We start from the raw sequence: 72,089 nt of genomic DNA on the forward strand, positions 1-72,089 counted from the left end.
ATGAAATCGGAATTTCGACACGATACGATCCTTCCTTCTCGACGCGAAAGTGGAACCTTCCGAACGTCATCTCCAAGGGCTCCGCCAGATACGCATATGCATCCAAACGGGAGGGTGGGTGAGGAACAAAATCAACGAGACCAGTAGCGATCCGTTTACCTCGATCCATAATGTTGCTTCCGGTTGACGATGTCGAAGATCTTGAACGTGCCATCGAGATCGGATCCTTACGCCTCTAATTCCCACGGACGGCGCCAATTGACAAGGGATTAACTTGTCAATGCCTATGGATTGTAGGCTAGGGTTTAGTTAGAAGTAGAGGGCAAGTAGATCTCGAAGGTTTCAGCTCGAAAAGTACTCGACGAATATGAAAACTAGGGTTTGCAGACAATGATTCGATGATCTTCTCGTCCCTCGACCCCCCCTTTATATAGGTGGAGCCGAGGGATTCGTGCTATACAAGGATTACAGAGTCCGGGATGGTTTCTAACTCATCCCGCCAGATTACAAATAACCCTTCCTATTACAACTCTATCTTTTCCTTAAATACATCTTGGGCTCTTCGAGTCTTCTTATTCTTCGGGTAGTGGGCCTTCAATAAACCCCGGGTACTATATTAGGCAGGCCTATTTGGGATGCCTATGTCACCTGTAACGTGGCCCATGCCGGAGTACGTTGACCTCACCAATGACGACGGCGACGAGGAGTAGGCGGTGTCCGCCGCAAACCTAGATAGGGTTTTATCTTTTTATTTTTATGTCGTTGTTTTAATTTCGCCTATGCAAATTAAGTTATGAATATGTAAAATGGATCTTTGCCACCGTGTCTGCTCCGTCCCAAACAGACAAGGAAGAAAAATAGACGACTTATATATGTGGTTCGATGCAAACGAACCAAAACAAATATAATTTGTGTCTGAATAGATCAAGCCGCTGGAGATGCACTTACTCTCCCTCTGTGGCACGGCATGGCATGAGGAAAACACATCACCCTCCTCTTCTCCCTCCCTTGACACTGCCGAATTAGAGGGGTGATAGACAGGGACGAAGGTGTGACTGAACCTAACTTGTTCTTCTTGGTACACTTGCGCACTGGCTGACGCAAACGCGTCCTGAAGAATGAAGATACTCTTGCAAGTTGGAGGAACGATCTGCACATGCACGAACAGTGTAGTGACAACATGACAGGTCTCTCTGAACATATTTTTTGTCACCAAGGACACGAGCCGTGGGATTGGATATATGACAACGAGTATAAATTTATTTATCGGTTGATTAGAGAAGGGACAAAAACGACATGCTGAACAGTTGAATAGAGAAAGAACAGCTGGGCGAGGCCAGATTAAACTAGCTCCATGTGTGATCCACGCAAGGAAAAAAAAGAGCTTGATCAGTTGAGTAGGCCGTTGTTCCAGTGACGGCGCTTAATTAATTATTAGTTCATCTGTTGTACTCTCTCTCTACAGCTTTATTAGAGCGTGCGTGTATCCCTAGGTCGCAAAGTTGATCAATATATATTATAAAAATTATATCATTAGAAAGTTTAGATGTTCTATTTTCTAATGATACAATTTTTTGCATTATATAATTTAAATTATATAGGTTAAATTGGCGACCTAGAGATACGAGGAAGACTAGTAAACGCGAGACGGAGGGAGTAGTTGTTTTGAATTTATCTAAATATATTTTATGTATCAATATATCTGAATCTATGAAACTAATATGAAACAGTAAAGAGTACTACGACATATTTGATAGTTGATTTTCTATAAGTTTTTCTCGTTCTCAATCATCCACCGGTTTCCAATCGGATGGATAGTAGAGACTAGGGCTACACGACAAAACTCGCCCAAAATCCTTGCACATGCAACGGAAGAACCAAGACAGACATGCGAATGAGGTTCACGATCCGAATAAGGTGTCAAGGTGGGATCCCACCGGGATTTCATTTATATTATATTTTGCCTTTTCTAGTTTAAAATTTAGCTGATTTAAAAAAAAAATTAGTTTCAAAATTTACACTAAAAAACAAAATTCACTACAAGTGAGACTTAGATGGGATCCTACTTGACACCCTAGATCTCAAATAACCGTTTCTAACACACATGCAACTAGAGAGCTTCGGAATCGGCCAGATTAAAGAGGATATAATATTGTTTACATCTTGAAAAAAGAAGAAGAAAAAACTAGAAATGTCCGGAGCACAAAAGCAGCAATCAGCATGATGATGGTTTGACCATCCGTGGGAATTTTAGGCTTTCTTGTGGAGAACTCTTATCCATCTCATCAACCGTGTTCCCCTTTGCATCTTTTCGTAATATAGCCAACAGGATAGGGTTTTTAGGTAGGCATAAGTTCCGTGGGTTCCCTTGATTGGCACCCGTCGTACTCTGGCCCGGGTAATTAATTCTTAGCGATTTACGTTCACGGAAGAAGTTCTCATGTCCATGCTTAATACTTCGCCACGTCCCGTCTGAACATTATTAAATGCTTTTTTTTTTGGTATAGGACGCAAACAGGCACATCACACTCACACACCATGACAATCCGTTCGTGAATAAATGTGACTTTAGCTTTCGTTTAATTTTTTTTTAAAAAAAATTGATCAACTTTTATGAAAATAAGAAAATATTGACATCTTCGCTCTAAATTAGTTGACACGGTTTTGTTCAGATTCAACACAAATATCATGTGTCTAGATGTACTTTAGTGTGTACGTTCGCTTATTTAATTTTTTTTGTTGCATCCACCGAGGGAGGGAGTATGAAACTAAAACTACTCCCTTTCGTTCCATAATACTTGTCGTTTGTTTGGATGTGTCTAGATTCTAGATACATTTTTATAGATATATCAAATCTATGACAACTAATATGGAAAGAAGGTAGCACTAAGATGAATCTAATGATACTAATTTAGTATCACAAATGTTGCTATTTTTTCTACTACAATTTTGTGTTGCTGATTTGGAGTAGAAAGTTGGTCAAGTTTAATAATGGTTGATTTAAGGGAAGACTAAATGTAACCTTATATGTCGATGGAGGGAATATACACATGCCGTCGAGTATGCGTGTACTAAATGTAAATTTCTCACGTACTATTGTTCGTCTCACTCTTTTTCGGAGAAGTACATTGATCTATTGATAACTGTTCATAGCAGTACATTTTTTTTTATAAAAAATACTATATTCAAGGAGTGATGTTTTGGCACATGGAAGCATATGCCCCCTTTATTTTGAAATGCATGTTAGACATATTTTGAAATGTCAAAAAAATTGAAACAAAAAATCCGCATGTACATCTTCATGTGCTACACGCTCACAAAGTCGTTTCATGAAAAATTAACTTGTCGTGTGACGTGTGTAAAAATACAAAATTCGGTGGTGAAATAAAGACTTGTCACAAGATAATTTTTTTATATAGACTGCAAAAAATATCGTTTTTCGTGAAACTTAGCGAACACACATATATTATGAAGATGTATATGTAAATTTTAATGTCAAATTTTTTTGACACTTCGAAATACTTTTTTTCGTAGAGGGATCATACACACCCGAAGTTTACGCTCGTTCTAAAATAAGTGTGATAGTTTTATCTGGATAAAGTTGTAACACTTATTTTAATACAAAGAGTTTTAAAATTACAATTAAAACCTTGGATCATCTCACTCAAGACGCCGCCTTTGTCACGGCTCCATCGGCGAAGTCGGGCGAAGCTTCTTATGTGCACGAGAAAACTATAAATTGCAACTAGTTGCACTAGCACCCCATTGTCAGATGTCACAGTTCTGAATTTTCAAATAATGCAAAATAATTTGAGACATATATTATGTTGTGTATTATACATCTGCAAAGTTTCATCCAAGAATTTAAAAAATGTCTGTCCTGCACAAAAGATCCTGCGACAAAGCTATCCATATAGTGCAAGTTGCAACTGTACAATATAGGGTAAGTGCCAGGTCGTGGCCTTATGGCGCCAGGACTGAATCGGTGCCGTTCGCCTGGCACGGAGATTCGCGATGGAGGCCCACACTCTCAGCTGGTTGACCCCTACCACTGAGCGATACGACTAGCTTCCTCCCCCGATACGACTAGCTACGACTCTGCCTAACTGACAAATACATCGGCAGCCTCCCCCACCTCCCCGTCCTTGTGCTCTGCCAGCTTGTACGGCATGCGGCCATGTCGCATGCCGGACCCCGGTCACCCCACCACCCCGGTCCCCTCCGCCCATTTCAAGTTTGAATCTCACGGTCAGGACCGTCGCCTTCCTCCAACTCCCTCTCAGGTCTGTTATTCTCCGGCCGCCGTTCCGCCTCGGCCGAAATCTATCCTCAAGAACTAGCCACCTCCCCCCCTTTCGCACAAGTGATGAAGGCAGGAACACCAGAGGGATTCACCGATTTGCTCCTCAGGTAATACCCCAAGCCTGCCCCAATCTCGTGTATTAGATTTCTTATGTCTCCTGATTTCACATGCCCAGCTCGTTCCCCAGAATGTCGCAGCAAAATCATGAGCCAAACTGGGACTGGTTCCCAACAAATGCCAGTCGGGATGCCGAATCGAGCGCACACACTTCGCCGACCATGCTGAGATCGAATTCAAGCGGCTGTGGATCAGATCCAGTGCCCTGCAGATCCGGAAATGATGAAGACTGCAGCAAAAATTCGGTGTTCGACCTCGACGAGTCTCCCCGTTCCGAGGAAGCAGACCTGTCAGCTCCAGAGTTGCAGCAACAATCCCAAATCCGGGATGATTTGCCAATCCAGACGGCATGCTATTCCCCTGCATCCAATCGCACTTTGAAGAGGAGGTTAGTTGCACCCGAGTATCCAATGAGAGCAGTCTGGATGTTCTTTATTATTACTACACCATAATCCCCGGATTAGCAATTAAATGTAGTTCCTGAATCTAGTTTGTTACAGGTACAGTGCTGATAGTACGCTTAATATGGAGTTTTAATACATGTTATGGTGGATTGTGTAGTTGCTCATATAAATAAAACGAAGGCCTATGTATATAAGTTTACATCTTCAGTGCCTCATACCTGATCCTGTTTGTTATCATTTAGTGCCTTCAGTATGCGGAAAAATCGCATCGATGAGTTGTTATATTAGAGTGTGTATAATCCTAGCTCATCAATAAGGTGAGCATGCCCTTGCTATCAAAAGGGAATCACCAACTACTGTCAATCAGCTCCCAGGGAGTGGTGCTAATATGTCATTATTTGTTGTTCCACCATGTGCTGGTTTTTTATTTAGCAATAAAAGACACACTAATCTCATGTATGTGTTCGTTTCAGTTAGTGTTGTGAACTACTGAACTCACATTTAACTAGCGAGCATTGTCTTCAACTGAAGCCCTTGCCCCTGTAGAAGTGCAAGAAGAGACACACTAATTTCTGTTCGCCAAGAACAAATAGATGCACAAGATTTGGGAATTGAGGGCTTTCTATTAAAGGTGTCAGGTCAAGTATTGGTATCATTATTCGTGTGTCGCCTTTGGGATTACACACATTTTCGTTATATCAAATTAGATAAAAAAAATAAAGTTGGGAGATTTTTTTTGTTAGTGTTTCATCTCTGTAAAGTTATGTTCCCGTGTCTATGCTGGGGGAGGATATGTAGATTGTACTGATTTTGTTGGGAAACAGATAATTCGATAGGCAATATTAAATTATACAACCATATTGATTCAAGATAGAAGTTAGTTTACGTTTTGTTATTAACATTGATGGACTATCTAGTTTTCAAACAAGCGAGCAGTGACGTATTGCATAATTAACTGCGCACCAATTTATTTTGTCGTTTACAATAAAATATTAAATTGGGCATTATTTTGGTTACGGTTCAAATAATGCCAAATTTTATATATATTTGTTTTCAGTACGTGCAGTTGTATTTTTTTCAACTTCTTTTATCATGTCAAAAGGGAAGTCACATCAGGCTGCTGATGGTGCTGTAATAAAAAAATCATATCTATGTAGATGACATGTGGGAGGTACTAGATATATTCCCATGGTTCACCCTGAACTCTTTTATGATTTTCCAGGTTCCGCCGAGGAGAAATTCCTGATTCAAGGGAACCAAGTTCAGGAAAGAAGAGTGCACTAGAAATAGCCATGAGGAAGTCAAATGAGAGAAGCTCTGAAGCTGTCACAGCACCAGTGATAGGGATGGAGTTCGATTCATTACCTGAAGCCTACGACTTTTATAATCTGTACTCATGGGAGATTGGATTCGGCATTAGATACGGGCCGTCAAGAAAGAACCCCTCAAAGAGCAAAATTCTGCAGGACATAACTTGTGGCTGTCAGGTAATACAGACAAAGTCTAATCATCACTCATTATAATGCTGCAGATTCCACTTTTCCATTTTGGTTGCAAAGGCCATATGTTTTAACCATGGTCTGCTGTATCGTTTGAACAGGGAAACCTAGACATCTCAACACACGTTCAGTTCGCTGCGGCTGCCCAGCAATGATCCGTTTGCACCGAACGGATGATCATGGATGGTACATTCACGAGTTTAGGAAAGATCACAATCATGGGCTGGCAATAAAACGCGGGGAAAAGTTGCAGTGGCCATCACATAGAAACATTGACCCGCACACGAAGGACCTTGTTAGGAACCTCAGGGACAACAATGTGGGCCTCACGAAGGTGTTTAGTGTTATTGGGAGCTTCTTCGGATCAATGGAAAATATTCCTTTCAACAAGCGATCACTAAGGACATTGTGTGCAAGCATCAGCAGGGACCATTCAGAGGATGACGTAAAGAAAACGTATGATGCTTTTTCAGAAATGAAGCTGAAAGACCCCAACTTTCGTGACAGCTGCTTGGTAGACTCGGAAGGGACGATCAGAGCACTAATGTGGACAAACGGGAAGAGCCGTATGCAGTACAATCTGTTCGGGGATGCAATAACCTTTGACACAACCTACCGAACAAACCAGTATGACATGCCTTTTGGATTATTCGTCGGTGTCAACAACCACTTCCAAAGTATAATCCTAGGTGGTGTCCTGTTGACGAACGAGAAGACAGAGACATTTGAGTGGGTGTTCAAAGAATTTGTATCTCTAATGGGAGGGAAACCACCAGTGACCATTCTTACAGGTACGGAATTAGAAAAAGCTACACTGTTTCCACTAGTTACATACTATCTTAATACTTGTATAGAGAAATCGATATAACCCATAATTTGATGTATTTGAATCACAGATCAGTGTCGTGCAATGGAGATAGCTATTGCTGCTGTTCTCCCTGAGACAACTCATAGATGGTGCAAGTGGCATGTTTTGCGCAAAGCTAAAGAATGCATGGGATCAGTCTATTCGAAAGCGTCCGGTTTCCGTGACGAGTTCCACAAGATTCTGGAGTACATGATAACAGTGGAGGAGTTTGAGGCGGCATGGTCAAGTCTCGTCGCAAAGTATGGTCTCGAGGAACACCCTTTCTTAACTCAGATTTTCGAGGTCAGAGAGAAGTGGGCGAAGCCATACTTTGCAGGAAAGTTCTGCGCCAGGATGACAAGCACCCAACGTTCTGAGAGTGCAAACCACATGCTAAAGGGTTTTGTCCCGCCAGGGTCTTCAATGAACATGTTTGTTAGGCACTACAATAAGCTGCAGTTTGACAGAGATGAGGAGGAGAACTACCAGGAGATGCGCAGCCGCCTGGTAAGGTCATTGCTAGTCGAACTAGTTAGAGGTTTTCATTTTACTGGTAATGTTACTCAAGTTTTTTTGTAAGCTGTTATGCCTTGAGGTTGACTTGTTGTTCACTCCATTATAAAACAAATCAGGGAGGTATAGTGCTCAACAGCGGGCTGCCTATTGAGATGCATGCGAGCAAGATTTACACGCCAAACATGTTTGGCTTGTTCAAGGTACACCTGTTCCAGTCGGGGTCATATATTGTGCAGGAGGTAATTGATGGACAAAGGTTCTTTGTGAAGCACGTATTCGCCGAGAAGAGAGAGAAATGGTCCCGGACAGAGTATGAGGTTATTTTTGATCCCCAGAGAGAGACTTTCAAGTGTGAGTGTGTGATGTACGAGCACATGGGAATGTTGTGCAGCCATGCACTCAGGGTAAGCATTGACTTGCCACTATAACAATTAATGCATCATATTACTATTGTCTAGATTATCCATAGGTCATTGCTTTTTTATAAGCTGGTGGCAGCGTTGTAATGCATGTACATTTAAAATAGGAGGATACTGTTTGATGCTAAAAATGCTAAAGATTTTCTGTTTCCCAATAATGTTTGAAAATATGAAATATCTAAAATGGGTCTGTGAGTTTTAAGCTGGTTCTAAATCCATCTTTGGGTTGGCAGGTTATGATCAGTCTAGGTATAACAGAAATACCTGCAAGCCACATCATGAGGAGGTGGACCAGAGATGCATACCGTGACATGCCTGCACATCTTATGATATATCAAAATGACAGCCCTGCTATGAAATCCACGAGCTTCCGCCACTCAGCTTTATACAGAACTGCAATTGAGATTGTTCAGATGGCGGACACTAATCCTGAGTCATACGAGGTAGCAATGTCCCACTTTTTAGATGCCATGCCTATCCTATCAGAAACAAGCAAGATAAAAGATGGTCTTGGGCTGGAAGAGAGACTTCATGCATCAGGCAAGCAAAGACAATACCAAGGAGACAGATACGAGAGCAGCAGTCTATGCCCAGACATGGTTGCTCCTCCCAAAAGGAAAGAGATGGGGCGACCAACCACAGCAAGAAGCCGGCCTGGTTACGAGAAGGTTAGTGTGCCGAGGACGAAATTTTGCACCATATGCCGTAGTAGGAGCCATAGGTCGAATGAGTGCCCATCGAACTGGAACAAGAAGCCACGGCGAGAGGCGCATTGCTCCAATTGTGGTATTGCTGGTCATAGGAAGACCAATTGTTTGACAACCAATTACTAGCAAACGAATTTATGGGATTGTGTGAGTGGATACCTGTAGGATGTTGTTAACCACATCTTGTGGAAATCCTATTTGAAGTTTTATTTTTTGTAGCTGAATTATGCACAGATTGTTATCTTGAGCTGAGTTAGAAGTTCCTGAAGGTTGTCACCACATGCTTAAGCAAATATATATCGTGGTTAACTCATTGCTCATTTCATTGTTACAAACCCCGTTGCACACTTGGGGAGTTTTATTCGTGAGCTATATACACTTTTACTCCAACAACTTGCACCCGGGGTGCAAAATAGTTCCACTTGCAAAACGGACAAAACTAGTCCCACAACCACAACTTGCAACACGGGTGCAAACTAGTCCATTTCAATCGAATTTGAGAGATTTTGAATGAATTTGAGCGAATTCGTTGGTGACTCAGCGTGCTGTTTTTGTGCTTGGTTGGATGGCTAAAGGACTCTAGGGGGCAAGTTTAACATGCGTGTGGCCATTCTCTAATATAAGAGCATCTCCACCGTGCCCCGTCGAGGCCCCCGGCGCTTTTTCATCCGGACGGCGAATTCGGTTCGCGCGCCCGGCCTCGTTCGTCCGGTTTGGCCCTTCATCCATCCGGCGAGCCCACGCCACCCCGGCCCCCGGGAGCGCCGGGACTCCGGACAGTGAAAAGCGAAGGCCCGATCGTCGTGACTCGACGCACGAACCCACCGCCACGTCGCTCAAAATCTCCCCCCCCTCGTATCTCCCGCCGGCACCACCCCGCCGGCTTGTTGCCCATTCCGCCGCCCTCCTTCCCCACCTGCCCAAATTTTATGTTGAATTTGTTTGAAATATGTCAAATGGTCGAGGTTGGGGTTTCGCGGGGACGGCTGGACTTCGGCGCTCCCCACGCCAAATCTTCATCCAATCCGGCGTGGGAGCGCCCAGTGGGGATGCTCTAACAAACGGCTCCTAGGGTTACTTCTAAAGAAACGCAAGGACACCTTTGTTCGATGGCTAGTGCGTACACTATTTTGTAATATATAGAATTGTTCCGTACGACGACATATATGGATAAAATCGTTGGTCAGCTAGATGACTTTACAAGCACAAAAAATGTTAAGGGTCCTTGTTCGGTGGGCAAAGGGCATTTCGGAAAATTCGGAGGATAAATACAGCCGTAGTATTTATACCGGGAGGTTCCATGTGATCATGGTAGGATCCTTTCATACTTAGAGACAGTGATAAGGGAAAAGGATGCCACCTTGCATTGTATAGTGTATCGAATGGTTCCTTATGAGAACACGTATGGATACCTTTGTTTGGTTGGCTAGATGACTTCACAAACAAAGAAAATGTCACGGATACTTTGTTCATCGGCCAAAGAACCGTATGGGCTAAATGTAGGATTCACACAACCACAGTTTCTATATCGAGAGGTTATTCATGATATCATGGTAGGATCCTTTCACCCTTGGAGACAATGATAAGGGTTAAGGACGCTTACGCCCGTTGTCTAGTATATGAGATGGTTCCTGGCAAAAACACATATGGATACCTTTGGTGGCTTGCTAGATGATTTTACAAACCAAGAAAATGCCAAGGATACTTTGTTCGGCGGCCAAAGAACCGTAGAGAAAAATCTAGGATTCAGACAACCACAATTTATATATCGAGAGGTTATTCATGATATCATGGTAGGATCCTTTCACCCTTGGAGACGAGTGATAAGGGTAAAGGTTGCTTACGCCCGTTGTCTAGTATATCAAGAAAATGGCAAGGATATTTTGTTCGGCGGCCAAAGAACCGTATGGGCAAAATGTAGGATACATACGACCACAATTTCTGTATCGAGGGGTTATTCATGATATTATGGTAGGATCTTTTCATACTTGGAGACACTAATAATGATAAAGGATGCCTACGCCTGTTGTCTAGTATATCAAATTGTTCGCTGCAACAACACATATGGATACCTTTGTTGGTTGGCTTGATGACTTTACAAACCAAGTAAATGTCAAGGATACTTTCTTCGGTGGCCAAACAATCGTATGGGCAAAATGTAGGATACATACGGCCATGATTTATGTATATCGGGAGGTTATCCATGTGATCATGGTAGGATCATTCCATCCTTGGAGACAATGATAAGGGTAATGGACGCATGCGCCCGTTTTCTAATATATCGAATGGTACCTTACGACAACCGTTGTGGATACCTTTTTTGGTCGGCTAGATGACTTTACAAACCAATAAGATGTCAAGGCTACTTTGTTGGACGGCCAAAGAACCGTATGGAAAAAATATAGGATACATACGTCCACGATTTCTATATCGAGAGGTTATCCATGTGATCATGGTAGGATCCATTCATGCTTGGAGACACTGATAAGGGAAAAGGATGCCACCTCACATTGTATAACATATCAAATGGTTCCTTATGAGAACACATATGGATACCTTTGTTTGGTTGGCTAGATGACTTCACAAACAAAGAAATATCACTGATACTTTGTTCATCGGCCCAAGAACCGTATGGGCAAAATGTAGGATTCATATAGCCACAATTTCTATATCGAGAGGTTATTCATGATATCATGGTAGGATCCTTTCATCCTTGGAGACAATGATAAGGGTAAAGGACACTTACACTCGTTGTTTAGTATATCAAATGGTTCCTTACAAAAACACATATGGATACCTTTGTTGGTTTGCTAGATGACTTCACAAACCAAGAAATTGCCAAGGATACTTTGTTCGACGGCCAAAGAACCGTATGGGAAAATGTAGGATACATACAACCACAATTTCTGTATCGAGAGGTTATTCATGATATCATGGTAGGATCCTTTCATACTTAGAGACACTAATAAGGGTAAGAGATGCCTACGCATGTTGTCTAGTATATCAAATTGTTCGATACCTTTGTTGGTTGGCTTGATGACTTTACAAACCAAGAAAATGTCAAGGATACTTTGTTCGGTTGCCAAACAACCGTATGGGCAAAATGTAGGATACATATGGCCACGATTTATGTATATCGGGAGGTTATCCATGCGATCATGGTAGGATCATTTCATCTTTGGAGACAATGATAAGGGTAATGGACGCATGCGCCCGTTTTCTAATATATCGAATGGTACCTTACGACAACACGTTTTGGATACCTTTGTTGGTCGGCTAGATGACTTTGCAAACCAATAAGATGTCAAGGATACTTTGTTGGACGACCAAAGAACCATATGGGAAAAATGTAGGATACATACGAGCATGATTTCTGTATCGAGAGGTTATCCATGTGATCATGGTTGGATACATTCATGCTTGGAGACACTGATAAGGGAAAAGGATGCCACCTCGCATTATATACTTTATCGAATGGTTCCTTATGAGAACACGTATGGATAGCTTTATTTGGTTGGCTAGATGATTTCACAAACAAAGAAATGTTACGGATACTTTGTTCATCGGCCAAAGTACCGTATGGGCAAAATGTAGGATTCATATAGCCACAATTTCTATATCGAGAGGTTATTCATGATATCATGGTAGGATCCTTTCATCCTTGGAGACAATGATAAGGGTAAAGGACGCTTACGCTCGTTGTCTAGTATATCAAATGGTTCCTTACAAAAACACATATGGATACCTTTGTTGGTTTGCTAGATGACTTCACAAACCAAGAAATTGCCAAGGATACTTTGTTCGCCGACCAAAGAACCGTATGGGAAAAATGTAGGATACATACAACCACAATTTGTGTATCGAGAGGTTATTCATGATATCATGGTAGGATCCTTTCATACTTAGAGACACTAATAAGGGTAAGGGATACCTTTGTTGATTTACAAAAACACATAAGGAACTGTATGGGCAAAATGTAGGATACATACAACCATGATTTATGTATATCGGGAGGTTATTCATGCGATCATGGTAGGATCATTCCATCCTTGGAGATAATGATAATGGTAATGGACGCATGCGCCAGTTTTCTAATATATCGAATGGTACCTTACGATAACACGTTTCGGATACCTTTGTTGGTCGGCTTGACGACTTTACAAACCAATAAAATGTCAATGATACATTTTTCGACGGCCAAAGAACCGTATGGGAAAAATGTAGGATACATACGACCATGATTTCTGTATCGAGAGGTTATCCATGTGATCACGGTAGGATCCATTCATGCTTGGAGACACTGATAAGGGAAAAGGATGCCACCTCGCATTGTATAGTATATCGAATGGTTCCTTATGAGAACACGTATGGATACCTTTGTTCGGTTGGCTAGATGACTTCACAAACAAAGAAAATGTCATGAGTACTTCGTTCATCGGCCAAATAACCGTATGGGCAAAATGTAGGATTCATATAGCCACAATTTCTGTATCGAGTGGTTATTCACGATAACACGGTAGCATCCTTTCACCCTTGGAGATAATGATAAGGGTAAAGTACGCTTACGCCCGTTGTCTAGTATATCAAATGGTTCCTTACAAAAGCACATATGGATACCTTTGTTGGTTTGCTAGATGACTTTACAAACCAAGAAAATGCCAATGATACTTTGTTCGGCGGTCAAAGAACCGTATGGGCAAAATGTAGGATACATACAACCACAATTTCTGTATCGAGAGGTTATTCATGATATCATGATATGCATGTTGTCTAGTATATAAAATGGTTTGTCGCAACAACACATATGGATATCTTTGTTGGTTGGCTTGATGACTTTACAAACCAAGAAAATGTCAAAGATACTTTGTTCGCTGGCCAAACAACCATATGTCAAAGGGTAATGGACGCATGCGCCCGTTTTTCTAATATATCGAATGGTACCTTACAACAACACGTTTTGGATACCTTTGTTGGTCAGCTAGATGACTTTACAAACCAATAAAATGTCATGGATACTTTGTTCGACGACCAAAGAACCGCATGGGAAAAATATAGGATACATACGACCACGATTTCTGTATCGAGAGGTTATACCTGTGATCATGGTAGGATCCTTTCACCCTTAAAGACACTGATAAGGGTAAAGGACGCTTACCACCGTTGTCTAGTATATCAAATGGTTCCTTACAAAAACACATATGGATACCTTTGTTGATTTACTAGATGACTTTACAAACCAAGAAATGCCAAGGATACTTTGTTCGACGACCAAAGAACCGTATGGGCAAAATGTAGGATACATACATCCACTATTTCTATATCGAGAGGTCATTCATTACATCATGGTAGGATCCTTTCACCCTTGGAGACACTGATAAGGGTAGATGACGCCTACGCCCGTTGTCTAGTATATCAAATGGTTCCTTACAGCAACACATATGGATACCTTTGTTGGTTTGCTAGATGATTTTACAAACCTAGAAAATGTCAAAGATATTCTAATATATCGAATGGTACCTTACAACAACACGTTTTGGATACCTCTGTTGGTCGGCTAGATGACTTTACAAACCAATAAAATGTCATGGATATCTTGACAGCAAGGAGCATCCGGGGCATTCGTATCGAATGGTTACTAGCAACCGAAGTGTTACTATGTGTCAAACGTCGGATCACCTTGTTATTGCGTAGGGTTTCTGATACTTTTGTTGCATGTAAAGATACGAATGGACAGAAGTGGTTACTATAGATGACCTGTGACGATACCACGTGCACGAGGAATAGTACTTCGGATAGGATAAATTTGATAGTGTGCGAGGATACCTTTGACAACAAGGTAAGCATCCGGGTCATGCATATCGAATGGCTACTTTTGTGACTCGGTCGGTGGGTGAGGATACATTTCATACCGAATGGTTATTAGCGCGATATGTGGCTGTAGAAATGACCAATAATGGTTATTTGATATGATCCCTGAGTGTGTATCCTCAAACGTTAATTCAGATGGCACGTGAGGATGCCATGATGTCGTAGTAGGATGACATGCCATTTGCAGGGGCCACGTGACGAGGACCCGTTACCTTCATTACACGCAAAGATACGAATGGACAAAAGTGGTTACTTCGTGCACAAGCGATAGTACTTCAGATAGGTCGTTTCCAGAGTGTGCGAGGGTACCTTGACATCAAGAATAGCATCCGGGGCATTCATATCGAATGGTTACTAGAAACCGAAGTGTTACTATGTGTAAAACGTCGGATCACCTTATTGCGTAGGGTTTCAGTTACTTTTGTTGCATGCAAAGATATCAATGGACAACAGTGGTTACTATAGATGACCCGTGACGATTACCACGTGCACGAGGAATAGTACTTCGGATATGATCGTTTTGATAGTGTGTGAGGATACATTTGACCGCAAGGAAAACATCCGGGTCATGCATATCGAACGGCTTCGTGACTTGGCCGATAAAAGTTACTCTAGATGAGGCGCGAGGATACAATGGCGAATGACCGATACAAATTTAAGTATAGGCAACGGACGTCCGTCTTTAAGGGTAATTGACGCATGCGCCCATTTTCTAATATATCGAACGGTACCTTACGACAACACATTTTGGATACCTTTGTTGGTCGGCTAGATGACTTAAAAACCAATAAAATGTCATGGATACCTTGACAGCAAGGATAGCATCCGAGGCATTCATATTGAATGGTTACTAGCAACCGAAGTGTTACTATGTGTCAAACATCGGATCACCTTGTTATTGCGTAGGGTTTCGGTTACTTTTGTTGCATGCAAAGATACAAATTGACAGAAGTGGTTACTATAGATGACCCGTGACGATACCACGTGCACGAGGAATAGTACTTCGGATATGATCGTTTTGATAGTGTGCGAGGATACCTTTGACAACAAGGTAAGCATCCGGGTCATGCATATCAAACGGCTACTTTCGTGACTTGGTCGGTGGGCGAGGATACATTGCATACCGAATGATTACTAGCGCGACATGTGACTGTAGAAATGGCCGATTAAAGTTACTCTAGGTGAGGCGCGAGGATACAATGGCGAACGACCGATACAAATTTAAGTATAGGCAACAGCTGTCCGTCTTATAGGATCCCTTTGACATTGTGCGAGGATTCCCTGTGTGCAAGGAAAGCATCCGGATCATGTATACCCTACTTTCGGGCTTGATCGGTGGGCGAGGATAGCTTGCATACCGAAGGTTATGTTAGAAGATGCGCGCGGATACAATGCCGAACGAAGGATACAACCTCCGAAAGGTCCTTCGAAGTGGAACAATTTGATAGTGCGTGAGGATACCACGCGCCGAAAGATTAGTGCGTGAGGATACATTTTTGCTGAGATTGGGGGATTCTTTGATATGATACCTGAGTGTGTATCCTCAAACGTTAATTCATATGGTACGTGAGGATACCATGCCGTCGCAGTAGGATGTCATGCCATTATTTGGAAATGATTTTTGAAAATTAGGGTACACTGCATTGACTCTGTAAAAACTCTAAATCATGAGGCACAACATCTAAACGACAGTCCAACTTGTTTGAGCCGATATGGTGAAATATATCCATCTAATCGTAATGATTGCTCAATATAAATTCTGGGTGATGGATCGTTGATGTGCAATAATCCCTATTGTATTTTGGGTCTGATTACTGATCAACTACAGAGCTGCCTTAGCAAGGTTACCAGCAGCAAATGGTTTCGAGATTTTTCATCGTGCTTCATTATTCATTGGACGTGGATATCTGCTGTCTCAAACAGACCACATTAAGTGTCTCTTGAGAAAAACACAGTGTACAGACTACACGGTGCAACATCAATGGATAATAAACTAACGATCTTGGAACTATGAGAATGAACGAAATTAGTCATGTTGGTGTGCCTGAACTGCAACTGGCATCAAAACATGGTCAGTTCACGTGCATTTTGTAAATAACTGACGAGTACTTTTCTGATTTATTTGAGCACGAGAATGGATCAAAATTTTGGTTATAGCGGCACCACTGCTTATGAAAGATAAAACAAATCGTCGCTACTAAAAGAATAAACAGCTATGTAGCTTAGCGATAAGACACAATAAATGCATAGGTGGATGCAAACAGGATGCAAAAAAATGTGTGGACAATGTGTTTATAACTAACAACTGTAAAATATAAACCAATAATGCAGAACGAAACTGAGTTTTTCTAGAACTAAGATAATGGTTCCAACAGATAAAGTAAAAGAGATGCAACAAAAAAACATTTTGTGCGAGAGAGGCAACGAAACCCGGAAGAACAGGGAATGGAGTTCGGACATTGAGTTGCGGTTTGAATCCGGTCAGCTATCGCTCCGTGACACTTTCGGAAGAAAGGGGAACGAGTTCGTACTAGCCTGTTATGCACTTCAAACAGATCTTAATACTTGTGCTGTTGGTTACTATGCTGACTTCCAAAGAACTTTATACGATTATGGCCATCTTTAGTTGTATTACGTTCTAAAAAAGGAGATGAGCAGCTTTCATTTGGACGAAATTTTCGAATTCGGAACGAGTGAGCTGAAAATGCGAGAAAAAGCCAACAATAAAAGGAGGACTGGAGAGGTACGTAGTAGGCCGCAGGTGGTACTCGCTCGCTGCAGCCTGCGTACTGCGAGAGGACGAGATGAGTACTGAAGTGAGGGCGGACAAGTACCATGCACCATGCGGCTGTACAGGAGCACGAGTGTAAATACGCGAGAGGTTCCTAGACTTCGGTACACATACGCTCAATGCGGTCAACGCTGTGGGGGAATCTCCAGCTGAACCCACGGTTCCAGATAAGGTCACGGCGCCATAACGCCAGCACGAAATTCACGTTCGCATGCATTGGTTTGTACATGACACCACCCGTGGATGCCAGATGATGCGTAGCGTAGGCGACAAACCTGCGAGCTGAGCCAGGAAATATTCTCGCTTCGATCGCAAGACACGACATGTGCGGCAGCCGCTCGTACACGCCGAGATGAAAGGTGATGATTGCACGGAAGCTTTTGTTTTTGCGTCGCCGAGCAGAGGAACAGAGAAGAGCCTTGTCCTCGCCGCCGTCATATCGGCGGTCGTGACACGGCAAAGAGACAACGGCCGGGGCCGGATTCCTCTCACGCCCTCCCAGCCATCCATCGGTCACTCGAGATCACGACGGTGAAGCAATCATGAAACGACGCAGTGAATCAAGAGCCGCAGCAGTTTGATGCGTTGCGAAAACGAACTCATCTGATTGTTAATTATTATATAATACACGGTTGCGATACGTGCAATCGATTATCTTGATTCTTGACCGGCGACTTTTGGTGTAGATTGACGATTTATATGTTATGATAAGCTCGCGTTTTCAAGTAGTTTTCTGACAAAATTTCATTTCAAGTGATTCTTCGGTCAAGAACATTTAAGTCGCAGCTCACAACAGTTTATGAACTTCAAATTAACAAACATCGCGGCCTTAAGTAGCCTCCATGGCACACAACCTGGTACAAGAAAAATGGTTGCTGAATCTATACTGTTACACTAGGGCTTCTTCTCTTCACACACCTTAGGGTGACTTCTTTTGGGCTTATGCTTATGCATAAGCCGGCTTATGGCAAACTGTGGGGGGAAACTACGGTGAGGAGAAACTTGTAGAATCCGTTTGGAGACTTCTTTTAGGCTTTTAGAAGTTTGACTTATTTCATAGGTTGAGTTGTGAAATATCTGTACTGCCCTTGAATTAGAAATGTTTCAGTGGGTCATCGAATTTGACGGCAGCCACAGCCTGCGGAGCGGGCGGGGTAGGCGCCGGCGAGGTCTCCGCATGCGGGGAGGCGCCGGCGAGGTCGCCGCGTGCGGGGGAGGCAGCGACGGCGGCGGCGGTGAGGTCGCCGGCGAACCTGCAGGGTTGGCGCTCCAGAGGAGAGGCGGGCCGCGGCTTGGCAACCAGAGGGAAAAGCGGAGCGGGCGGGGGAGGCTCCGTCGAGGTCGCCGCGGGCGGGGGAGAGACGATCTGGCCGGGTGGGAGCCGGTTGCAGTCTTGGAGCTCCCGGGGCGGTCTTGGAGCTCGACGGCCGGTCTTGGAGCTCGACGGCCGGCCTTGGAGCTTCGGGGTTGAGGGCGGGGCGGGTGGGATCCGGCCTCCCGCTGCCAGGATCTGCGGTCAACGGCTGAGGTAGGGCGGCGACGGAGGAACAACGTCGGAACATTGGGGAGTGGCGGCGGGCTCGGTGGGAGCGAGCGAGGACGGGGGTGGGGAGCGAGCGAGGACGGGGGGTGGGGAACGATTCATTTTTTCTTTTTCTTTTTTTCTCCCTTTGACTCGGTAGCCGGGCGGTGGCATTCTGTTGTAAATTTCATGAAACGACATGTCCGTTTCCACAAAACGTTTGGTGAACTCGTGGGGAAGCTCGGGAAACTGCTCTCGAGCAGTTTCTCCCCACTACACGTACATGGGCTTCTGGGGTGTTTCTCGGTGGGGAGAAGCCAGACACTTCTTTTGGGCTTGTGCTGCCCATGACCTCGAAGCCGCGCGGGAAGCCCAAAAGAAGTCACCCTTAGTGGGAGTAAAAAAGCTCACATTGTAAACCACTCCAAATATCTCCCAACTAGCAGTTATGTCATACCTCATGAAAAAATCTCTTTGCTACAATTAAACACATTTTATCTTCTCATCGGATTCAAGTAGGAATGGCATTTCCACTATTTCAATCCTATGATTTTCTTTTCCTATGAATCAAATGAGCTCTTATTATTACTATATATATACATCCTCAAATTTGTTTTTCTTTCGGCAGCCCAAATAGACCATCAATTTTACCGAAACTTTCCACAAATGTAAGAACATGTGTAAGATTATTTTTGAACATCATGTTACTACCATAAAAAAAAAACTGTAAATCCTCTCTCGTTTTCAAGAGCATACCTAAAATTGCTCCTGAGCCCTAAAAACTGTTTTATTCACAACCTCAAGCTCAAGAAGCCTGTGTGTCCACAGGTAGGTTTATGTGCCACGCCGAGCTCTCCCGGTGGTCGCCCTCGACGACGCGGTCGCCGAAGATGTGCACCGTCCTCGGGTTCGGCCCTCGCGAGATGACGCAGGTGTAGTCCTCCGACGACGGCTCCATCTCTGTCTCCTCGGGAGCCGGCGCTGCCTCTTCCTGTTCCGTACGGCTGCCGGTGCGCAGCGGCAGCCAGGAGCTCTTGTTCTTGACCCCGAACTCCACGCGGCGGTCGAGGGAGCACGACCGGGCCAGAGCCGGCGCCTGCGCCTTGACGCGGCCCGCGAGGATGCTCCTCCTCCGCTCCTGGCCATCGTGGGCGCAGTCGAGCGCGTCGGCGAGCCCGTGCGGTCCCGCGCAGCCGTCGCACCAGGGCCGGCGCTTGCTGCTGCCGCTGCTGCCGCTGCCGCCGCCCCGATCGGCGCCGGCCACCAAGAAGGCCGCCGACGCGACGAGCACGGAGGTCGGGCTCAGGGAGTAGGCCATCGCGACGGAGTCCCGCATGGGGCTCCCGGCGCCGGCCGGGAGGGACGCTGAGTGCAGCAGCCTCGGCGACGCGAAGGACGGCGCATGAGCCTTGCCGCCGTCCTCGACGCACGGAGCCGTCGACGGGTTGCCGGCGTGCTGCGCGCCGCTCATCGATCTGGACCTCCTCCTCAGGATCATCTCCTGGACCTTGGACCTCAGAAACATCTCGAGAATAGACGCAGGGTATTGCTCTGCAGTCTGCACGCAGACAGACGCAACAATTAAGTCCCCAAACTCCTGATGATGCTTGTAATCTGGAAGAACCACGGACGAGCTCCAGAACAGATCAAAGAAACAAGGGAATTGCTGCTCAGTTATAACCTAAGGTTTGCTCTTGAGTGTCAGGGCACACCACGAGGCACTAACCGCCGGGCGAGAGGAAGACGAGAGAGGGGTGTGGGAGAGGGCAACGGGTCGTGATCTTAAAGAAGGGCTCTCAGCTGCTTCTCTCTCACACTCGAGTGATGTCATTGTGTGTACTCGCTTCCAAAACCGCAGGTCCTTATCTCAGCAGTTTTACTTATCAAAATTTTCTTTTCTTATTTTTGCAGTCGTTTTCAGTTTTCACAAGTTCTGTAATTTGGCGCGTGTATGTGACGACGAACCGTAGCCAGTTAGCGCTATGCACACAGCGACAGATTCCATCGTCCCAGCGCTAGGGTGCTGAATGGCAGGTAGTTTTGCTGTCGACCTATGGGAGGTGCACCGGCGTCCGGCCAATTTTGCCGGTGCCCGGTCGCCGAGATTCAATGATTGATCCCTTCCTACTATAAACAAGATTCAACATCTGGAGTCTAAGAATAAAAGATCAGATGATTGGCCCATTTCATTTTATTTGCGAGAACAGCCAATTCCTCTCCAGGTAAGACCAATCGGTAGAAATGCATGCAGAAAATCACCATTTTTCGGCAGATCGAGCGCAGCTATGAAAACATACAGGCCAGAAGAAGAAAGATGAGATAAATCCTCACACAGCGACGACGAAGCGTTTGGATTTGTTTGCTTCTCTTCCTCCTCTCTATGTCTTTTTTCCATTCTCCACCGTCGGCCGCCGGCACACCATGCGTGCCACGGCAGCCTTTCCCAGTGCTCGCCTCCCGCCACGTCGGAAAACGACGGCAATTGGCGCCATAATGTGGCGTCTGACCCATCTGATTTTGGGGGCTAATGATGATGTACAGAGAGAGTCTGTGTACGTGGGTCAGTGGTATTTTATGAAGCGTGTGGGTCACATTAGTGGCAAGAGATAAGACAGTAACCGGGCGCACCTAATCAACCCAGTTTAAACTAATCTACGGCGTTGAAATTGTCGTTATAAGGACAAAACTAGCAGAGTCATGTCATTTCACCTTTGGTGGATAACTCTGCGTAGCTTTGATGCTTCTCTCACCTTTGATGATGGCATTCTAGGCGTCGGAGTGTTTGAGGAATCGCGGCTCGTCGCAGTTTTTTGTTTTCTTTACAGGTGTTTCTGATTTCAAAGGGATTTCTTAATATTTTACTTCCTCCGGTCTCATTTAGTTAACTCGGATTTAGTACAACCGAGTTAATTAAAAAGGACCGGAGGGAGTAGAGAACTGGATTAGGAAAAAACTGAAGTAGCTAGGTTGTTTGATTCGTACTATTGAAACCACAAGAATTGTTTCTATGAATTCCACGCCGCACTGTATGTTCTATAAGAAATTTTCCATCTAATATAACCTCGTGGTAAAAATCCGATGTTATTCATGTGGTGCACCCAAACAACTTTGCTGAAAGCAATGTCACGTAGAACTCAAATGTATGTAAATTATGACTTACTATTTTACTATCCTTGCTTGTGTCTTGGAATCATGAATCAAACGGTCTCTTGAACTATTTTTGCCCTTTCCATGGCTAGGGCCAGGCTTTCCTTAAAGAAAAAAATCCATATAGTTACTAGCACAAAGGGCAAATTATTATCCCATAGAGATGCGAGGAAGCCGCCAACTCAAGCTAACAACCTGACTCTCTAGTCATTCTCGCTAGGGCTAGGTTTTCAAGTGGGTAGTTGATCCCATAACTTTTCACTATAATCTATTAAATTTATAGTTAGTATATATTTACCTAATGGCCTCGATATGCAATGAGACTAACCCAATGGTTCATGCCGCTGTCTTCGCCACTAGCGGTAGCAAGACAGTTGCGGCATCGGCGTCGTGGAATAACAATTCATGAACCAAACAATTCATGCAAAGTGCACACATGGCAAATTCTTATTCCGTAGGGGGACAAGCACCAACTAGAGCTAACCACCTGACCCTCTAGTCATTCTCGCTAGGGCTAGGTTTTTGAGTTGGGCAACTGGTCCCATAACTTTTCATTATAACCCATTGAATTTATAGATAATATATGTGGCCTTGATATGCAATGAGACTAATCCAGAGGTTCATGTTGCTGTCTTCGCCACTTGGAGTAGCGAGACGGTGGCGGAATAATCTACGTTGTGGAATAACAATTCCTTCATTTAGGGCTCCAACACCAGCACCAACGGGAAGGTACTGAGGGTGCCACCCTGAAGATGCAAATGTATGTGAAACAAGCCCATGTGGAAAAGCGTCCTTTTTACCTGATGAGACATTTCCAAAATGAGATTCGATGGCAATGCACTTGTGGCAATGTTCTTGAATGAAGGTTTACTACTATTTTGTAGCAACGCTTGTCGCGAGGTTGAAACTACAAAGCTCGACTATGATGGGGGAGGAAATTTCTAGTGGAGCAATGAAATGCTTTGCGATAGGAAAAAAGGACAGCAGCGCCGAAAGCACTATGCTAGGCTGACACTGACACCGAGAGACGAAATTTATTGGAGCAAATGGGATCAGAGAACCTGGCTATAGTAATCCCAGCAGTAAACGATGGATATACTAGGTGGTGTGCGACTTGACCCGTGCAGTGCAATAGCTATTGGGTGAAGGGTCAAGATCTCGTGAGGGTCACACTATAGGAGCTACAATGGGTAGGACATGTACCACAATGGCAGGACAAACGGTCGTGATCACTCCAAGGTGACCTAAGTCCAAAAGCATGTCCTTAGTTTAGATTCCAGGTGGCAACACTCGCCTACATGAAGTGTGAATCACTAGTAACATCTCATACTACTATGAATATGTTGTCAGGCCTTGTACACACCGCATGTCGCACTTTTGGAGTTGGTCGTGTTTGACGTCACTTAATCGTAAGGAGGAGGACACCTAAGTCTAGGCTTGCGACTGGCTTGAAGGCGTAACAAGGTAGCCATATTGAAAGGTGCGGCCAGATCATCTCGTTTCAGGGAGATCTAATGCTTATAGTTACCGGGTATTTTGGGTTTACACTTCTTCACACCCAAAACAAGGTAGCTATGTCTAAAATAAATTTATATGTGGAAGTCTTCTTTCTTTTGGGGAGAAGCAAGACCAAGCTCGTGAGATTATTGTTCTTTGGGAGGCTTGCACGAGTGACTATTAGCTCAGTGGTACACCGTTCATGATAATTGTGCCGTTGTGCCTAGACCGTGAGCGGTGTTAGCTAATGGATAGTTCAATATACTCATCAACGCTCGAGCAAGAAGATGTGAATTATTAAAGCACATTAACAACTCCTAAGGTTAGATGGGGACACTTCAGGTGAGATCCAAGCTGGCATACGGCCACTTGCTGCGTAAAACTTTAATATTTATTTCAAGAAAATGCCTCTACAGTTGATCTTGATCTTGTGATCTACGAATAATGCTCCAATTAGCATATTGTATGGTTTATGCTCGCCGTATACTTACACATTGCCGCTCTGTCAGAAGAATCTGGCCCCAAAATAACAAATGTCCTCTTGGGAAAAAACAATTGGAATTCTGCATCCACGCCGCCAACGGTTGTTCGTCTGGTCCTCTGCACGGCTGCACCTGCACGCCGGCCGGCCGGCGCTCACGCCCACGCCTCTCTGCAGCTGCGCCTTGCCGGCAATGGCAGCCAGGTTGTTATTTGTTTAGCATCAGCTAGCCAAGCCAGCCCAATTATTTGAGCTCAGAATCCATTAGCGCTGCCGGGAATGACTAGCGCTGTGTCTGTCTTCGTCTATGGCATAGCCAGATCCCGAAAAGAAGGAAAACTCGTCTCAACTGTGAAAAACCTTCTACTGATAACAACAGCGTCACCACACCACAAGCGTCTCTACCTCGTCCTCTCTCTATACCTTTACACTGCCAAATTAGAGGGGTGAAAGACACAGTGAGGGAGGGATACCTGAACCTAACCTGTCCTTCTTGGCACGCTTGCAGACAAGCTGACACAAACGCTGCCTGAAGAATGAAGATGCACTTGCAAGTTGCAGAATCGATCCGCACATGCACGAACTGTGCAGTGACAGCATGACATGTCATTGCGACAACGCTTTTATTTTATCACCACGGTGGCATAGATATATTTAAATTTAGAAATGTAATACTCTCTGTACAAATAATTTGCTCAATTTTTTCTAGATATAGATGTATCTACTTACCAAAAACATGTCTAGATATAATCGTATCTAGATAAATTCAATCAACTAGTTTGAGGACGGAGAAAGTATTAAATATATGAGAATGGAAGATATCCATTCTGTGTTAAATTACTTGACCTAATTACACTAGACATGTTTTACTGTTTTAGTGTGTAAATACATGAATATTTGAACAAAGCTGAGCCAACGGAGAAAGTAGGAATCTTTCTTTGTTAATTACAAAGGTCTGATTAAACTACTAGCTCCATGTGGTGATCCACGCAGAGAAAAAAAAAGGCTAGCTTGAGTTGAGTAGGAGGTTGCTGCACTGGCAGCGCTTCATAATTAACTATAATGAACTGCAGTCAGACTCTTATCACACAGTAGTAGTACTCCTATCAGGTGGAATTTCGTGATCCTAGATGTGCTTCCTGTTTTTCGATCACCAAGCGTTGGTATCTTATCGAACGGCTGACAGAGAGCAGAACTACAGGACAGAACTAGCCAAAATCTCCTCTTCATATCGCTTTGCTCTGCAACGGAAGAACCAGGACAGACATGCGAGCGAGGTTCACGGATGATCCGAAGAACCGTTTCCGACGACACATGCAACTAGAGAGCTTGAGCATCGGCTCGGCTAAAGTCTTAAGAGGATGATAACATTGTTTACATCTCTCGAAAGGAAAGAGAAATGCCCGAGCACAAAGGCAGCCATCATACATGATGATCGTTTGACCATCCGTGGCCCGTGGGGAATTTTAGGCTTCCTTGTGGAGAACTCTTATCAGTCTCATCTCACCGACCGTGTCCCTCTTTGCATCTTTCCGTAATCACCAACTGGATAGGGTTTTTAGGTAGTAGGAATAAATTCGCTGCGCGCCCTTGATCGGCACCAATCGTACTCTGGCCCGCGAAATGATTTCTTAACGATCCAATTTTACGTCCACGGAAGAACTTCTCTTGTCCATGCTTAATACCCCGCCACGTCCCGTTTGACATTCTGGCATGATTTTTTTCGTACAGGACGCAAGCAACCACATCGGTCACACACCACGAGTCCACGACGCATACTCCATCGAATAGGTGTACATGTAGCTTTTCGTTTAGTAAAAAAACACATTTGATAAAAAAAATTACAAAAAGTAACGACGACATTATATTAGGGTTTGTTTTATTCGCATGATTCTTAGAACACACGAATAGAAAACATCAAGATTAAAGTGTCATGTGCGGTGGAAGCATACATGATTTGAAATCTACATATGTTTTTTCAATTATCGTTAGACTCACAAGAAAAACAAAAAATAGTAACATGAGATTTGAGTGGATGGAAATTTATCTTTAAAACATAGTGCAATACTATTTTGTCAAAAAACAAATTCTTGCATTTATAAGGATTTCAATCCTACTAATCAAACCATGCACGTAGGAAATTTTTCTAAGGATGAAATCCTACAACTTTTTTATATCATTACTTTGAATCAAACAAGCCCCATTATATATAACTTAAAACATACATGACATCCGATCAGTATATTGTGAATCTGCATTTTAAGTTGAATGCACTGATATAGTGTTATAAATGGTGGTACTTTTTCACTAAGATGTTGGCCAAGTTTAATTATGTTTGAGTTAAGGTAAGGCTAAACACACGCTTATATGTGGATGGAGGGAGAGTAGGTGTGTATTTCACATGATACGAAAACATTGTAGACATAAACGATCACACTTACATGTTGTCACTTACATGTTGTCTTTCTCAGTTTGTTCGCAGAAAAGACCGCCGATATATTGATAAATCATCCATAGTAGTATATAAAGAAACCAAAAATAATAAAGATCACCTAGGGAGCCAAACACGCGCCACACTCAACGCTTATAAGTCCTACGCGTATCCTTGGATCGTTGACGACGACCAACATAGTACGAGCTTTACATTACAAAAGAATATCATTAAAAACTTCACATGTTATATTTTTTAATGATATATTTTTGTGTTGTAAAATCTATAATATATATATAGGAGTAGATCAAATTGACGATCTAGAGAACCTATAAATGGACAGAGGGCTATCCAGGGTCCCGTACCCGTATGGGCAAGGCCTGAACACACTTTTATATCCATAGGTAGTATATCCATAGGTAGTATCCAGATCCTACTCTTTACGTATATCCTTCACCCGTGGATATACCTATATCGTACGTGTTTATGCTGTTATGTGAACCTTACTTGTGAAGCTCCAACCTATGCAGCGGAGCAGCCATCAGTTATCATCAATTGCCAATTTGTCATGTGACTTGTCTAGTTAACTTGTTGACTTGTGAGTTCTGAGAATGAGATTGTGATTTCTAACTTTTGATAATTGTCATATACACAACTACCTGTTATTTAGTTGAGATAGTTGATTTTTTTTTGTCAAATTGCCTCTCGATCAAGGTAGAATTGTGAATATTTATTTTATCTACCTGCTAGGTATCCAATGAGTATGGGTAAAATTTCATACACATGTACGAGCATGGGTATAATTTCTACCCGCTAACTATATGGGTACAAGTACGAGATTGCTCTATCATACTTATACTGTAGTCATTGTCATCCTTATTGCAAGTTGCAACTGTACAATATATATGCTTTGGTTTGTACACGACACCATTGGATGTCAGACCAGGCGTAGGCGACAAACCTGCGAGGGGAGCCAGGAAATATTCTCCCTTTGAACGCAAGACACGACATGTGCGGCAGCCGCTCGCTCTCTGGTTCGTACACGCCGAGATGAAAGGTGATGATTGCACGGAAACTTTTGTTTTGCATCGCCGGGCAAAGGAACAGAAAAGAGCCTTGTCCTCGCCGCCGTCATATCGGCGGCCGTGTCACGGCAAAGAGACAACGCGCAGGCCCCCTTGGCCTCGCCGCCGTCATATCGGCGGTCGTGTCACGGCAAAGAGACAACGCGCAGGCCGGATTCCCCTCATGCCCTCCCAGCCACGCCTTCAGTCGAGTCGAGGGCTCGAGATCACGACGGCGAAGCAATCAGAGTTAATTAAGAGCCGCAGCAATTCGATGCGTTCCGAAAACGAACTCTGTCTCTTTTGTTAATTAGTACATGATCGCGATGCGTGTAGTTGATTGTCTTGGACCGGCGACTTTGGTGTAGATTGAATCCAATGTATACTCTCTTGTATAACAAGTTTGCAGTTCACGTGATTATCTGACAGAAAATCATTATTATTCTTCGGTCAATAGAATTTAATTCGCAGCTCACAGAAGTCACGGACTCCAAATTACATCTATCATCGCCGGCATTTCGACTGAAGCGGTTAGCTTAGGCAGCAGACACAACTTGCCACGGGGAAAATTTGCTGAATCTGGTCTACTCTTACAACTTGTCAATACTACAACACAACAACGAGGACCTGTGTAATTTGGTACTGTTTCAGGCCCAACAAAAGCTAGTTCTTGATCTTCTTGTCGTTCCTGCCCCTCTTCCTCTGCTCCCTGCGCTCCTCCGAGTAGTTCTTCTTCACCAGCATCTTGTGCATCGAGACCTTCAGAGCGGCGAGTACCGCGGCCAGCACCTCCTCTTGCTTTGAACCGTCGAGGCTTCCTTGCAGCGCCAAGAGAAGTTTTTCGCCATGCGGTACTTCAGTGTCGTCAAGGGCCGCAAAGTCATGACCAGCCGAGGCTTGTACATCTTTCTGGATCAGGGGGATGATTCTTACACGGGTCAATAGCTGGGATGCAGACTGGTTAGGCATATTTGATGCACCCATGACAGTCCACAGAAGACCCTCCCAGCATCTGGAAGCTAAGCTAGTAGGAATGTAGCTCTTCTCCGTCCTAATCACCTGCGAGCAAACAAGAGGCTCAAGTTTCGCCAACATTGCAAGAAATAACTAAATAATTTCTGAACAATTCCACCAATAAGAGATTATTAGACTGCAAGGCAACATGACACTTTATTTCGTTTTTTCGATGATGGGCAGTTTACTAATGCATCAACATGCTACACAACACACTCACTCTACCCAGCAACGGTACGTCAAGATCTTGTCAAGCATCAGGTCCACACAACCAGATTACCAATTAGCAGATCGAGGATGCATCAAGATGACATAAGGTGTCTTATTTAAGTATATAAAATCTTTCGGTATCTCTGACTAGTTACCAATTATCAGGTCTACTAGAACTGCTCCAAATATTTGTTATGTAAAAGGACTGCAACACACAGTCTCATGGTCAGGTGCAGCAAAGGAACTAGCCAATAGTCATGCACAACCACACCAGCCAAAACGTGGTTATCTTTGAATTTGATTTGCTTTCTTCGATTAGCATATCACCTGCCTCTTTTTAGATAAAACTGTTTTACAAGATTATTAGGAGGCGGTATGTTTAAGGGATTCACCTGAATATTCACTGGCAAGCAACACGGAGAAAGGCAAAACTACATCTCTATTTGCGTATCTCGTGCTCCTAAGGTTTATTAATATTAGATAAAGGAAACACATATTACGACTATCGCTGCTAGCTGCCTAGAACTAGCATGAAAACCATTCTGGAACCAAGGCCTAGCAAGTGAATAGTGTGGGCACTAATCCTTCTAGAAATCAACATGGAGACATTGATCAGCATCAGACTATCAGCAGAATAAATGGTATGAGAAATCTCATTTTAAAACAAGATTATTTTTAATTCTTTTGTATCCGATTGAGTTGCCCTAAAAAAATGAAAAATGGCTGCCAAAGAAATTTACCTTTAGAAAAGACAACTTCTTTGCTACAAGATCACATGCTAGGAGCATCAGCCCATTCAAACTGCGGTGTTTCAGAAGAGCTCCGTGTTACTAAGAAAATAAACTTTATTACTTGTTGAACAAATGCCATCACTCAAGCTTACCTTTGAATAGCTACAGCAACCATTGAGTTATTATTTGTCAGACATATGTTCCCAATGGCTAGATTGCTGTCATCGGATTCATTTGGCTCGGAGAGTTCTCCCACCTTCAAGTAGTTTTAAGAACTAATTAAGTAAAGAATAACTTCAAATTTTGTGAACTGAGACAAAGCTTGAGACAAATCTTTCAGCTTTTACATTGTCTCTGACGTCATATGTATCGAGGAGGCAGCCATTTATGTGGTCCCATAACCTAACCTATAATAGATAAAGAAACCAACATCATAAGAGGCTTTGAGTAAGCTTATTGAAATAACATGTCAGATTCCAAATAAATATCTACACACCGTTGAATCACCGCCTCCAGATAATAGAAAGCACGACCCTCCTGAAATGCGTGTGAAGGCAATGCAAGAAACGAATCTGCATGAGTAGTCACCTCAATTATCAAATACATCAAAAACTATGTTGTGACTTTTAGCTATGAAGCTATAACAAGTATCAACCGGGGTCATGATATATAAAATTCAAAGTCATGTAGGTATTGCAAGAAGTAGCGTAAAAAATAAAGAAAAAGATGACACTATGAACTGAACATACTCTGTATGTCCAAGGCAAAAGCTCTGAATTTCGGTAGCCCCTTTCATGGGGTTCTTTGGGAACGACGTAACCTACAAAATAGTTAATTACATGAGTAAGATGAATAACTCAGAGCTATCACCACCAAGACAATTACTGCAAAATACAGAAGTTACATACTCGGATTTTGAAGTCCCGGTCAGCAGTGGCAATGAACCGTCCATCTGGTGAGAATTTCTACGTTCCCAAATAAATGATATAAGTAAGCAGATCATGAACTGAAAAACAACACTGAAGCGTGACATGGTGAAAGAGTGCAGTTTTTTCATTTTTGACAGTTGATATGCCAACAGTTTAATAATTAATAGAATAAAATATAGGAGCCACAAATAAATCAGATGTGATCTAAGGTAAACAATTGTTCATACCATGCTAGTAATAATACTGCAGTAGTGACCGAAAATCGACACAGGTTTGGTATCAGCTGACACCTGCCCTTCATCATCTTCCCCAAGAGTAACTAACCAAATTACACCAAATTTATCGGCAAATGCAACATAGAGGCCATCGTTGCTAAAAGCAACTGCACTGACCCTCTTTTCAGAAGTTCTGCAGAAGTAAACACATTGCAAATATAATCATATAGATGCACGGAAAAATTAATACTCTGTAGTATTAACAAGAACACAATAATATATGTTTGTACTTTTTATAACACTAAGCTCATTGCTTGCTTAAAGTCTGCTAACCAAAGATAAAGGATTGGGTACTCATACAGACATACAACATATAACAGAACAGGACTTCGAGACTGAATACATGCCAAATAAAGGGTGCAATGTGTGGTGTCCGCCCTGTTAGCGACAGTGAGAAAATAAAAGCAGCACTTACATAGTGTGGATGCAGCGCCACTGACCGGTCTTCCAGACCTTCACAAGCTTGTCATCACCCGCAGACGCGAACAAGTCACCACCAGCACCAAACGTTATAGCTCTGATAGCATCCGAATGAGCAGAGCCACCGGAATCATCGGACAGCGAGACTGCACAGCCGCCTCTGGATGCACAAAACAAATCGTCATTCGCAGCGCTAACCAAGAAAACTGCGCTAAAACAGAGCTTCACTGCGAGAAATAGTAGTACATGCATTATACAGTAGAGAGCTAATCACCTGGGCTTCGAAAAATAAAGTCAATAGCAACGTTTTAGTTACACATCTAAATAATCAGTGGCCGTTTTTTCACAGTTGCAAGGCACGGAACTACTATCAGTAATTCAGTACCCCTACAAGGTAAGCAGCTAGGCTCGTCTCAAATCACCGCCCAATCTCCACCGAAATCTAAGAATACCGTAGTTATTTTAGAGGGGGAAAGGAGAGCATTGCTTACTGGAGATCGAACACCCGGAGATCGGGCCCGACGGCGACCGCGACGGAGTTGCCGAACGGGTGGGCGGCGACGAGCGCCGGCGCGAACTCGGCCGCGCCGCTCACCTCAGCCTCCTCGACCGCGGTGTCCTCCATGGCCGGCAAACAGCAGGGACCGAAGCGGAGCGAGCTTGGATTTGGGGTCGGGTTCGAATCTAGCGCCCGAGGTGGTAGGCGGGCGGAGCTCGGAGTGGGGATTACTAGGGTTTATGGCTGGCTTTCTCGTGGGACCCACGTAAATTTAAGCCCGGCCCAATAGACTTGGGCAAAAGCCCTCTTTGCTGTTCCAAAGCAACTCGGAGCCGACTCCCATGGCGACGCGAATCGACGGCGACGGTGGCCGCGGTGGCGAACCATTGGGCTCGGTGAGCGGCGGTCGCGCCGACTTCATCAGCAACCTCCCGGACGACGTGCTACGCACCATCGTCTCCCTGCTCCCCACAAGGGAAGGCGGCCGCACGCAGGCGCTCTCCCGCCGGTGGCGCCCCATCTGGCGCGCCGCGCCGCTCAACCTCGACGACGGCCGCGGCTTCTCCGAGAAGGTCGCCTCCAGCATCCTCTCCGCCCACGCCGGCCCCGCCCGCCGCATCCTGCTCACCAAACTCCGCCCGCTCCCCACAAACTACGACTACGCCAAGGGCCGCGAGATCCACGACGACGCGGGCGACGGCAGGGTCGACGGGTGGCTCCGCTCCCGGGACCTCTCCAGCCTGCACGAGCTGGACCTCGCCTACAGCTACGACCACTGCCGCACGACGCTGCCGCCCTCCGTGTTCCGCCTCGCGCCCGCGCTCCGCGTCGCCAGGTTCGGCCGCTGCCGCCTCCCGCCCAACCTGGCCGTGGACTTCCCGTGCCTCCGGCAGCTTACCCTGTACAGGGTCACCTTGACGGACGTGACCTTCCGCGCCCTGCTCGCCGGATGCCCCGCGTTGGAGAGCCTCCTGCTCGAGATGAATGTCGGCGTCGGCCGCCTCCACGTGAGCTCCCCGACTCTCAGGAGCATCGGCTTCCTCTCTCCATGGGAGAAACAACAATGCCATGACGACATTGACGATTCCAACGAGCTGGTTGTCGAATACGCCCCTTCCCTCGACAGGCTGCTGCCACTGAATCAGAAAAAAGGTTCAGCGATCATCCGGATCATCAGCGCGCCCAAACTGCAGATATTAGGTTCGCTGAGTCACGGCATAACACACCTTCAACTTGGAACTACAGTTTTTCAGGTAATTCGCAGTCTTAATACAGTTTTACCTGCATTATCATGCGCATGCTATTGTTCTTGACATGTTATGTTTTGTAGAAAATGACTGCTATCAGCTTGACAACCACGATACACACCGTGAAGGTTTTGGCTCTCGACCATGTCGGTCCTGATTTGGACGCGGTTCTCGACTTCCTCAAGTGCTTCCCCTGCTTGGAGAGCCTGTATATCGTTGTGAGTACTTGTATATCTGTTTCTTTCTTTGCTAGCATTTTGCTTACAAAGTCTAATGAGCATTAATTTGATTGTCCCTAACCAACTACTATCACGACACCAACTTTTTTGCTATTGTATTTATATATTGTTTCTTCTTTCTTTTTCTAGTTAGACCCACGGAGATTTCAAGATCCATATCATGAAAACGAGTTACCCCTACTGAAGAAAATGAAAAATATGCGCAAGTACGCCTCGCTAGATGATCCAACTGAATGCCTTGAGCTCCATCTAAAGAAGGTGGCCCTCAAGGTCTACTATGGCAGGGGTATAGAAGTTGATTTTGCTCGGTTCTTTGTTTTGAATGCGAGAGTGCTAGAGCGGATGGAATTTGGACTTGTTCAAGAGTACGACGACAAATGGAGGGCTAATCAAAACATGCAGCTACAATTGGAAGACAGAGCTTCTCACAATGCTCGGTTCGAATTTAAAAGGTTTTCTTTGACTAGTTTCAAAGACTACAAGAAGCATACACATGATCTTTCAATGCCTGATCCATTTGGTGCCTCCTTCTTTGACGGATATGTTAGCCTTTGAGAAGTATAACCTTACATTATCTTGAAACAACAATTTTGGTACAACAAGATCTTACTTACATAGTCTAAAGTTGTCTCACCCCTTTTGATGGTTTGTGTATACAAAGTGATGCAACAATGGAAGGTCGTGTGGCTTCCCTAAAATCAAATATAAAAGGACAATGCCAAAGCAGCTCAAGAACGGCCAGAGTGTACGTGATTGTGTTGTGTAGAACATGTTGAAGGGGATTCCTTTATACTGTAGTTTAATTTCTGTAATACTGTACCTGAACGCCATCTGCTATGCTTACTGTATTCTGAACTTAATTGGTGTTGTTTGTTTATTTGCTCATTGGTTGTAATATTGCGTTTGACATCTCTCAGCTGGCATTAGTACCCACTACCCATGACCCATGTCTTCTCCATGGGATGTCTTCTCCATGGGTATTGTTATTTTTAGAACCGTAACATTGCTATTGTTAAGGTGGAAGAAGACTATATTTGATATATATTTTAGCCAGCGCGGGTGTGTACCCCTAACCGCCACACTGAATCTTCCCCGCGCCTCTTTCTCCTCCTCGACCGCGCGCATCCGAACCTGCACGCCGTCACCGAAGACCACTCCGTTGTTCCCACGCCTCTTCTCGTCCGATTGGTCGCCGTTGAAGCCCGCTGACTGGTTCCCACGCCTCGTCACATGAAGTCTCGGCCGATTCGGCCCCATGTCACCGCCAAAGACTGACACACGATTTCCCTGCTTCTTCGCGTGGACGTTCGGTCGGCCGCGTCGAGATGAACTTTCCCGACGTGGAGACCCTTCAGAAGGCTGAGTTCCTCTCGCTCAGGTGCGCATGGTCACTCGCGAGCAGGAGAAGAAGAATCGTCGCGCCTTCTTGCAGATTACGGCGCATGGGGCTAACAAGGAGGCAATGGCGAAGATTTGCCGTGATCACCCCGAGCTCGTGCAATTTGAGACCGAGTAGTTCGTGGTGATAGAGAATGCGAAGGAGGAGGAGGAGGAGGAAGATGCTGTGGCAAGGCGACCGTGGCTATCCCTTCTACCATCGACATCTCGTCGGGCTCATCCTCTGAGTTAGACTTGGACTTCTAGAACAACCTCTCAACAGCTTCGATGACGACGACTACGATCGAACTACCCCTCCACCATCGATGTTTATCTATCTTTCGAGTTTTTACGATCGAACTATCTATCGTAGTGTCGAAGTTTAGGGTTCAAGTGGTTGTTGTCATCTTTGATGTTTATCTATCTTTCAGTTTTAGGATCGAACTATCTATCATAGTGTCGAAGGGTTAGGGTTCAAGTGGTTGTCGACTTTTAGGTTTTTATCGCATTAATGTCATGTTTTGATATATCCAATCTATATTATGAACTACAAGTGTTTGAATTAAATTATTAATATTTTTATTTCAGTTTCAATTTCAATTGTTCAATTTGAAGTTTGATGTGTCGAAGAAGAAGGATTTTGTGCAGATGTGATGTATTTCACATCACCGTAGCTAAAATACATGATCAGTTGTAGGTAGACGTTTTTCGTGATGTAATTTTTGGCAACGTGATGTATATCATTTTATATCAGCATGTTTTGGTGATGTAAAATACATCATTTGCTTTTTTTGCGAATAAATACTTCATTTGCTAGAGATGCTCCAGAAGACACCTAAATACATGCATATTTTTAACAAAGTTGAGATTTTTTTTGTGGACGGAGTGAGTTTTTTTTTTTTGAAAGTGTACACTTTTATAGTGCTGTATTTTGTCTTCTTAGAACCTAGGATTTTTTTTTGGTTTTCTTTGAAGTTCGCTCCATGTATCTCTCATTTGACAAAAGAGTGTGCTGCAACTAGCCGCCAAGATTTCCGTTTTTTTTTTGAAGATGAAGAAAAGAAGTCGATCACCATTCACCAGTCTCACGTTTTAAAGCCGTATGCTTAGTGCATTATTCGGAAAGAAATCATCATCTATCAAACTAGCTACGGGAGATAGATTAAGATTACTATTTATGGCCGGCTCTGCCGTGGACCCAGCGTTTAGTCTCATGTAAATTTAAGCCCGGAAGCCTTGGGTTGGCCCTCTGGCTCTTCCAAAGCAGCTCGGATGTACGTGCACAAGCAGGCCTCCTATGGCGACGACGGCTTCCAAGAGGCCAATGGATGGCGATGGCGACCAACCATACGATCGCGCCGATCTCATCAGTGACCTCCCGGACGAGGTGCTAGGCACCATCGTCTCCCTCCTCCCCACAAGGGATGGCGCCCGCACGCAGGAGCTCTCCCGCCGGTGGCGCCCCATCTGGCGTGCCGCGCCGCTCAACCTCGACAACCGGGACGGCCGCGGCTTCTCCACGAAGATCGTCTCCAGCATCCTCTCTGGTCACATCGGCCCTGCCAGTCGCATCTCGCTCACCAGCTTCCACCCCGTTCCCTTACCTAGGGATCTCGCCTGCCTCCAGGAGCTCGAGCTGACCTACTACTACAACCCTGGACGCTTTGTGCTGCCGCCGTCCGTGTTCCGCCTCGCGCCCGCGCTTCGCGAGGCCAGATTCGGCTGCTGCCGCCTGCCGCCTAACCTAACTGTGGATCTGCCCCAGCTTCAGCAACTCACCTTGCATGGGGTCGCTTTGACCGAGGAGTCCTTTCGCGCCCTCCTCTCCGGCTGCCCCCGGTTGAAGAGCCTCCTGCTGGAGATGAATGTGGGCGTCGTCTGCCTCCGTGTCAGCTCTCCGAGTCTCAGGAGCATTGGCTTCATTGCTCCTCCTAGCTCCACCGACGTTGTCTATGAGCTGGTCGTGGAGGACGCACCTCGTCTTGACAGACTCGTGCCGCTTAAAATGAAAACAGGTCCAGCCAACATCCGAGTTATCCGGGCTCCCAAACTGGCGATATTGGGTCCGCTGAGCTACCCCATACTACAACCCCAATTTGGAACAACAGTTTTCCAGGTACTACTTTGCATTGTTAATTTTCGAGTTGTGCATGGCTAGATCCTAGCATCACTATATATAGGAAGGCTGCTGTTCTTGATGATACGTATATATGTTGTTTTTTTCTGTTGCAGAGATCAATCGCGGTCAGCTTAACGACCATAATGCCCACCTTGAAGGTTTTCGCTCTTGATTATGTTGGTCCTAATGTAGATGTTGTTCTCGACTTCCTCAAGTGCTTCCCCTGCTTGGAGAGTCTCTATATCAAAGTAAGTACTCAAATTTGTTAGCTTGCTTACAATGTTAAAAATTAATAAGCCTTTGACGATTGGCCCTGGTCAACTATCATGTTGCCTACTTGTCCGCTAATGCATTTATACCGTTTTTTCCGTTCTTTCTTACTCTAGCTACAAGAACCAGACCCACGGAAGAGAATGAAAGATGTGCGCAAGTATGCCTCACTGGGTGATCCAACTGAATGCCTTGAGCTCCACCTAAAAAAAGTTACGTTGAAACGCTATTGTGGAAGGGGTCTTGAAGCTGGCATTGCAAGGTTCTTCATTTTAAATGCAAAAGTGCTAGAGCGCATGGAATTTGGACTCGATGAAGACTATGGCGACATATGGATGGCTAATCAAAAACTGCGGCTGCAATTGGAAGACAGAGCTTCGCGATGTGCTCGGTTTGAATTCAAAAGGCACTCTTGGAATACACTCCATGGCCACAAGGAGTGTACACATGATCTATCAACGCCCGATCCATTTGCCGCCTCTTTTTTGGATGGATATGTGACTCTTTGAGAAGTACCCTTGCATCACCTTGGAACCACAGTTTTGGTACAATATCTTACTTGCTGTCTAAAGTTGTCTCACCCTTGTTTGATGCTTTGTCTCTACAAAGTGATCTACTTCATGTAGAAATGGAATCGAAGGTCCTAGGCTATCTTAGAAACAAATATAGAAGGACATGCCTAAGCTCAGGCTTCGAATCGAGAACGTGCATAGTGTGCCTGCTGGTGCTGTGTATACATCATATAGAAGGGGTTTCTTTTTAGTTTAGTTTCTGTTATATTGCAGAACGCAATCTGCTATGCTTATTGTTTTCTCTGAAATTAATTGGTGTTTCTTGCTTATCTGCTCATTGGTATTGTAAGAGCATGTCTAACAGGCCTCGTATATTTTCGCCCCTTAAAACACGAGTAAAGGGCTCTGTATTCACTTTTCGCCAGCCGAAAACTCAGACGAGCTAGCAGAACCCGTATCCCTAAACTGTAAAAGAGCATATTCCTAGAATATGCCAAATCATTTTTTTCTTTTTTCCCCTTCTTCCTCCTCTCCTTCTTCCTCCTCCAGCCGCACAGCCCCTGCCCCTGCCCCGCCCGGCCGGCCGGCCGTTGCCCCCCGCCGCCGCCCCTGCCCGCCGCCACCGGCCCGCTGCCGCCCTCGCCGCCGCCCTGCCGGCGCGCACGCCCGCCACGGCCCCCGTCGCCCCCGCGCGCCCACCACAGCCTCCGCCAGCCACCGGCCGTGGGCAGGCCGCCCCGCCCACCACGGCCCCGTCTCCACCGCCCACCATGGCCGCCCCGCCCGCCGCCACCGGCCGGCCGACCGCCGCCCCCCGCCTCCGCCCGCCACTGCCTTGGCCACGACCGCCCTCGCCTGCACGTCCGCCCTCGCCCGCCACGGCCGCCCCCGCCCGCGAGAAGACCTGCAGGCACTGCAGCGCGGCAGCCACGGACGCTCGGCGGCGCGGCGGAGGTGGTTGATACGTCTCCAACGTATCGATAATTTCTTATGTTCCATGCCACATTATTGATGATATCTACATGTTTTATGCATACTTTATGTCATATTTATGCATTTTTCGGCACTAACCTATTAACGAGATGCCGAAGAGCCGGTTGTTGTTTTCTCGCTGTTTTTGGTTTCGGAAATCCTAGTAAGGAAATATTCTCGGAATTGGATGAAATCAACGCCCGGGGTCCTATTTTTACACGAAGCTTCCGTAAGACCGGAGGACTTACGAAGTGGGGCCACGAGGCGCCGCCACAACAGGGTGGCGCGGCCCGGGCCTTGGCCGCGCGGCCCCGGCGTGTGGGGCCCTCGTGTGGCCCCTCGACTTGCCCCTTCCGCCTACATATAGTCTTCATCGCGAACCCCCCGCACCGAGAGCCACGATACGGAAAACCTTCCAGAGACGCCGCCGCCGCCAATCCCATCTCGGGGGATTCAGGAGATCGCCTCTGGCACCCTGCCGGAGAGGGGAATCATCTCCCGGAGGTCTCTTCATCGCACTAGTAGGAAAACCCTTATAGGCGAAGCTTAGTTCTGTGGCGCACCGTTAAAAATGCGCCACAGAAACTTATTTTGTGGTGCACCAGGCAAGGTGCGCCACAGAAATAGCTTAATTTTGTGGCGCACCATGGAACACTGCGCCACAAAAACTTTGTGGGGCCCACACCCTGTCACGCCCAATCATTGGTTTCACTTTTTCTACGGCGCACCGCACTTGGTGCGCCACAGAAATAACGTATTCTGTGGCGCACTGGCCTAGGTGCGCCACAGAAATGACGTGTTCTGTGGCGCACTGGCCTCGGTGCGCCACAGAAGTAACGTGTCCTATATCATGGCTGTACCCCTCCCTCGCCCGTATACCACTCTCTCCCCCTCTCCCCTCTCCCCGCGCCGCCGCCTTCCATGGCGAGCGCTGTCGTCGCCGTCGCCGTCGCCGCCGCCTTCGTCCGCGAGGGCCGCATGCCGCCACGCTCCACCCATCCCCGCCACCAGCAGCACAAGCCGCTGCGGCGTGGAGGAGGAGGGGCCGGCGCGGTGTCAAGGTGGAGGAGCCGCCGCCGCGTCAAGGTGGAGGAGCCGCCGCGACCTCCACCCCTGCCGTCGTCGTCGGTGAGCTCCTCCACAACTGCCGTCGTCGTCGGTGAGCTCCCTCCCCTCCCTCTTCCTCTCCCGCGCGAGCACAAAGTGCTCGATGAAATGCTGCTGTGATTTTGTGCTGCTGTTGTGCTCGATGAAATGCTGTTGTGCTCCCCTTTTCTTATTCTGTATAACTTGGCTAATTACATGGATTGAATTATGATCCCATTGATGCCATTTATCTGGTATGTGCACATGGATTGAATTATGATCCCATTGCTTGCAGTTGTTGCCTCGTCAAGCACTGCATGAAAGCCTTGATTAAGTGCTTTACTGAAGCTTTGGCTTTAGTGAAGTGTCATGTGCAGGTCATGCTGCTATTGCTTGATTAATTGGTGCTATGCTTGTTACTGATGGAGCTATAGTTGATTAATTGGTGCTATGCTTGTTACTGATGCTGCTATATTGCTTGATTAATTGGTGCTATGCTTGGTACTAAATTGGTGCTATGCTTGGTACTAAATGGACATGCTATATGAACACCAGCTACTAGCAGTGACATGCTATATTGGCTCTATATATATCTGCTCCAAAGGTTCCATTTGGAGCCTGGATTGCTAGTGGTTAGTATATTGTTATGCTGCTATGCTTATAATCCATGTCTGAACCTGTACAAGGTAATGAAGACTTGCTCACTTGGTATTGCTTGCTAGTTGGACATTTGGTTGGTTTTGATGCTACTGGTTCATTTAAATGCATGAAATGCTACTATGGTATGCTACTGTGGTATCCTTGTGAAGAAAATGATGGATTCTTGTGAGCATATGGTATGCTACTATGCTACTATGGTATCCTTGTGAAGATTTACTTGATGGATTCTTGTGAGCTTATGGTATGCTACTATGCTTATAATGCTCTGATTAGTGGGGATGCTTACTGGATCATGTGCATATAGTTCATATAGTTCCCTAAAAAGAAAGAATGCTCCCTGGCCGGATGCTTGATGTCTTGGCTCAGCCCGATGATGCAAAGGCTGAGGCAAAAACTTGGATAAGAACGAGATACTAAAATGTGTGATTTAAATGGAATTCTTATGATGGTATACTAAAATAGAGATATTCACATTAGGGAATCATGTAAATGAATGCCACTGTGGTATCCTTTTCTTGTTGGCTTTGATGAAAATAGAGATATCCACAGTAGGGGATCATGTAAATGATGCCACTGTGGATACTAGCAACATGCTGACCTCCTTTTCACGGCAGTGCCGCCATCACCCTACATGCGCAAAGATTAAGACAATATGAAACATTCCACAATAAGATAAAGTATGGCGATCATATGTTTCTTTCATACAAGTAATATGTGTCACTTGGAACTAATGGGACATATGATGATAGCAGCCACAGAAGCCCTTCCTGCAGGGTGCCAAACTGGATATCATTTCAGCAAGTACAGGGATAAAGTGATTCTCTAACAAACAATAATGAGCGATGAACAAATATAAGCATAATCCTAAACTAAATATATGACCTATGATTCTATAAGCCAAGGAAAATTATAGAAAACGTGATCCGGAAAATAGGCAATGTTGTATCCGGAAAATAGGCAATGCCGTCCTCCTTTCCTTGCCGTCAAAGGAGGCTAGCAGAATGCCGTCCTCCTTTTCATGGTGGTGCCGCCATACCCCTACCTGCACAAAGAAAAGAGAATATGAAACAATCCACAATAATATAAGGGATGGCGATCGTATGTTTCTTTCATACAAGTAATATGTAGATAAGTTGATCTTGAGCTTAATTAGTTAAGCATGCTCTATGGATTGTGCTTTATCACTATATAAACAACAAGAATAATTTGAGCATGACGCCATAAAAATTGTTTTCGTCATCACGGACAACAATGTTTGGGTGCAACAACAATGAACACCAAGAATTTGCATTTTAAACAAACACCAACACTATTTATCTCTCTAGGCAGCAACAAAATACTTGTGAAAAATAACAAAAGAGAGTACATCCACGCTTGGTTGCCTGAAGAGAAGTTTTCTTGGCAAAATTTATGACTTGATTCTTAACCTATTTACTCACATTTGGCAAGAAGAAAAGACACATAGAGAGATGATCACGTGTAGCAAGCATATCATACCAAATCACTAGGGCTGGAGATTACGTCAGCCCCGCCGGACTTGACGGTGATACCGGTGTTGTTGGATAAAGTCCTGGTCGTCTAGAGCTTAGCAGCAGGATGGCAACGCCTCGACATCACTTGGAACTTCTAGGACAGGCGGTCACGCATCCACTGCAGTCCTTCTTGCAGCTGGTGCCAAATTGGATATCTACTCTTCAAAGTAGTCCTCAGTTTGGCTGGTGGGGCAGAACACTTACAAGGAGTTGCAGTTGTAAAGTTCAGACTCAGAGGATGCACGCTGAATGTATACAAGATGTGATTCCCCTAATTCAGCATGGAACTAATAAGTGATCTGCACACGCAGGATATAGATTCTTATAATAGAAACATGCATGAAACACAAAAATATGTAGCTGCTAACTTGAGCATTAAGATTCTTATAATAGAGAATTTAACAAAATATGTTTCGACTAATTATACATTGGCCGCGTCGAGATGAACTTATTCCCTATTAGTCGAAACATATTCAGCTCATCTATGAAGATGCACTAGCTATTCAAAGTGCCAAATGCTCCCAGGTACAGGATATAGATGCTCCTCACACATTTCATGAGCTCACATCGACACACATGCACATGCAATCGGTAGTTGTAGCCAAAAGAAAACAAGTTTTAATGCTAGCAACACATATGTCATGAGTTCTACTTGTGCATGGGAGAAGGCGAGCTACTGATCCCGCTGCTGCTGGAGATGATAGATTACGTCTGGGTACTAGCATCACAAATCAGTTATGATAATTTTAGGTAAGTGCTTCACCGGTTTCTCTTGAGCCAGCAAGATGGAGATAGTTTATGATGCAATCACATGAGCATTTACTGGTGAGGTATAACAAGAAATAGCAGTAAGTGTGACTTTGATAAAAGCTAGCACCGTACCACCAGACATGTGGAATCAAAAAAATTCATGGACGTGGATGTATACAATAGAGATGTATCCTGCGAGGAAACTAAATGGTCCCCAGAGACATCTTTTATCAAATTACATGGAAGTAAAGTCTGAAATGAGTTGCTATATCTAATGGTTGTAAGCAAAACACCTTCAAGAGCAAACAATAGCCCTCAAGACAATAAATAACACATAGAAAATCTCAACTTAATGACTTTTGAGCAAGAGCAGGAAAATTGCTTCACATGTGCTTCATTAGTACACGAGTTAACTGTTGCACCCAGACTCAAGTACATCTAACTGAGCCTTCATACAAATACGGCAGCAATGGGAACATCAAGTGATGAGTAAATTAACAGAACTAGAGCTATATGAAAAAATGAGCCACCATTTCATAATTCCCTTCTACGATTTCGAACTCAAACATCCAGCCAATTTCCTTAACAAAGGCAAGAAAATATCTTACCTGGCAAAGATGATTGGCAGATAGGGCGAAGATGGTACTTAGAAAATTGAACACACTGGAAGCTACATGGCTTGCACAACCTAACTCAACGAGAGGTGTCATGCCTTGGATGTGCAGCCACGGATCACCCCAGAGTGAGACGACGGGATGGGGCGCCTCGCTGGCTAGAAACCGCTTGATGAATCCTCCTATAAAAGGAACCACAAATCAGACATCTACATCATCACATACTCATTAACAGAACGAAACATCATGTTTGTTTTATTATATCTCAAATAATTCAAGGAAATCCGAAATAAGTTTTTGTAGAAAATAATAGGAAGGAACATAAGATCTCTTTTCTTACGAGAAATTGAGAAAATGAACATGGACAATTCAAAAATGAACAATATATATATTAAATCATTATTCACATGTCCTGGACTGGAGCATAGAAACATACATCTAGTCCCAGCAGGACATGGCTGACCAATACACAAGAAACAAAAGCCATAAGTGATTCATGAGAATAGCAAGAAAGGTGTCAAATAAACACAATGGAATCAATAAAACTTCACATCACTACCGCACACACTGTGTATATGTCTTATGTTGACATCTAATAATCCCAAACAACAATACATGATATGGAAATCAAGATATAACATCACAATGATCGTTCCCTAAATTACCATTCAAAGCAGCCAGCAATAAAGCCACTTCGAAAGCAGGTTATGCTACTCAATCGAGCAATACTTCAAACTCAAGGAGATCACAGGACCAATGGGCCGTTCAAATATCTCAAGAAGAAAGAACCGATCGACAAGAACAAGATAAAAGGAGTTTTACACAGTATTATATTCGATCAATTTCTGTAGTTCTGCTGGTACCAAGCAAGCTACGAGCACGCATATCTACAAGGTCCAGCCACATGAAGAACAAATTACAAGATATAGATAATTTTAAATAGTACCAAGCTAGAAGTAAAACAAGGGATAGTGTTGCTGAATCTACCATCCATAACAAAAAAAATAACACTTGAAATAGACGTAGGAGTGAAAGATTTATACCTCCATATGGTCAACATTAGCATATAATTAGATAATAAGGGAAGTAAGTACTGTAAATATATATGACCCGGAAGTGCGATGAACAGTTGGCAATAAAAACAGAAATACCTTGTATATTACAAATACTTTTAGATACACACATGTAAAAACTAAGGTGATCGAAGTCCTGATACGACATCTAAACTGAACTTGCAAAATAAAAACAAAGCAGACTCTACAAACATGGAGGTAATCTTACCATCATGGACACCTTGTGCTCGAGGAAGTCATGGTCATCCATGACTGAGCAGTAGGACGCCGACAGCGGCGGCGAGGATAGCGGTGCCCTCTCCATCAACTCCAGCAGTGCGTCGCATCCACCGCTGAGGAACTTGTCAGATAGACGGTACGAGATCCCAATCACCGACCAGCTACAAGAGAATTTAGGCGTATCAAAACACGCTCAATAAAAAAACATAGTAAACGTAGAATACAAAGGAATCATGCTATGAAATTTACAATTAACAATTAAAATGAAAAATTTAATGCATGCCAGCACACTACGAACGTTTCACTATACATGCATTTAGTATCATTTTGCAACATTAAGAAACAACAAATAACAAAGCCAGTAGCATTTAATAAGCTAATAACAGATTGAAAAATGCTGTCACAATGACATACAAAATCATGCACACGGCACTTTTGGCTATGTGGACAACATTTTCTTTTTGACACTAGCACACTGGCTCCCTAACCATGGCCATGATCTCTGCACATGGCCATCAACACCCACAAGAAAAAATCTACTGACTCGGACCAAAGAAATCAGGATTTGGCAAGAACATATATAACACACACAGATCACTTAACTTGCAGCAACCAGACCAGACCAAACCATCAACAATGGAGAGAGGGACAATACCTTGACGCCACGTGATTTATGTCGTCCACGGCTAAGCAGCACGGCGGTGGCCATGCACTCTCCGACAAAATTAGCAGCACGGTGGCTACCAAGGACGTAGTCTTGGGCGCTGAACCTGCACGCCATACCAGAACCATGTGTGTTGCATCTAGGCAGTGAGCGACATCTTTTCCAACCTGAGATTTCATGGTTCATGTAAGTTAAATAACAATTACTTCAAGTAGTAGACAAGTAAATATAACACCAAAAGAAAATAATATGCAATTCCAAATATGAGAAACAAAGGGCTAATTATAGGTGATGCATACTAGAATATGGGAGATTTACATGATAACGTACCCATTTTTCCACACATAACTTGCAGATATTAACCAGAAACAATTATGGACGAAGTCAATATCATCGATAGTTCAATACCATATAGCAGCTTCAAGATTCACATTAAAAAAGATATTTTCCAATATTACCACTACTTTAGATATGTATGGCTAATGGGTTAACAAATAGATCACAATAATCGAAGGTGTAAATGTAATACTGCCCTACGAAAAATATACCATGTCTCCAGCAAAAAGTCCCTCAGTCGACCAACCTTCTAATTAACGATTAGAGACCCAGGGTAACTTGAACCTTCAAGACTCTAAAGTTGGTTCCTCCAAGATCAATGGCATCCTTCTGCAGGCCTGCTCAAGTGCACAAACATAACCAAATTAGTACGGATGTTATAAAATACAAAAAAGAATGGAGCAGCAAGGCTACGCATTGTCAATAATGACTCTCCATCGGTCATAGCATATTAAAACTAATGAATCGGATGAAATAATCTTGAAGGCTCCATTGTGCTAGCATGTGCTTAGTGCTAACCATTTGTCGGACTAATTGTATACACACTCTCTCAACAACAGTAGGCAGGTAGAGTTTATTCGTTATTGCATATTAAGTTTTTGCAAGAAAAATTCGCAATTCAACTTATGTACAAAAACAGTTTTTCTAAATTCAAAAGAGGGGAGAGCTAGTAGAAAAAAAAAATGGAGAGGCAAGTTTCAGGGCTAGCTGAACTAGTGTCTAACACAAATAATGGTTCATCCGTTCGTGTGGTTACACTTATTACTTATTAGAGCCTACCGATCGCTTGATTGTGCCAGCGTTGTCATGGTTGGGTAAGAAATTTGTATAAGCCTATCTAAACCAAAGTCTTGCATTACATATAGAAGACGTCATGAATGGATCTACAGATGGAAGCTCTCAGGGTCCAATCTGAAATATTGTCAAACTATTGTCTAGCAACCTTGGGCCAGAAACTTGTATAAGCTTGCACTTAAAACAATCTGATCCAAGTCATGCAATCTTGCAGTATATCTAGAATACCTCATGAGCCCTTTATCGAAAAAAATCTAGAATACCTCATGAATGGATCTAAAAATGGAAGGCAAAAGGCTCTAATTGAATAATGAGTAAAAGCTGAGCAAGATGGTATTATTTTACACTTGGGAAGAAATTATTTCGCCCAGGGGAAGGGAGAAGACGAGGGATCGATGAGAGATGGATCACCGGCTGCGTGGCGACGGCCTTGTTCTCGGCAAACTTGTCAGAGGAGACCGCCAGAACGGTGTGCAAGCCTGCTGCCCACGGACATAGCGAAATTAGTATGAACGCTCGATAGGACAAATGCAAAAAAAAAGGGGGCAACAAGAAAATAAGCACCATCAATAGCGGCTCACCATCCATTTGTCATAACATATTTAGATTAATGAACCACGACACTATCATACAAAAGCTATCCAATTCTAGCATGCCAAATTCATAAATCAAGTATTGTACAACAACAATTGTTCTCTTATTCAACATCAAAAGTGTATTAGCTAGCTAAGCTATTTAGAAATAATGATTACACCTTTATTCCAAGTACTTTATTAGCTATTTAAAAATAACTATTTATTGCTTTATTCCAAGATCCTCTGTCAGATTTGATACAGACCATACAATTAATGATCGAATAAAATGGCTCCTTGCAAGCTAAGCTCAAACTACGGAGTACAAGCAGAGTCAATGTGGACGAGTTGATGACATGAGCACAGAGCTCGAGCTAATCTACAATCACTCAACAAATAACATGGAGTTCTTTTTTGGGAGGGGACAATAACAAAGAGTTAATTGTTTGCATTTCAGCTTCTCAAAATAATTTATTTGATCACTCCTGCTTATTAATAAAACTATTACATGATCACTCCTGCTTATTAAACTAGAAAAATATAATAGGATACACCAAGGCAGCGAGTTGATTGATTGTGCCACTGGGAAATTGTACCTCTACATGCAGAAGTTGGAAATCTTACAAGGACATGATAATTTTGTGCTGATGGTATCCATGTCCTAGCGCTTTAATTTCTCAATGCTTCCTCAATCCTAACACAAGAAAGGAAAAAAAATAGAAAGTTACAGGCAAAGTAAGAACACTATGAGCTTAAATAGGAGGGCATACTTAACCAGGAATGAATTGTTGGGATTACCGGATGGTAAGAAAACATAAATTTCACCAAACAAGTAGTACAAGGATTAACCTTCAGAATGAACCAACAAAGCAACAAGTGGTAAAGGCTTTTCATAGTAGAGTTTCATTGTCAATATCTGAATTATCAAGTCTAGGAAGAATCAAATTTTCATTACCCTACCGGAGATAGCATTCAACATGACTATCCTAGGTAGAAAACCGAAGGAACTACTAGATCACAACATGTTCGTGTTTCATCAGCATTTAGATTGCCCATATTATGGTTTTGCAATTAACAATGCTAGTACAACATGCCATGCATAGCCTAGATAGTGAACCATAAGAAACATTTGAGAATGACAGGCTTATCCTTCCATAATGTAACAAAAGAGACAAAGAACTTACAAAAAAAGTGTGATTTGTAAGCATAATTGTTACTATAATAAAAGATTATAGAGCATCATTCAAAGATATCGATCATATGAGATTTATAGTGATGTGGTTATGAAAGTACTTGTACTAAAAAAATGCAGTTTTCATAACCACATCACTATATAGTTAATCAACGCATACAAAGAGCAACAAATGGTACTGAATTAAAAAATTGTGATGCAAGATCTTAATAATTGAGAAAGTACAAAAATAAAAGCAACAGTTAGTTGAAAATTTCCATTAATCAGAGTAAGTATGTGATATTGATCTGCGGAGCTTACTATATCAATATCAGATCATATGCAATGATAAGTGATAACTACATTAGTTGTTACATTTTTGTTTGCCAAGTAAATCTGCAAAGGTACTCCAACACTCTGATTAGAAACAAAATTGCTTAACTATAAGTCGAAGGGATGGGTATAGTACCTCAACAAATGAATTGACCAGCTGAGCTATACAAGGAAGAGATTATATCATTATAAGCAAGAACTTTATTCTATCCGATCTTATCCTGCCTAGTAAACTGTGAATGGAACCAACTGGTAAGCTCATATGTGTATAACAACCTTTCTTACATAAGGTTGGTTCTGGACATAAAGAATTCCAATATTTGACAACATACAAAGCATATCTAACAACCATGTACATAAGATTTAGACAACAACAAAATTCTGAAACTGGCCTATATGTGTGTAAACTTCGAATCCGAGCAAAGTTACTGCAATGCTATAGCAAATCTAGGATACCTCCTGAACCTACAACCAGCGGCATGCAGGACACAATCATAAAACAGAGCGACATCTGTTTTTTTTTATAGCCGACCATCATTCTGTGTGATGGGTTCGACCTCAACACAACATTATACTCTAAATAGGGGTGGGCATAAAACCCAATAGGAACACGAAAATCAGACTAATTAGAAACGAAACTGAATTGACCGAGACTAATTTTGGCGATCAAAGTATGATAACTTGGATTTAAAATGATGAACTCGGTTTTGACTTGTGGTTAACCGAACAAACAAAAATATATCACAAAAGAGGCCAGAATCCTTCGATTCCGTGTCATACGTGCATACTAACATAACCAAAAACTGAACATTTGCAGGCCTCATCTATGCGTGGTAATGAGCATTCCATCATCGTATAGGGAAATATGACTAATACACCAACACCTAGTATTTAACGATCAACAGTGGAATGATTAATATTATGAACTCATACATACATGCGCATCACGCCGTCAGCTAGCACATCTAGTGCGGCATCTAAACCTAACACCCGCATGCTATAGTGCTTCACATCTCTGACCGTGTCTTTGACAGTTTGGCTAGTGCACAACACGAACGGTATCCAGCTTTCATGCAGTACGCAATCAGGCTTACTGGCGTTTGTGGTCACTAGTCCTCATGGATGTGGTGGGTAATGTCAAGCGGCTGTCTTGGAGGCTCCATGATGACCTGAATAGAGCTCCATGCCCCTATATATATGGGCTTGATGTAGTGTTTGATGTGCTCTTGTCAGGATGTTAGGTCAAATTCAGTTTAAACAGAACACCGATCTGAACTCTCGGTTAACCAAACTACTTTTTAATGAAATAACCGTTATAATTTCGGTTCCTATTTATGATTATCTGGTTACTATAAAACTGAAACAACCAAACCAAACTTTTGGTTAAAATCAAATGTCCGGGCCTAACTCCGAAGATGAGGGACAAGAGATGGCTCACCAGCTATGCAAGCACAGCCCTAGTTTCGGCCGGCAAGCACCCCAAAGGAGAATTCTGGGATGGAGATCTCCTACTACTCCTATGATATAATTTGAACCATAAAAATATACTGCAAGTTACCCGCTCTGTCGATGCACAAGCAGCAAACGGATAAAATAAGAAAGACAGTGCCATACATGCACACAAGAGATGCACATCCATACATGTATGCTTTGCTCTGAGTACACATTCATTTAGGCAGGTAAAAGAAACAAATTTTAGTAGCCAACGTACATGGAGGAGTAGGAGGAGAGAAACCTCACCATCAACTCCAGCTTGTCACGGACGTGGCTGGTAGCGGCAGGTCAGGCCGGCGACCACTAGCAGAAGCTTGGGGAGACCTTCAGCGCGGGTGAGGTCAGTGAGCAGCAGCCTGTCGGAGTTGAGGAGAAGCAACAACAGGTTGTCCTTCCTTGTCTCCTATGCACACAAGAGATGTTCATCCATTCATTCAATTCATACAAATTTCCATTGATACATAAGCAGCATAATTGAGCACGTTCATTTCCTATACAACCACATGATATACATTTCAACAGGACAAGTAAACAAATTTGACCAGGCATAGTAGTAGAAGAGAGACCTCAACAGGGGCAGTGTGTAGGGGAGGCCGCCGGCAGCAGCAACATGCATCGCCGCGGCGGCACGCATGGAGGAACTATGTACTCCCCTCGTCATCCTACCATCGGCCTTGCTATTCTCCGCCGGCAACCAGGACCAGGCGTGGAGCTCCGGCGATCGATTGGCCGGAGACATGGTGGCGGGAGGTTGTCAGGAAGGAACAGGCCGGAGAAGCCACGGGATGCCGGGTTGTTCGACCTCGACGCCGGCCGCTAGGGGGGGGGCGCGATTGGAGGCTCGGGGACGGCGGCCTGGGTGCAGGAATCGTCCGCGGAGACGTTGACGGGGCTGCACCAGCGAGCGGTGGGGCTGGGTTGCCGGCGTGTTGCGTGGATTGGGTTTCTGGCGGCGTAGTTGCGCGCGCGGGAGAGAGTGCCTGCGCTGTCTCGGGAGAATGGGGATGGATGGAGTGCTAGGTGTCTGCCTCAATTCCGACGAAGCTGTTCATGAGGATCGGGAATCGAGGAGGCTGCGTCCAAATCAATTCTTCAGTCTTCACCCTTAATTCCGAGGAGACTTCTGCGCGATCGAGACTGTGTTTTAACTTCCGTCCAAAATTTCAGCGAAGCTTTTCCGCGATTTTGGTTGCTCTCTTTAATACGGAGTAGGTGGTATCAGCGGTTCTCTACCGCGGACAGTCAATCGCACTACCACCCGACTCGTCCATGTAACGTGTAGGACTGCAGCAATGCATAGCGTCGAATACAGAAAAGCTTATACCTAGCTAGTACTACCAGAACGTACTATAACTTTGCACCTTCAATACCTAGTAGTACTATACTACTCCTTTGCCAAAATATATAGCCTAAAAGTTTTTTGAAAAATCAAATGATGTAAAATTTAATCAAGTATATAGAAAAATATATCAACATTTAAACTACTGGATCAAAATTGTCAGATTCTAAAAGAGAATTAGACATGTTGAATGCAATCTAAAGAAGAAAAAAATAACAATTTCAATAAAATAACTGTGACAATAAATTAAGATTCAACGGTACATATGTCGTTTCCCTCAAAGTAGTTGTAATGTTAATCCGTCGGTGGCATCACATGCGATCGGCACGGGCCAACGCGACACATCATGATTGCCGAGATCATACTCACTACTCCCTATGTCGTAAGAGATGAACCCTGAGTTTTCGCCGTGGTTGTGTCCCTCGTCACCAACCAGGGGTTTCCACGGCCTGATCCCCGGCACTATAACGACATATAATGGCGAGTTGGACCTCTAGATCGAGACTCGGGGGAGGATCCAAGAAGGGAGAGCAAGAAGTAGCATAGTCACCTTTAGGTGCATGCGACCAAGATATCAGGCCAGGACCCGTGAACACCATGATTCATGTCTCAACATTGAAATATCTACTCGCGGTCACTACCCCTTCACCTGAAGCCTCATATAAAATATAGTGTTTTGATGTAGCGTTTAGGTTCAAATCACGTGAAGAAATGTCGGGAACCCTAAATCTTTGGCATGGAGTACTAATATGTGTATATAAGGCTTGCATAGAATACAATTCAATACACAACTCGTAAATGGACTTTACAACAACATGATAAGCTCGCATGGAGTTTCTTGACCAATAGTGCAAAAGTCGCACCTCAAAGCAACTGAAAAAGATCTTTTAAGAACTTGGCATCTTTTTTTGGTTTTAGCGTCCATATGATTTACTATAACACAAACAAGTATGAAAACAAAATGAAATCACCACTTTCGACTGAAAGCTAGAAGACAGATGTCGTGAGGCCCATAGTACAAGGTTTTGCTAGAAAACACGCAAAGAACAGTCAAAAACCTTACCATTTTGCGTGGGGTCCTTATATGGGTATATAAGGGTGTGTAAGAAGGAAAATCCAACACACAACTATAAAAGGACACTTGCTTCACATATAGGTATATCCCGTAGGAAGATTGTGGACTTATAATGTGAAACTCCCACTTCAAGGACACCGACCACTGGACTAAATAGGTCTAAGGCACGCTAAGCCTTAGACTTATAGACTAAACCCTATCAATACCATGCCACCGGGTACCGTAGGAACGGCGGTTATAGGAAATTCATTTGATATTTTCTAGTCAGTTTTTTTAAGTGCTTTGGGATCCCCTTTCATTTTATGCATGAAATGATAGCTACCTATCATTTCATGAGCCATCTCGTCGTCGTGGCGACGTGCTAGGATTACCAGATGTCTATAGACTCTCTACCAATGTATTGATTGCTAGACCCTGTAACTTGTGCATACGATCTCCGGTCGAGATGATCCTAGATGCATTGGAAATAGTCCTCGGAGTTAGGATTTCCTAGTCTTCTACTTTTTGGATCTTGTTGCTCCATCTCTACTGTTTGGGCCTCTTGGTATGTCAAACAAATCGGGCCCCTTGCGATTCCCTTCTTATTGGCCTCCTCGCTCGGCCCTAGTACAATTGCTTCTTGGCGAAGTGCCCTTCAACATCAAGGTTGGGGCGTCGTCATGTTCCCTAGGATCTTATACCGGTTTTCGATGTGGATCTCCTCCGGGGGCGAAGTTAGGGAAAAAGTTCATTGGTGTCATTCATTAGAATTTACCAAATTTCTACGAGTATTACTTCACTTACAAAGGGAAACAACAAAATTCTGTTGATGTCATTTGACATCAGTCAATACATGCTAGCTCCGTCCCTGATCTCCTCACCTTTGGACCCGCACTCACAACAAAGGGCGTTTGCCTCTAGGGGTCTCATTATCTAGTCCTTTGGGATCTCGCTCGATTGTTGGCGCACGTTGTTGACGAGGGCGTCGATCTTGATAGTGGCGGGTTTACGCCAACCGGGTGGTTGTAGGCGAGGTGGGGGCGGGCGACGTGAATGCACACACACTGGGAAACGCGTTGCCGCATGTATGTGCCGTGAACTAACCCGGAGTCTCTAGTGAATACAGAATACGCGATGTGCTCTCGGTGGCAAAAAGAAAACATAGATATGTGCATGGAATGTAGACATTTTGTATAGGCATATGCATGGAACCACGTCACTTTGATTGCTTTGGCTTAATTGCCTATACAGATTGAAAACAAGCGCCAAACAAAAATATCAATGAAAAGGAGCGGTAACCATTTTATTTGAGAATAAATCTGCTAACCCAATCAATGTACACGGAGAAGAAAATAGATTAAAACCAGCCTAACCAAAGTTTATCCGGCTAACCAACGACGCGATAACCCCAACATCCAGATCAAACGCCACCAGCCCCGGCCATCCTCCGGCGCCGCCCCGTCTCCACAAGCCCCGGCCATCCTCGCCTCCCCCGTCCCCACCTTCCCTCCGACCCAGTTCCACCGCTCCCGAGGTCCAGCACCAGATCGCCGCCGCCGTCCAAGACTCGCCGACGGGAGGGACGTCGCATCACAGACCAAGGCGACGCGGCCGGCTGGCTCGCCGGTGCCCGCGTGCATCCATGCGTGCGGCGCCGTCGAGCTGGCCGGACCGGGTCGCGTGGCGCTGCATTCCGGCGAGGTGAAACCGGCCACCAGGACGCGCCGGCGCCGGCGATGTGAGCCACGGAGGTCCGCCGTCCTTGACGCGCTGCGAGGAGCCACTGGATGAGGTGGCTCCGGTGTTTGGTGGTCCGCCGCAGACCGCCTATTCGAACAACCGCGGCTCGCCGGACTTCCTCGACCGCTGATGTCCCCGACGCCCCTCATCTTCGGAGGGGGGCGTGGTCGCGCCGGATGTGTAAACCGGTTGGTCTGTCCACCTCTTGCAGGAGGTCGTCCCAAGACCACCACTGCGACCTTTAGGCTGCCATTAATGAAAGGTTGATTCTTTGTTCTTGGTTCTTCAGCATTAGGCCTGTGTTACAGTCCTCTGTTAACGTCGGTTCACGAATTTGTTTAGCAGCTGCGATTAGTTAGACATCATTAGGCTTGTTTGATTGATGTCCTGCAATTAAGCCCAGTTGTGTTAAAAAAGAAAAGAAATTGGATTTTGTTACTTCGAAATTTATCAGCACATATTCAGAGTAGTATCAGTAGTCCAGTACCAGGAATTAGCTAATTTCGGAGAAGCTGATGTACTGCTGTAGCATCTGTTGAGGTTTAGAGAGAAGAACCAGGGCCCAGTAGGCCATCAGGTTATGCTTGTGGGTCTTCTCATTTGAAGGACAAAGAGAAGTCCCTCCTACTTGATGCGCTGCGATGAGCCACAGGATGAGGTTGGGTTGTCCCCGCCTGGCCGCTGATTCGAATAGCCGCTCGTAATCAGACTTCCTCGACCACTAGTGTCCCCGACGCCCTTGGTGTGGACCATGGTTTGCTCCAGATGTGTAGACCGGTTGACCTGTCCATGTCTTGCAGGAGGTTGCCCCAAGGACAACCACTGTGACCTTTAGGCCGCCATTAAATTCTGCATCGTCTTTGAAAGGTTGAACCTTTGTTCTTCGTTCTTCAGCATTAGGCCTCTGTTATAGTCATCTTTTAACGTGCGTTCACAAAATTGCTTAGCATTAGCAGTTGCGATTAGTTTGACATCATTAGGCTTGTTTTGATGCCCTGTAATTAAACCTAGTTGTGTTAAAAAGAAAAGTAATTGAATCTTTTAATCCGAAATTCATCAGGACATATTCAGAGAAGTAGTTTATGTTGTACAGTACCACAAATTAGCTAATTTTAGAAAAGGCCGTGTAGTGCTGTAGCATATGTTGAGGTTTAGAAAGCAGAAGCAGGACCCAAAAGACCATCGGGCTATGCTTGTCGGTCTTCATTTGAAGGACAAATGACAAGCATTACTTGGTACATTGAGGTTCTTATACTGGTCTAGCACATGCATCCCGATGTTTCGTTAATCCAGTTGCAAAACATCGTAGAAACTTGCACTTTGTAGATACATTGCTGATAGTGTCGATGCCTTTTGCACTAGCCATACATAAACTCATCTACTAGCTAGGTATTATTTCTCTGATTTGATCTGACGTTGATATCTTATTTTGCTGAAACAGGCTATATTGATTCAGAAACGACATGAGAAGAAGGCACGATGAGCCCTGTGTGCACTGGGGTCGGTTTTCCTGGCGAGGAGGACAATGAAGCGCCGCATTTGGGTCGGTCTACCTGGCGTGGAGACCTGAAGCCGAGGCAGCAGCGACTGCTCTTGATGGTCAGTGTGCATGCAGTTCCTTTTGCTGTAATTTTGCTGCCGGAAAAGTTCAGCTGTGGAGCTTGAGATTGTTTGTGCATTTTGTACTCGAGCTGAATTGATTGTGTTTTTAGATGTAGCTGTGCTCAATGCGTTTTTGTTAAATGTCCTAGGAAGAGCAAAGGACATGTCTTCCGGACATAATTGCTGATTAGCCTTTGTTGCTGTGCATCTACTTTGCCTTGACATTAGTTTTTGTGGAATTTCTCTTTATTTAGTTAGACCTTTCATGGAATTTCTGTTTTGTTAGATTGGTGAGTCGAGTGGGACTGTGTGTTTATTAGCGGCTGTTATTTATGAGTCTTCTTTGACTCCCATGTGTTTAGGGAAGTTTCGTGTTCTCCCTTTGTGTGATTTTTTAGTCTAGTGTACATTAGTTGACCATCTAGTATCTCTAGACACACATTGCTGGCCTGGAGTCTCCAGTTAGTATCATGGGTTTCATTGCGTCGCTTTGCCAGCGCCAATCAATTAGCTGACAAGAAATAGTTGTTGGCTTGTTGATAGGATCGGTGATTTCTGGTAGTTCCTGGATGTGCTGGTGTAGTTGATCTTGTCAGCATAAAACGTTCTAGTAGACGAGCTGCATTTACTGTTTGAATGCATCTAGAGGTGGTGCTGATGTATGCATTTGTACTGCTGTGTGCTGTATGAAGTGTGGTCGGGCTGTCGAGATGAGGGCAAGAGTTGATGATTATTTGAACTGAACTTGTAGTTGCTTTTGGTGGTTTATTAGAGAAGAAGAAATCGTTGTAAATGTGCCTTTATTTTTTCCCCCCTGTTTTGATTCATTCTGTGCGGTTTGTTTCTGCCGATGCAGGGTTTGTGTGCAGTCAGGCAACCATGAATGATGCAGCTCCGGTGACGAGGCTGCCGTGCTTTCTGTCATTTTTGTCATCTGGTAGTAGTATACGGAGTAGCTAGCCCGATAAGGAGGAGTGATTTTTAAATTTTTAATTTGGTGCTGTTGTGAGAAAGTCGTGGTTGAGATGATGAGGAAGCGTTTGTTGTAGTATTAATAATATGCATGCTGGGAGTTGCATCTCGTTACTCGGTAGTGTGATGTATAGTTATTGAATTGCATGATGGATGAAGCATTTTGATGGACTTGGATTTGTGTGTGTGTGTGTGTGTGTGTGTGTGTGTATTTAAATGTGGTGAGTAGGAGGAGGAGGTGTGTTAAGGTTTTTGGTTTATTTGATTTGTTTTCTGGACTGGATGTCAAGGAAATAATAGTAGGAGAGGCCAATATGCCAAAATTTAGAATTGGTAATCTTGAGTTGATAATTAGGCCAAGTAAAGTAGTAGTTGGTGCATATATATTTTGTAATAAGGGGGATGTGTAAATTGAGCAGAGGAGATGAATTATACGTGAGGTACTGGTAGCTTGTGAGCGGGGAGAAAAGAAAAAGGAACACCAGCCGCGACCGAAGAAGAAGCATCGCGAATTAATTCGCAGCAAGCGGGCGCGCGTGCGAAGCGAGAAGGAATAGGAAAAGGGGCGAGTAATTCAGAGCGGAAGAGAGTATTGGAGAAGGAGATGAAAGGACGCAATTAAAAGCGAGCGAGTGTGCTTTGGTTCCAGCAAGCGTGTGCGATACGTGTCTCGGTTTCGTTTCCGACACGCACCGCACCAAAGTTCGGGTTTCATGATTTGGGAATTAGCAATTAGCATCAATGAAATCTGTAGAAAAAGAAATTGACCGGAGACGGAAGATATACAGGGTTCATGGGCTGCCCGCTCTCCCGTGGGACCCAGCCAGCAGTGTCACGTAAATTTAAAGCCCGGCCAATAGACCTGGGCTGCCCGCTCGCTCTTCCAAAGCAACTAGTACGTGTACAAGCAGGCCTCCAATGGCAGACAATGAGACAATGGCTTCCAAGAAGCGAATCTACGGCGATGGACACGAACCATCGGGATCGGGGAGCGGCGATCGTGCCGATTTCATCAGTATCCTCTCCGACGAGTTGCTAGGCACCATCGTCTCTCTCCTACCCACAAGGGAAGGCGGCCGAACGCAGGCGCTCTCCCGCCGGTGGGGTCCCATCTGGCGCGCCTCGCCACTCTACCTCGACGTCGGGGACGATGGCTGCGGCTTCTCCGGGCAGGAAGTCTCCTGCATCCTCTCCGGTCACCTCAGCCCCGCCCGCCGTATCTCGCTCACCCGTATCCGTCCCCTACCCCGCCGCTTCCACTACACCGACGACGACGCCAGCGACGGCAGGATCGACCAATGGCTCTGCCCCCGAGTCCTCTCCCACCTCCAGGAGCTGGAGCTCGCGCACACCTACGATTACACCCGCGCCACGCTGCCGCCCTCCCTATTCCGCCACGCGCCCGCGCTTCGAGCTGCCAAGTTCTCCTGGTGCCGTCTCCCGCCCAACCTGGCCGTGGACTTCCCAAGCCTCCAGCAGCTCACCCTGCGCAGGGTCACCATGACCGACGAGACCTTCCGCGCCGTGCTCGCCGGCTGCCCCGCGCTGGAGAGCCTGGAGAAGAATGTCGGCGTCGGCTGCCTCCGCATCAGCTCCCCGACCCTCAAGAGCGTCGGCTTCCTTGCTCGTTGGGAGAAACCACAAGGCGATAATAGCACCGTCAATGTCAACGAGCTCGTTGTCGAGAACGCCCCTTGTCTTGAAAGATTGCTTCCACTGGATCCGGATAATGGCTCTACCATCATCCGGGTCATCTCGGCTCCCAAACTAGAGGTATTGGGTTCGCTTGGCATGGTACAGCTACATCTTGGAACAACAGTTTTTCAGGTACGTAGTCGCAGCTCGCGGTCTTAGTAATTTCAAGTTTTATGCCCATCACATATACATGTTGTCTGTCTATTCTTCTTAAATATATGTTCCATATTATTTTCTTGTAGGAAATGATTGGATTAACAAGCACAATGCGTACCGTGAAGGTTCTGGCCCTTGATTATATTGGTCCCGATTTAGATGCGGTTCTCCACTTCCTCATATGCAACAATGGAATGGAAGGTCTTATCCCTCTTGTAGAAAAAGATGGTTTTGTTGATTTATAGTTTAATTTTTGTTATATCGCACTAGGAAGGCAATGTACCATGCTTATTATTTTACGAACTTATTTGCTGTTATATGTTTATTTATTCATTGGTATAATGGTATTGTAACAGCAAGAGATATTACCAACAATTGATCCAATAAATAGCCCACCCAGGACCATCTATGCCTAGATTCTGTAGCTGTGTAGCCGCCACCGACCCACAACACCGCCGCTGGAGTAGTTTGAGGAGTCGTCGCCTCCAGACCGCAGATCGACGCTTTATTTGTCAGTTGAAGTTTACATAAATTAAACGGTTCTTGTTCTCCTCATGGTGTGGCTTTATGTGTTGCCTGGATTTTGTTCACAACAATTTTTGATATTTTGTGAGCAAAGACCGAACTCTTGACATATTCTGTCTAGACTCTGCTTGAGTGAACCCACTTCTTTGCGAATCCATCATCTTGAATTGGGGATGCGGCTGGTTTGAGGACTAATGTGCATTATTGGCGAACCTTGCGTGATTTGTCGCCAAATGCTATCTACTACACCCCTCTAGCTAAGTAACACATGAATCGGCTATGCTATTTTTATAATTTTGTATGCTTAAATCTGGTCTAGAGGTTGAAGATGAAGGGCTTCTTAAGGATCTCGTTGCAATTTTCGTTTTTTTTGGCTGCTTTACACTGTTCTATGTTTTTTTTAATGCCAGTGTCCTATTCGCAAAAAAAATATGTTGGCGGTTCATGGATCTAAACACATGTCTGCTTGTCTTACTATTCATTATACTCTGTATTTTTGGGCTCAACAGTCACACAATTGCTAATATGTAGTTTAGCAAGGATCATTTTGATTAGTTATTTCCCTCAGCCTTTTCCATCAGACTTATAAACATATAGACATATTACTTGTCTATTTTGTTACTTTTCCCATCCATAGTCACAAGTCACAAGTCACACACGATACCGCGCGCGGTAGGTTAAGAGTGGTCTGTATTTGTAGAGGGGTGCAGGCGGGTTTGAATTTTCACAGGGAAAAGTTAATCGTGCGGGAATGGATTGAGATTTCGGTTCTATCCCCATCTTCGTTGCATGGTGAAAGAGATGGACGGGTGAGGTATGTACTGACATGTCAGCTCATCTAGGGAAATCAAGCACCCCTGCTAAATTAGCCACTAATTAAGTACGCGTGCCGCATGCACCTGCGGTAATTGGGGGACGCCTCATTTTTCTCAAGTGTAGTTATGGTGTTTACGTATTCTTCGGGATCTACACAGGCGCTCTTCTCCCTATTTAGTACGCAACTAGCTAGCTACTTGTACCACCATACTCTGGAATACATATATGTTGCTGCTGCAAACTCTAAAATTCTTCAAATAGATCCACGGTTATATCTCCAAGTAGTTTACCATTTAAACCGAGAGAGACCGGACCGCATAGACTAAAATGTATATACTTTCTCTCCATGTCAATTAGCGTACTTAGTAAAGCAAATACTAATTCACAAGTCACACACGATACGTGGTAGATCACGATTGGCTTGTATTTGTAGAGGGATGCCAACATAATCGAATTTTGACGTGGGAAAAGTTAATCAGGCGGGAAGAGAATGAGATTTCGGTTCTTTTCTCATCTTTGCTGCCTGACGGTGGGGATGAGCAAGATGTGTGTTGTCATGGATCGATGGCATGGCAGCTGATCTAAGGAAACCAACCAGCCCATTAAATTAGCCACTAATTAATTATGTGTCGCATGCACCAGTAGTAATTGGGGGACGCCTCATTTTTCTCAAGTGTGGTTATGGAGTTGCCCTATTCTTCGGGATCTAGACGGGCGCTCTTCTACCTATCTATCCATTTTCGTTAAGCCCCGGACCTAGTCAGTACACAACAAGCTGGCTACTTCTACAACTTTGCACATCTACACACATATGTGTCGCTGCGGCAAACTCTAACACTATTTAATTGGATCGAGCGGCTAAACTTCACTTTCTACGTTCATAGTTTTACCATTTAATCCGAGAGAACCGATCGCAATTTCCGTAAGGACTATATACTTTCTCTTTGTCAATCAGCAAAATGACACACAAGGCGTATAAAAACACACTTCAAGTAAACAACAAGACATATGTAATTATCATTTTTTGCCTTAATTATTCACCGGAATGGCTATTGCTTTCCCTCTGATGCAACAACAACAAATCAGCTAATAATTCAATGTCCCGTTCCATCAACTAATCAATCCACCTTTTAATTTAGCACCGACAAAGCTACATCTACCTTGCATCTAAGTTCTCATCAAGCGAACTATATGGAAAGCTACCCAGCTATTTGAATCTATATATTCTTTCTTCTTCTTTTCAACTACATCGATCAGCCAAACATTTGGATCAAACAGCAACATAGACACGATTCAACAAGCTGAACATTTACAAAAACTGAAAATACAATGGCTGGAACAAAGAAGCCGGCGACGAGCTTGTGGCGAAGAGTGAGGCCCTGGCCGTGTAGTCAACCTCAATGTCAAGCCTACCGTGCACCTGACACCAAGCGCAACATGCAAATAACAAAAACAAAACATCATCATCAAACATGAATATAGTATTGACAATGTGCTACACTGCATAAAAGAATGTTCACAAGCAACACATCAATGTTATCTGCTAAAAAATATATATAAATATAGCTTCTAAACAAAAAGACGGAAATGTATCCGGAACTTACTGTCAAGCTAGTCATACGCATCTATCAATTATATCGATATTTGGATCAAACAGCAGAACAATTGATAATAATAGATACATACATCACGGCAACTGTGAGTGACATTTAGTTATACGAGAATCCACTAACCAAAGACAAGCTGAAACCTAGGAATTAAAGACTGCAACTTGGCTATATGCACAAAAACATCGACACGATTCGAAAAGCTGAATATTTACAAGAACTAAAACACATTGGCTGGAACAAAGTAGCCGGCAACAAGCTCGCCACGAAGAGCGAGGCCCTAGCCATAGTCAACCTCCACATCAAGCCCTCACGTGCAGCAGACGCCAAGCACAACATGCAGATAAAAAAACAGGGCATCATAAAACATGTCTATATAGTATTACAAATGTGCTAGCTAGATACATTGCATAAAAATTGTTCACAAACAGTAGCAGCACACACTTGCATGTCCAGGCTCAGATTCTCACCTTGAATGGCATGCAGCCAGGTCCCCACCAAGTACCTCTGTCACAACACCCACTGACTTCTTTGTAAGTTGCAGACCAACCAGGTTATCTCCAGGTTCATTATCGCTCACTGCAGCCTCGCCCTCCCCGTCGCATGCCATCTGTTGCTTCATCGAGATGATGGATTCCTGACATCTTTCCCAACCTAAGATTCCAAGGTTCACGTAAGTTTAAAACAATCACTTCAACATGTTAATTCCTCGCATGCAAGTACAACAACATGTGCATTTGAAATGCACTACCTAGTCAAAGTGAAAAACCACATAAGCAGCATGCCATGATTTGGGTAGTTCAATAAAGTAGGTACAAGCACTAGCAATGAAAATGTACTAGCTAGTTCAATCTGGGTAGATGCCCAGTTGAAGATGAAAATGCACTAGCTATTCAAAGTGTCAAATGCTCCTAGATGCTCCTCAAACACTTCATGAGCTCACAACGACACAAATGCACATGCAATCGGTAGTTATAATAAAGAGAAAACAAGTTTTACCTGCTAGCAACACACATGCCACGAGTTCTACTTATGCATGGTAGTAGATGAGTTGCTGATCCCGCCACCGTCGTAGATGATAGATTGCGCTCGGGTGGAATCACAAATCTGTTATCGTAATTTTAGATGACCACTTCACCGGTTTCTCTTGAGCCCGCGAAATTGGAGATAGTTTAGGATGCAATCACATGAGCATTTACTAGTGAGGTATAACAAGAAACAACGAGTAAGTGTCACTCCGATACAAACTAGCACCACCAGACCCTAGCTGTAGCAGATGGAATCAAAAATTTCATGGACATATACGATATAGATGTATCCTATGAGGAAACTAAATGGTCCTCGGAGACATCTTTTATCAAAATACATGGAAGTAAAGTCTGAAATGAGTTGCTGTAGCCAATGGTCATAAGCAAAACATCTTCAAGAGCAAAAATAGCCCTCAAGACAATAAATAACTCATTGAAAAACTCAAGTTAATGACTAAAGAAAGAGCGGGAGAATAAGACCGATCATAAGGTTAAATTTGATGAAAACTTAAAACCTAGTACCTCAAGAAGAAGCATCATCCAAGTTTATGTACATAATAAAACACTAGCTACTCACAGTGTCAAAGCACAAACTAGCCAGTTCGACCTGGGTAGATGCCCAGGTTGTCGATCCCTAACAACAGAACAACTATAACTTCACTGAAAACTTGGATAATACTTTGGGACTCATCGTTTATTCAATTTAAGCTCTAAATCATTTGAACCCAAAACAGACCACCATAGGTTAATTCCTCGCATGCAAGTACAGCCACATGAATGAAATAAAGGAAGCTGAACTACTACATGCAAGCACATCAACATGTAAACAAGGATGTTGCACTACATAATACAAGTTCAACAAACTTGTAAGCAAGGAAGTTGTGCACTACTACACACAAGTACATCTACATGCAAGCAGCTTGATACATCACAAAGTACCTTGATCCTAAATAAACTAATATTAAGGTGTAAATAGCACAAGCATAGGTTCATGTATTTTTCTCCATGTGTGCACAATTCCAAAAAAAGAACAAAACATCTCCAGCTCGATCTCGATTGTACCGTAGCTTGTTACTAACGAAAACAAGAAGCATTTCAAAAGATAAAATTAAGAACATGAAAACAAACCTTAGGCTGCAGTCCAATCCCGAACCAATTGACATGACCAACATGACACATCCATCAACCACATCGCTACACACACAACATGCTCCCTTCCAGGTGATGCATCAGGCTGTAGGTTCCAACTACTTCCCATGTTGCATCTACTCCTCCTGGCTATCCTTGAAAAGAATATAACTTGATGGTCAAGTCTAAAGCTGATATACACAACAAGAATAAATTCAGAGGTGGGTTTCAACTCGACCCCGCACTAACACTACAACCAGTTGTGGCGCCAAATCTACAAATATTGAATTGGACATGCAGCAAGAAAACAACAAGATTTTTCAGTAAAAGGCAACAAGATGCACCTACAAGCCCCTCGCGTAGTACGAGTGGAGCAAGTCGCCGTTCTTGAACAAGCTGCCGCCTGGTCCACGTCCCCGAGGTCTTCTAGCTTGTAGGACATATGCATGAGGCTGTTGCTGCTACCCTTTTCTGCCATCTACTTCTCTTTGTTAACCTTGCACAAGAACAGAGTATGATCAGCTCTAGAGCAAAAATAAATCTAAGGGATCTTGGGGCTAGCTACCACGTCTAGCTCAGAATACCATCTGAGAAACTACATCAACTACCATGACAAACTACACCTAAAATCAAAGCAAAATGTTGTGCATGATGTATTTATATAATTTCAAAAGGGTTTCCAAATGTACTATAAGAGGCTTTAAATTACTTCATAAATCATAGAAAAAAGGAAAGATTGTATCACTTAGTTTAGTGCTTAATTTAGTGTTCTAGGTTATAAAGTGTAGATTAACCATGTAAACCTTTCAAATAATATGCCCATGCAAGAAACACATCTATATTTTCATTTCTAGTTTTGCGCAAACAATGAATAAGCATGCGCGCGCTCATACACACCTACAGCAATATTTCCTATGACAATTACTACAGTTATATATGAAATATGATCCTATTTCAGTATCGTACAATTTAGCCATGTCGCTGAACAGGTTTCGACAAGTTATATTTACCCTGCAATCGCTTATCTGATACAAGTAAGACAAATTACTTTTATTACAAAATTACGTTATTGAGCATCAGTTGTCTCCCGAGCATAACCAACCTGAATAATACAGGTATCACAAAATCAATTGCTTTTCGAGGAGAACTCTCCTTGTTTGAGCATAAGTTTTCTGGTTTAAGGCCCCGCTGGATGACACCATTCTCGTGGCACATCTGTCATAGCAGAGTGGCAACAATACATGTCGAGATGGCACAAACAATCCAATAATGCATGATGCATCATTGGTAGTGTACATCACGCAGCCTACATGAGTATATGCTTAGAAATTAGGATACTACCATATTTTGCAATGTGCCCTAGGATACTTTGTGAAACCATTTCATTAATTTCCAGTTCAGTTAAACATTAACAACAACAAAACCAATGTCGTCCAATTTGTAAGATGTTGTCGATCCCTAACAACAGAACAACTAAATTCAGTTCGAAGCTTATCTGAAGCTCAACTAAGCCGAAAACTACCATGAGATGATCTTCGTTACTAAATTTAGAATATTCTCCCATCATAAATCCATTACTGTAGGAGATATTGCTACGAACTATTAACACGATAGTGCTCAAGAACCAATGCCAAAAAGGTCTCACTCTTCTCGCAATTAAATCAATCTATGGACACCAACAACCAGTGCTAGACCACACTACTCATGTCTTGCTTTAATTCATATACAACATAACCCACCTATTACCGTGCATAATTAAGTATACTGGTAGTACATTACAATGTCCTAGTGGTGTTGATTACTAGTTAAAAAATGCTTCACATGTGCTTCACTAGTACACGAGTTAACGGTTGCACCCAGACTGAAGTACATCTGACTGAGCCTTCATACAAATACGGCAGCGATGGCAACATCAAGTGATGAGTAAATTAACAAAACTAGAGCTATATGAACAAATGAGCCACCATTTAATAATTCCCCCTCCCATGTTTCGAACTCAAACATCCAGCCAATTTGCTTAACAAAGGCAAGAAAATATCTTAACTGGCAAAGATGTTTGGCACATAGGGCAAGGACGGTACTTACAAAATTGAACACAGTGGGAGCCTCAGGGATTGCACAACCTAACTCAATGATAGGTCATGCCTTGGATATGTGGCCATGGATCTCCTCAGAGTGAGACGACGGGATCCTCTTGGTCAGCTTCGGGGTAGGGCGCCTCGCCGGCTAGGAACCGCTTGGTGAATCCTCCTGCAAAAAGGAACCACAACCACAGATCAAACATCTACATCATCACATACTCATTAACAACGTAACATCATGTTGGATTTATTAGATCTCAAATAATTTAGTTAAATCCATAATAAGTTTTTGTACCGTGATAATAGGAAGGAACACAAGATCTCTTTTATTTTGCGATATAATGAACATGGACAACCCAAAAATGAACAAAATATTAAATCAATATTCACATGTCATGGACTGGAGCATAGAAACATACATTAAGTCCCAGCAAGACATGGCTTACCAATACACAAGAAATGAAAGCCATAAGTGATTCATGAGAATAACAAGAAAGGTGCCAAAGAAAGACAATGAAATCAATGGAATTCACATCACTACCGCATCCATGCAATATATATGTTTTACGTTGCCATCCAACAATCCCAAACATCAATACATGATGTGAAATCAAGATACAACAACACAATGATAGTTCCCTAAATATCATTCAAAGCAGCCATCAATAAAGCTACTTCTGAAGCAGGTTATGATACTCAATCGAAGCAATACTTAAATCTCAAGATCAGAGGACCAATGAGTTGTTAAAATATCTCAAGAAGAAAGAACCAGTAGATAAGAACAAAATAAAAAGGGGTTTTACACAGGTCAAGCAATGTGTGTAGGTCTGCTGGTACCAACCAAGCTACGAGTAAAACACATATCTACAAGGCCCAGCCACATCAAGGAAAAATTACAAGCTACATAGAGTTTTTAAATAGCAGCAAGCTAGAAGTAAAACAAGGGCTAGTGTTGCTGAATCTACCATCAAAAACAAAAGAATAACACTTGAAATAGACCTAGGAGTGAAAGATTTATACCTCCCTATCATCGACATTAGCAGATAATTAAATGATAAGGGAAGTAAATATTGTAAACATATATGACCCAAAAGTGCGATGAACAAATGGCAATTAAAACAGAAATACCATGTATATTACAAATACTTTTAAATACACAAATGCAAAAAACTAAGGTGATCCAAGTGCGGACACGACATCCAAACTGAACTTGCAAAATAAAGCGAACACTATAAACAGGGAGGTAATCTTACCATCATGGACACCTTGTGCTCGCGGAAGTCCTGGTCATCTATGACTGACAACGGCAGTGAAGATAGTGGTGCCGTCTCCAGCAACTCCAGCAGTGCGCCGCATCTACCACTGAGGAACTCGTCAGATAGATAGTACGAGATCCTAATAGCCGACCAGCTACGGAAGAATTTAGGCATGTCAAAACATGCTCAATATTAAAAAAAAAAATACAGAGTACACACCTAGAATACAAAGGATTCATGCTCTACAATTTACAAATAACAGCTAAAATGTTTGAGCAATTAGTAGCAGAATCACACAAAATTTAATTGATGCCAGAACACTAGGAACACTGCATGAGCTGCACTATACATGCATTTAGTATCATTTTGAAAGATTAAGAAACAACCAATAACAAACCCAAGTAGCATTTAAGAGGTAAATAATAGGTTCGAAAATACTCTCACAATGACTTATAAAATCATACACACACCACTTTTGGCTGTGTGCACAACATTTTCTTTATGACAATAGCACACTAGCTCCCTAACCATGGCCACGATCTCTTCACATGACCAACAACACCCACAAGAAAAACGGTACTGATTCGGACCAAAGAAATCAGCATTTGGCAAGAACATATATAACACACAGATCACATAATTTGCAGTAACTAGACCAGACCAAACCATCAGCAATGGAGAGAGGGACAATATCTTGATGCCTCGTGATTTATGTTGTCCACGGCTAAGCACCGTGATGGCGGGCGAAATTAGCAACACGGTGGTGCTGGGGACGTAGTCTTGGGCGCTGGACCTGCACGCCACACCAGAACCATATGTGCCTTGCATCTAGGCAGTGGGTGACATCTTTCCCAACCTGAGATTTCATGGTTCACGTTAAGTTAAATAATAATTGCTTCAAGTTGTAGACAAGTAAATATAACACCAAAAGAAAAGAATATGTAATTCCAAATATGAGAAATAAATGGTTAATCATAGGTGACGCATACCAGAATGTATGGGAAATTTACATATTAAAGTACCCATTTTTCCACACATTACTTGCAGGATATTAACAAGAAAAAATTATGGACCAAGTCAATATCATCGATACCATATATCAGCTTCAAGATTCATACTTAATAAATATATTTTCCAACATTACCACTTCTTTACTAATGGGTTAACAAAGATATCACAATAATCGAAGGTGTAAATAATTCCCGAAGAAATATATACCATGTCTCCGGCGAAAAATCCCGGGGTCCACCAACCTTCTAATTAACGAATAGAGACTTAGAGCAACTTGAACCTTCAAAACTCTGAAGTTGGTTCCTCCAAGATCAATGGCATCCTTCTGCAGGCCTGCTCAAGTGCACAAACATACCCAAATCAGCATGGATGTTCCAAAATACAAAAAAAGAATGGAGCAGCAAGGCTATTCTTGTCTGCCAAGTAGATCTGCAAAGGTAATCCAACACTCTGATTAAAAAACAAAATTTGTTTAACTATAATTCAAGGGGATGGGTATAGTACCTCAAAAAAATATGACTCGACCATGTGAGCTATATAAGGAAGAGATTACATCATTGTAAGCAACAACTTTATTCTATCCAATCTGAACATGCATACTAAATTGTGCATGGAACCAACTGGTAAGCTCATATGTGTATCAACCTTTTGTACATAAGGGTGGTTCTGGACATAAAGAAATCCAATATTTGACAACATAGAAAGCATATCTAGCAACTACATACATCATTACAAGCTAGAAGATTTAGACAACAATTTTTTTCTGAAACTGGCCTATATGTGGGTAAGATCCGAATCTGAGCAAAGTTACTACAATGCTACAGCAAATCTAAGATACCTCCTCAAACTTACAACCAGCAGCATGCGGGACACAATCAAAAAACAGAGCAACACCTACTTTTCTACAGCCTGCCGAGCATTTTGTGTGATGGGTTCGTCCCGCAACAACACTATACTCTGAATAGGGATGGGCACAAAAACCCAATTGGAACACTAAAATCGGACTAATTAGAACCGAAATTGAATTATCCGAGACTAATTTCGGTGACCAGGTATGATAATCCAAATTTAAAATGGTGAATTCAGTTTTGACTTGTGGTTAACCAAACAAACAGAAATATATCACAAAGATGCCATAATCCTTCAATTCTGTGTCGTACGTGCCTAATAGCACAGCTGAAAACTGAACATTTGCAGGTCTCATCCGTGCATGGTAATGAGAATTTTCCAACATCGTTTAGTGCAATATGAGTAATACACAAACACCTAGTATCTGACGATCAGCAAGGAAATGATTAATATTGTGAACTCAAACATACATGCGCATCACGCCATCACCATCAACTAGCACATCTAGTATGGCATCTACACCTAACACCCGCATGCTATGATGCTTCTCACCTCTAACTGTGTCATCTTTTACAGTTTGACTAGTGCACAACACGAACGAGTTCCAGCTTCCATGCAGTAGGCAATCAAGGCTTACCGGTGTGGTGTTTGTGCTCACTGGTCCTAATGGATGTGGCTGGCAATGTCAAGTGGTTGTCTTGGAGGCTCCATGATGACCTGGATAGTGGTTTTTATTGTGCTCTTGTCGGGCTATTTGGTCAAATATAATTTAAGCCGAACGCCGACCCGAACTCTCGGTTAACCAAATTACTTGTTAAGGAAAAACAGTTATAATTTCGGTGCATATTTTTGATTACCCAGATTACTAAAAAACTGAAACAACCGTTTTTGGTTAAAACTGAATGCCCAAGCCTAACTTTGAAGACAAGGGACGAGAGATGGCTCAGCGGATACGCAAGCGCAGCCTTGATTCCAGCCAGCTAGCACGCCGAAAGAGACATCTAGGATGGAGATCTCCTACTGCCCCTATGATATAACTTGAACCTTAAAATATACTGCAAGTTATACATGCACACAAGAGATGCACATCCATACATGTATATATGCTTTGCTTTGCGTACACATTCATTCAGCCAAGTAAAAGAAACAAATTTTAGTAGCCAGCCTACATGGATGAGTAGGAGGAGAGAAACCTCACCGTCAACTCCAGCTGGTCGCAGATCGGACATGGCTGGCAGCGGCATGTCAGGCCGACGGCCACTAGCAGAAACTTGGGGAGGCCTTCAGCGTTGCGCGGGTGAGGTTAGTGAGCAGCAGTCTGTTGGAGTTCACAAGAAACAGCAGCAGGTTGTCCTTTCTTGTCGCCTATGCACACAAGAGATGTTCATCCATTCATACAAATTTCCGTTGATAAGCAGCAACATAATTGAACATGTTCATTTTCTATACACGCACTGACCCCTATGTACACAAGATCCATTCCTTACCGTACACATTTCAACAGGAAAAATATAAATTTGACTAGGCATCCATGGAGTAGAAGAAGGGAGACTTCAATGGGGGCAGCCTGTAGGGGAGGCCGCCGGGGGCAGCAGCAGCAGGTATCGCGGCGGCGGCAAGCCTGGAGGAACATCGTACTTTCCTCATCGTCCTCCCGGCGACCTTGCTCTTCCCCGTCGGCAACCAGGAGCAGGTGTGGAGCTCCAGCGACCGATCGGCCGGAGAGAGGATGGCGGTTGGTTGTGAGGAAGGACCAGGAGAAGCCACGGGATGCCGGGTTGTTCGGCCTCGACGCCGGCCGCTAGGGGGCGCGATTGGAGGCTCGGGAAAGCGGTCTGGGTGCAGGAATCATTGGGGGATATGGTGACGGGGCTGCACCGGCGAGTGGTGGGGCTGGGTGGCCGGCGTGCTGCAGGGATTGGGTTCCCGGCGGCGTAGTTGCGCGAAAGAGAGAGGGCATGCGCTGTCTCGGGAGAGAATGGGGATGGATGGAGAGCTAGGTGGGCGCTCAGATCGGTGTTCTGCGGGGAGGCTGTTGATGAAGATCGGGAATCGAGGAGGCTGCCTCCGGATCAATTCTTCAACCCCAATTCCGAGGAGGCCTCTGCGCGATCGAGGATGTGTTTTAATTTCCGTCCAAAGATTTCGCGAAGCTTTTCCGCGATTTTGGTTGCTCTCTTTACTAGGCGTTGTTGTGTTAGCGGGTTTGTGTAGGACTGCAGCAATGCATAAGCGTCGAATAAAAAGGTTTATCTACCTAGTATTACCAGAGCGTACTATAAATTTGCACCTTCAATATCTCGTCTTTTGCCAAAATGTAGCCTAATTTTTTTCTTGAAAAAACAAACGATGTAAAGTTTAACCAATTACAGTATATAGAAAAAAATATATCAACACCTAAAATGCCAAAATCGTTAGATTCATCCTGGTGTATAATTTCATAGGGTATACATTTGGTATTCTAATAGAGAATTAGACATGCCGAAAACAACCTAAATAAGAAAGAAAAATGTAATTTCAACAAAGTAAAATAACTAGAAGTTATGCATCATTCTATGACAATAAATTTAGATTCAATGGCATAATACATGCCGTTTCCCTCAAAGTAGTTGTAATGTTAATCCGTTTCATATGTAAAAAAATAAGCAACGTCTTACCAAATTTCTCATGCGCCATCGAGGTGGCTTCGGCGGTATAACATGCGATGGTCACGGGCCAACGTGGCACATCATGATTGTCGAGATCACCCTCACCACCCCTATGGCGTAAGAGATGGACCCCGCGTTGTCACCGCGGTCGTGGACCTCGTCACCGACCAGGTAGGGACGGAGCCAGGAATGAAGTATAAGGGGGACAATCTTAGTATGAGGGGGGCAGAACTAGCTAAAATCACACAAATAAGAAGCTACCATGGCTTGTGTTCAAACAAAAATCATGAGCATAGGGGGGGCTGCGCCCCCCCTCGTCCCCCCTTGTCTCCGTCCCTGCGCCCAGGGGTTTCCCACGGTCTGAGCTCCCACATTATCACGACATCTAATGGCGAGTTGAACCTCTAGACCGAGATTCATGGGAGGGGCCAAGAAAGGGAGAGCAACCGCTAGCGTAGCCGCCTTCAGCTCTAGGGCATGTGACCAAGGTATCAGGCCAGCACCCGTGAACACCATGAGTCATGTGTCAACATCGAAATATGTACTCGTGGTCACTACCCCTTCACCCGAAGCCATATTAATATAGTGATCTGGCGTTTAGGTTCAAATCACGTGAAGAACTATCGGGAATCCTAAATTTTTGGCATGGCGACCTAATATGTGTATATAAGGCTAGCATAAAGAATAAAATTCAATACACAACTCATAAATGGAATTTACACCAACATGATAAGCTGGCATGAAGTTTCTTGACTAATAGGGCAAAACTCCCACCTCAAAGCAACTGAAAAAGATCTTTTAAGAACTTGCCATCTTTTTTTTGGTTTTAGCGTCCATATGATTTACTATAACACGA

At 43.8% G+C, this 72,089-nt stretch overlaps 4 protein-coding genes across 5 annotated transcripts; 2 read left to right on the forward strand and 2 right to left on the reverse strand.

The window, feature by feature from the left end:
* Positions 1-4,125: 4,125 nt before the first annotated feature.
* On the forward strand, positions 4,126-6,362 carry LOC124704343 (protein FAR1-RELATED SEQUENCE 6-like). Of its 2 annotated transcripts, none has more exons than XM_047236596.1 (3): positions 4,126-4,410; positions 4,479-4,808; positions 6,047-6,362. In XM_047236596.1, the coding sequence occupies exons 1-3, from the start codon at positions 4,367-4,369 to the stop codon at positions 6,345-6,347; spliced, it is 675 nt and encodes a 224-aa protein (XP_047092552.1). In that variant the 5' UTR covers positions 4,126-4,366; the 3' UTR covers positions 6,348-6,362. The 2 variants fall into 2 exon arrangements, with proteins under 2 accessions (XP_047092552.1, XP_047092553.1); XM_047236597.1 differs by having other exon boundaries at positions 4,491-4,808.
* Positions 6,363-6,429: 67 nt separating this feature from the next.
* LOC124704341 (protein FAR1-RELATED SEQUENCE 5-like) lies at positions 6,430-9,125 on the forward strand. The gene is made up of 4 exons (XM_047236595.1): positions 6,430-7,114; positions 7,220-7,677; positions 7,803-8,090; positions 8,339-9,125. The coding sequence occupies exons 1-4, from the start codon at positions 6,475-6,477 to the stop codon at positions 8,936-8,938; spliced, it is 1,986 nt and encodes a 661-aa protein (XP_047092551.1). The 5' UTR covers positions 6,430-6,474; the 3' UTR covers positions 8,939-9,125.
* Positions 9,126-19,629: 10,504 nt separating this feature from the next.
* LOC124700579 lies at positions 19,630-20,737 on the reverse strand. Its single transcript, XM_047232672.1, has one exon. The coding sequence runs from the start codon at positions 20,516-20,518 to the stop codon at positions 19,799-19,801; it is 720 nt and encodes a 239-aa protein (XP_047088628.1). The 5' UTR covers positions 20,519-20,737; the 3' UTR covers positions 19,630-19,798.
* A 7,343-nt stretch (positions 20,738-28,080) lies between these two features.
* Positions 28,081-31,817, reverse strand: LOC124700580 (tRNA (guanine-N(7)-)-methyltransferase non-catalytic subunit wdr4-like). The gene is made up of 10 exons (XM_047232673.1): positions 31,684-31,817; positions 31,188-31,352; positions 30,725-30,905; positions 30,477-30,533; positions 30,318-30,388; positions 30,065-30,140; positions 29,916-29,975; positions 29,721-29,824; positions 29,578-29,638; positions 28,081-28,672 (listed from the first exon to the last, which is right to left on the reverse strand). Exons 1-10 carry the CDS (start codon positions 31,815-31,817, stop codon positions 28,277-28,279), a joined length of 1,305 nt encoding a protein of 434 aa, XP_047088629.1. The 3' UTR covers positions 28,081-28,276.
* Between the last annotated feature and the right edge of the window lie 40,272 nt (positions 31,818-72,089).

This window comes from Lolium rigidum, chromosome 3 (genome assembly GCF_022539505.1).
Source record: "Lolium rigidum isolate FL_2022 chromosome 3, APGP_CSIRO_Lrig_0.1, whole genome shotgun sequence".
NCBI classification, from domain to species: domain Eukaryota; kingdom Viridiplantae; phylum Streptophyta; class Magnoliopsida; order Poales; family Poaceae; genus Lolium; species Lolium rigidum.

Excerpts from the sequence above, each read along its gene's own strand:
- LOC124704343 (XM_047236596.1), top strand. The coding sequence starts at position 4,367 with ATGAAGGCAGGAACACCAGAGGGATTCACCGATTTGCTCCTCAG. Across the intron at positions 4,411-4,478 it reads TTCACCGATTTGCTCCTCAG|CTCGTTCCCCAGAATGTCGC; the intron begins GTAATACCCCAA and ends TCACATGCCCAG. Across the intron at positions 4,809-6,046 it reads AATCGCACTTTGAAGAGGAG|GTTCCGCCGAGGAGAAATTC; the intron begins GTTAGTTGCACC and ends ATGATTTTCCAG.
- LOC124704341 (XM_047236595.1), top strand. The coding sequence starts at position 6,475 with ATGATCCGTTTGCACCGAACGGATGATCATGGATGGTACATTCACGAG. Across the intron at positions 7,678-7,802 it reads AGGAGATGCGCAGCCGCCTG|GGAGGTATAGTGCTCAACAG; the intron begins GTAAGGTCATTG and ends AAAACAAATCAG. Across the intron at positions 8,091-8,338 it reads TGTGCAGCCATGCACTCAGG|GTTATGATCAGTCTAGGTAT; the intron begins GTAAGCATTGAC and ends TTGGGTTGGCAG.
- LOC124700579 (XM_047232672.1), bottom strand. The coding sequence starts at position 20,518 with ATGTTTCTGAGGTCCAAGGTCCAGGAGATGATCCTGAGGAGGAGGTCC.
- LOC124700580 (XM_047232673.1), bottom strand. The coding sequence starts at position 31,817 with ATGGAGGACACCGCGGTCGAGGAGGCTGAGGTGAGCGGCGCGGCCGAG. Across the intron at positions 29,825-29,915 it reads CATATGACGTCAGAGACAAT|GTGGGAGAACTCTCCGAGCC; the intron begins GTAAAAGCTGAA and ends AACTACTTGAAG. Across the intron at positions 29,639-29,720 it reads GTTGCTGTAGCTATTCAAAG|TTTGAATGGGCTGATGCTCC; the intron begins GTAAGCTTGAGT and ends GAAACACCGCAG.